Source organism: Polypterus senegalus, chromosome 11 (genome assembly GCF_016835505.1).
Source record: "Polypterus senegalus isolate Bchr_013 chromosome 11, ASM1683550v1, whole genome shotgun sequence".
In the NCBI taxonomy this organism is placed as follows: Eukaryota; Metazoa; Chordata; class Cladistia; order Polypteriformes; family Polypteridae; genus Polypterus; species Polypterus senegalus.
In genome coordinates, this window is record NC_053164.1 from 115,418,618 (window position 1) to 115,479,988 (window position 61,371).

At 37.4% G+C, this 61,371-nt stretch overlaps 1 protein-coding gene and 1 long non-coding RNA gene across 2 annotated transcripts; both read right to left on the reverse strand.

Annotated features, from left to right (window-relative positions):
• Positions 1 to 26,091: 26,091 nt before the first annotated feature.
• LOC120539803 lies at positions 26,092 to 27,142 on the reverse strand. Its single transcript, XR_005635685.1, has 2 exons — positions 26,632 to 27,142; positions 26,092 to 26,451 (listed from the first exon to the last, which is right to left on the reverse strand). It is a non-coding gene; the product is annotated as an uncharacterized LOC120539803 (long non-coding RNA).
• Positions 27,143 to 31,115: 3,973 nt separating this feature from the next.
• On the reverse strand, positions 31,116 to 60,379 carry LOC120539463 (aldo-keto reductase family 1 member B1-like). The gene is made up of 10 exons (XM_039769537.1): positions 60,149 to 60,379; positions 51,471 to 51,638; positions 50,907 to 51,023; positions 48,847 to 48,924; positions 48,446 to 48,568; positions 40,658 to 40,764; positions 39,826 to 39,907; positions 38,795 to 38,878; positions 31,984 to 32,066; positions 31,116 to 31,650 (listed from the first exon to the last, which is right to left on the reverse strand). Exons 1-10 carry the CDS (start codon positions 60,275 to 60,277, stop codon positions 31,608 to 31,610), a joined length of 1,014 nt encoding a protein of 337 aa, XP_039625471.1. The 5' UTR covers positions 60,278 to 60,379; the 3' UTR covers positions 31,116 to 31,607.
• Positions 60,380 to 61,371: the final 992 nt, after the last annotated feature.

Sequence of the window (61,371 nt, forward strand, 5' to 3'; positions counted from 1 at the left end):
CTGAAGTTGGGAATGACTAATTTACAAAGTAGATCTATCTGAATGAAGTTATTTTCAACCTTATGTTCTCCATTCTTTGTGTTGATTTTGCTCTGTCTACTCATGTTCATTCCCAATATCTCAAAGACCTGTTGTTTGTTTAATTGGTACCCTTAGGCTGACCCAGTGAGTGTACCTTGCCATAGAATAGAATTCTGTTTTTTTAACCCTGCACTATCTCTGATTTTGATAGTAAATATTGTAATCATCTGAATAATCTGACAACATCCCAAAGCATAATTGAACAGCCAACTGGGCAACCCTGTTTATTGTGTAAACTTAAATAAACAAGTGCATGATGATACTGTACCAACAGAAATAAACAAATGCAGATTCTTGGCTCTTTTCAAATACCCCCAAGGGTGAACTTTTCAAATACCTTATCTTTAGAGCAGGTCAGTTTTTGAGAGTTCTGTCCTGGAAAGCTCAGGTCCAAGAAATGACGCTTCCTTCGGGGGCCAGACAGCTTTTATAGGGCAGTGACCGGAAGGGGGGGTCCTTCTCAGTGTCTGCCATTTGTCCTTATTGGCCAAGTAGCAACAGTGCCCACTTGTGTCTTGGAGTGGTATTACCTTCTTGGTTTGAGGTTTGGAGATGATCCTAAAGCATCCATGTGTGGGAATATGCGGTATTTATTGTTACTTTATTAGTATATATTTTTCTTATGTTGTAATTGAATGGTAAGGCGCCAACTGTTTTGTATAATCCAGCTGTTATATGCATACCAAAACAGTCAAACTTCTGATAAATAAAGCTCTAAAAATATTTTAGTATATCTTGTGACACATTAATCACTGTGTTGCACCCCAAAACACGAGGCTGAGTTTCAGTGCTTTAGCAAAACCAGCTTTTATTCCGCTTAAAACAAGAACAGCATGGTTATTTATTATAGCGCAATCTGCCACTCTCCTATACACAGACAGTGTCGTGGCCAGGTAATATTGTTCCCTGCACTCATAATGTTCCTTACATCCCTCATCGACAACAACCGCTTATAGTGTGACTGCAATCGACTCAGATTTGCTTCAACTGTGAGCCGCTGCAGCACTGTGAGCCTGCAGTTTCCCCGGCAATGGATAAACAGTCTTCCACAGATGTGGTGATCATGCTTTGGGACGCTCTTTGGCATGTCATCCTGTTGGGGGGAGTCCCAAAAGAGTTTAGAAACCTCACAATCTTTAAACCTAATCGTCTTTTCCTTAACTCCGTGGCCCTTTTTTTTTTTTCTTTAGAAGAACTCTCCTGTAACTTCTTACAGGACTCATGAGGATAGGCTTGCTGTGGGCCAAGAGCGGCACTGATTCTTTGATACCAAATGTGCTGTGTCAGTGTCTTGGGGGAATTAATTACAGGTACAAATTGTAAAAAGACATTTTTCTAGATGAGAAAAATCAACATTGAAAGGCATGACAGCACAGTGGTTAACACCTGCATTGTTCTACTAAGAAATGTGGACATGGGCATTGCTTAAGTGTAGTTGGTACATTTTACTCAATCTCCTTCAATTCAAAGATAAGGTATGTATGTTAAGTTAATTGGTGACTCCAAATCAGCCCCTCTGACAGCATGAGTATACCCTGCAGTGGACCTAAATCTTACTTTACACCTTGCACCCACTGCTCTTCTTTGAAGGAAATAAATGGTTTGGAAAACAGATGAGCGGTTGGACAGATGGGTATTGGTAAAGCCATACAGAAAACACTTTTTTCTTTTAATACTGAGAATTGTATCTGTGAACGTGGCCCGGACACAGACAGGCAGACATGTTGCAAAGTCACCACCACACGTTTATTTACAACTATTATTTACAATTCAAAGTCCAAGTGCACACAAACCCCAAGTCCCCAAAGTCCTGGCCAACACACAATGCCTCCAGTCTTCAGGCCGCCTCCACTCTCCTCTGCTTAGTCCTTCTTCCACCCGACTCCAGCCCCGAATTAAGGGAGGCGGCCCCTTTTATCCTCACCCGGATATGCTCCAGGTGTTCCCCGGCAATCACCCGTCGACATGTCCCTGTGTGGCGGAAGTGCCGGCTGTACTCCGGGAAGCATTCCGGGTGTTACTCTTCCCCCCAGCACTTCCTGGTGTGGCAGAAGTACTGAGGTCCAGGATTCCCAAGGCATTGGGGCAACCCCTGGCGGTGACCACGGGCCCCTACAGGGTTGGGCTTCCATGCCCTCAACCCGTGGCCCCCAAAGCAACCAGGGTGGCAGCCCCCACGTGATCCAAGGCGGACGGGCGCCACTTCCGGTCCTTCATGGCGTCCCGGCCGGGTCGTCGCCCCTGGCACCTCTGACAGTATCCTATATTGAGATCAGCACATCAGTATCTCTGTGGTGGGTTGGCACACTGCCCGGGGTTTATTCCTGCCTTGCGCCAAGTTGGCTGGGATTGGCTCCAGCAGACCTCCGTGACCCTGTGTTAGAATATAGCGGGTTTGAGAATGACTGACTGACTGACATCAGTATCTGAGTAAAGCAACTTGGTCTCTGGCCAGGGGCTTGAATTTACTATCCCAGTTTTGGGAAATCATCAAGTAGTTATGAGGTGCTAAACCTCCTGCAATCACATATTAACCTGATCTGTGTCTTTGTAGAGCAATAACAAACCACCACCACCAATGACCATATGTTCAGGAAAGCCAGTCAAGGTCTCAGTTAATTCATATGATCCCTCATGCTTTCAAAGTGCATCTGTACATTGTCTAACCTGCTTTTCAAGTTCAAGGTCATGGGGAGCTGGTGCATACCCCCTGCAGCACTGGGCACAAGGGGAGTTAGAAGTAACTTTGGACAGGGTGCCAGTCTGTTTCAAGGCGCCTATATACATCTTGCACTGACAGTGCACAAGTGTTGTGCCACTGTACCCCTTACAGGGTGCTGAGTGCTATTTGTTTCTGCTATTAGAGAATGAATAAATAAAACTATAGTTGTTAACCTAAAGTGAGAATGTAGCAATCCACTTCATTACAAATGCTCTTTTATGCAGGGCTGCTGTTGTTTGCAGGCCATTGTCCAAAAAGGATGTGCTTTACTTAGTAAACTCCATTTGTTTTATACTGTGGCTTCATGTTTGGTATTCTGTTTATGGTTCTAATTTCAAATGCTTGTCAAAATATGAATGAGCCATCCATCTTTAAATCTGACTACACATTGACGTTCCTGTTGGAGGTTTATCCACAAACTTGGAAATCAAAATCATTTTTATCAAAGACATATGACATTTTTGAAAAAACTGTAGACAAATATTTACTTAATAAAGTAGCACTGACCAAACTTTATGTGTCTATTATTCACAGTCATAAAAGTTTAAATGTTTGCCGTCAGGATAGCTCTTCTTTATTTTGTGACCAGTAGTGAATAGTGGATTAGATAGGACACCTTTGTTGGGCTGACTGGCCTGTTGTTGTCTAGATTGTTCTAATTTTCTAACACTACAATCCTAAACAACCAAATAAACTTCACCAACACCGCCAGGACAGGAACCAAGTATGTTGTGCTGTTGCTTTGCAAGCTTTCCAAAGATCCAAAACATATTATCATTGGATAACATTCTTCCATGTGATGATTAGACAGACTAAGCCAACAAGGTAAGATCACTTTGCTGGTGTGGAATTCAGGAAGAGCAGAGGTATATGAATTCTTAAGCTCCTTAGGTGAAGCTGCCCCGAGGCCTATGCAACAGACTGTGTGTTCACTTTTTTGTCAATAAGCCAGCCAAAGAACTGATAACTGACAACCTCTACATACCGCTACAATCTTCCTCAAAAATGGAGACAAAAACAGAGGATGACCAATAATCTGTAGGTGGCAAATGTTTCTGCTTCAGCAATGAAAACCAGTAGCTTCACTGTTTCTTTGAAGAGCTTACAAAAGAAAGAGAATCAGTCCTGTTGTAGGACAAAGTGGGCATTGCCCATTATGCTATGCTTTAATGGCATACCAAGCCTGTTATGAAAACACATTTAACAGGGATGTAGGCATCCAGCTGCACAAAACCATCATTTGCATTCCAAACTAAGTGACTGAACTCCATCTTGGTACCAGGATCTGTCTGGACAAAGATATAAATCAGAGTTGCACTGACACCTACCCAGAGGCCCCTCTGCAAACCTCTTGAGCCAGAAGGCATGAAATGGACTAAGGACCAAGACCTATCATTCAAAATCCCCTTCTGAAACCCTGTGGTGTTATGGGTCCACAGCTCGTTGAGCAAAAGGCCATTCATTTTAAATAAATAATCACCGCACCCGAGGCGGCTTCGTGAGGGGAGCGTGTTGTAGCGAGCCGCAGGGCAGTCGTCGATGTGGGCGTTTCTCACCGTGTGCACAGGTGAGGAACTGCCCACATCCGTGATTGCTCCGGTGGCTAATGCTACAGCTGTGATGGCCCCTCACGTTTTAAAAAGAAGCGCGAGTCGGTTGTGGGGGGGAAAAAAATGGAGAGAGAAAAAAGGAAAGGAGAGGACGGAGGTTACCGGGAGCAGGAGAGAAAGCAGGCGGTGCGTGAGTGTGGTGAACGCGCGATCGAGCGCTCGTGGACAGCTGCGAGGAAGCTGGGTGTTAGGCCGACACCCAGGCGTTTGTGTTGATGTCGCCCGCTGGCGATCAGGTAGCGGGAGTGACCAGGGAAGGCGACTGGCCGCAGAGAGGCCATTGAAAGGCAGCGGAAGTCGGGAGACTTGGTGGTGGGAATCCCCAACGTGAGCGACCTGGCCGTTGGTGGAAACCAAGTTCTCCGGGACTGGGATGAGTGCCATACCGGAGCCAGGGATCGGGAGGTCTCCAGTCTCGTGTGTGTGTTGTAGGAGGGCAGCTGCAGAGAGCGTCTTGCCTGCTGCTTGGCCCAAACGGGATAAGCAGGTGAGACGCTAACAGAAAATAAGCACGGAGCTTGTTTGTTGTTTTTAAGACTGCTTCCAAGAGAAGATTTTAACCTCTCGTTTTAAAGGATTGTTTTTTTTCTTATTGTTGTTTTAACCGCCACGTTCTTTTATGGATTATTTATTGACTCTTTGAAAGAACTGCACTATTTATGGAACACTGTTTTTGTTGACTGTTTTAATAAAAGCACTTTTGTACTTTCAACCATCCCCTTGCTCAGATGCTCAATTTGCCTCCATTGACTAGCTCACTCGGTAACATTATCGACGGTGTTGGGTTCAAGGGTTCCCAAACATCAAAGGGAGTGTGGAGCCAGAACCCACATCGTCACAAACCCGACCTCTGAAACCAAAAAAGTTATGAGCTGCCCTTCCTTGGAAAGCTGAATCTGACAAACTCTTTTGTGGTAATATCCAGTTTACCAAGCTAAACAGTGTGTCAGTCTGAAGGCTGAGAAATAGCCATTACTTCAAGAAGGGAACTTCAGGATCCAAATTTTCATGCCAGAAAGAGTAATCTTTTTCCAGAGGGCACAGAAAAGGGCCTAACAGCAGAAAGCAAGCTAAAATAAAAGCAGCAGCACAGCACTGCAAAGGATCATGCAACAAAGAGTTCACTCCAATACAAAAAGGAATCGTTCATTTGAACCCGGATCAACAACAAAGCAACAACTGCACACATCGGGCATCATCCATAAAGACTTGGTATTTGTGCCAAGATACTGTAAAACTTTAAATACCAGTAAACCGCCATTCTATATGTTATATATCTGTCTGTCTAGTCTGTCTGCATCCAGTCTCCTAAGCCAATATACGTATATATGCAGTTATCATGTTTCTATAATCCTTGTATTTATTGATAATTATAAATGAGTGTGCTTCAGTTACCGTGATACAGTACAAGACTCATCTCCTACAACAGAGAAAGGAAAGGTACATAAAGTAGGAGCCTTGCTGAACTCCTGGATTAATTGCCAGTATTGCAGAAGGTTAAAAATTAAAGTTAAGTTAAAAATTCCTTCTTCAAATCCTATATTTTTATGGTGTCATGCTGGGTAGGTGTCTTATTGATTATTAATCATCAAAATTCTACACTGCTGTCTCCTCAAAGGCACTGAGACAAGAAATCATACCATTAGATACAGAGGAGAGAAAGAAGAAACTACAGATGACAGCAATGCAAACCAAACCCTTCAATGCAAGAAAATTCCATCAGTCAAAATAAAAAAATACAGATTTCAAAAGACCTTAGAGAGCAAAGAATAAAGATTAACAAATCAATAATCACAAATGAGAGCATAAAGCTTCATTCAACATTATAGCAAAGGTTACAATACTCTAATTAAACTCTTATTAAATGCTAAACTTGAATGTCAGTCATTGATGGTAGTTATTATAGTGGTTATTAAAGAAATCTTCATTTCAATAGCTGTAATACCATCTTGTTACATTCATAGTTTTCTGGTAACATTTTAACTCATAGAATTCACATTTATTGTTATTCCTTTGCATTTTCCCTCTAAATGAATGCCATCATGTCTTGGTTTGCTGGTCAGAAGGTGTGTTGCAGAAGTCATGTCATGCAATGGCCATATTTTAGCTGGCACTATAAAGGATGCATCACCCAAGACTGTGGAAATTCCAACGAGACTTAGCATGTGTTTTTTAATTATTGGTTGTTGAACTCTTGCTCTGAACTTTTTGCCTATGATTTTTGCTTAGTGTTTTGGTTCTGATTTCTTGATTAATTGATTTCCTAGTTTTGACTCTGGCCTGTTTTTTATTTATGTTTTCACCTCCTGGTCTCTTATTCTCTATACAACTGGCCACACATTTTAAGAGCTCTGGCAGTATACTACCTTTCAGGAGACCACATTTTATGAGAATGACTTGAACATGTTGCCATAAGAGCAGGAAATTACATCAGCTGATGAGTAAATATAGAAGGCCCTAGTTAATTTTTCAGTCTTGAAACCACTATAAACAAAAATCAAATGAGAATATGAAATATAGAGCAGTTCTGCTAAATGAGATGATTTGTGATTACATCTTGGTCCATAAGTATTTGGACAGTCACACAATTTTCAGAATTTTGGCTCTATATGTCACCTCAATATATTTGAAATGAAGAAATAATTACATGATTGAAGTCTGGACTTTCAGCAATAAGGGTTTAACAGTAATATCGTTTGAACCACTTTGGAATGACTGCCATTTTTATACACGACCCCCCATTTTCAGGGGCTCAAAAGTACTTGGATAATTGACTGACAAACTGTTCCATAGCCAGGTATGAACAGGTTCCTTATTATTTCATTTACTGTTAAGCAGGCAGAAGGTCTAGAGTTGATTCGGTAGTGGCATTTGGAAGCTGTGATTGTTAACTCTCAATATGATGTTAGTAAAAGCAGGCCATCACTTGATAGACCAAACAAGACAAATCCATCTGAGATATAGCAGAAACACCAGGAGTGGTCAAATCAACCATCTGATGAATTCTTACAGAGAAGGAACACACTGATGAGCTCAGCAACTCCAGAAGGCCTGGATAATCAGAGAAGGCAACTGTTCTGGATAATTGCAGAATTCTTTCCTTGGTGAAGAAAAACCAAACCACGACATTTAGCTAAACCAAGAACACTCTCTGGGAATTAGGCCTATCATTGCCAAAGTCAACAATCAAGTGAACACTTCACAGAAGTAAATACAAAGGGTTTACTTCAAGGTGCAAACCATTTTTAATCCTCAAGCATAGGAAGGACTTTGCCAGAAGATATTTAAAAAAAAAACAGTAAAGTTTTGGAAAAGTTTTCTTTGGACAAATGAAATTAAGATCAATATGTAACAGAATGATGTATAGAGAAGAATATGGAGAAGAGAAGGAAAGGCTTACGATCTGTAGCATACCACAACATCTATGAAACATGATGGAGACAGTGTTATGGCATGGGCATGCGTGACTGTCAATGAAAGTGAGTCACTGGTGTTAATTGATGATATAACTGCTGACAAAAGTAGCAGGATGATTTCAGAAGTGTACAAGGATATGCTGCCTGCTCAGATTCGGACAAATGCTGCAAAACTGATAGTGTGATGCCTTACAGTACAGATGAACAATGGGCCAAAGGATACTGTGACAGCGAATCAAATGCTTTTCAAGGCAAAGAAGTGTAATATTTTTCAATGACCAAGTCAGTCAAATGACCTCAACCCAATTGGACATGCATTTCACTTGCTAAAGACAAAACTGAAGGCAGAAAGTCCAACTAACAAGCAGCACCTGAAGACAGCTGCCGTAAAGACCTGGCAAAGCATCAGCAGGGTGGAAACCCAGCACTTGGAGAAGGCCATGAGTCCCAGACTTCAGGCAGCCATTGACTGCAAAGAATTTTCAACCCTACTATTTTAATTGTTATATTCATGATTATCTTAGTTTACCCAAATACTTTTGAAAATGGGGAGACCATGTATAAAAATGGCTGTCATTCCTAAATGGCTCATACAACATTTTTGTTAAACACTTTAAATTAAAACTGCAAGTCTACACTTCAATCACATCTCGATTGCTTTGTTTCAAATCCATTGTGGTGGCACACAAAGCCAAAATTATAAAAATGGTATCATTGTCCAAATACTTATGAACCTAACTGTAAATCACTGTTGCTGCTGACTCTGATTCTGGTCATAGTCTGATCTTTGTTCACAGTTAGCAGATCTCTAAATGAATAAATCTTGAGCTAAGCTTTCATTCTTCTAAGTCATGAAGCAGGCATTGTGAAGAGCTGACAGCTATATCTTAAACTAAATAACCAGCACAGTTGGGTGAATTAAAAAAATGCCTGTTGTGAATTTACCTACGATAGCAGGGGAATTATACAGAAAAATCAGTAAAACAGTTGTGTTATGCAATCTTTTACTAGTATGATAATAAGCTAAATAGCTGTGCACATCAATAATTAGTTGTATTATGTAAGGCCTATTTTGTCACCATGGACCAGAGCGGCTCCAGTATGATGGGTTTCAGTATGGATGGTCTGTTGATCTAGTTGAAGAGTAATGCAGTGAATGAAAATTGTGAAGTGCCTTCTTGTGGGGCTTAATGCACCTGTGATCATCTTGAAAGTTTAGTAAATAAAAAGAATTGAATCCTTACTGTTGTGGACACATTTTTTGGTACCCATACAGTTCATTAAAAGAAAAATGATATACAGTCATGGCCGAAATTATCGGCACCCCTGGAATTTTCCCAGAAAATGCACCATTTCTCCCAGAAAATTGTTGCAATTACAAATGTTTTGGTATACACATGTTTATTTCCTTTATGTGCATTGGAACAACACAAAAAAACGGAGAAAAAAAGCCAAATCTGACATCATTTCACACAAAACTCAAAAACCGGGCTGGACAAAATTATTGGCACCCTCAACTTAATATTTGGTTGCACGCCCTTTGGAAAATAATAACTGAAATCAAGCACTTCCTATAACCATCAACAAGCTTTTTACACCTCTCATCTGGAATTTCCGACCACTCTTCTTTTGCAAACTGCTCAATGTCTCTCAGATTTGAAGGCACCTTCTCCCAACAGCAATTTTGAGATCTCTCCATAAGTGTTTAATTGGATTTAGATCCGGACTCATTGCTGGCCACTTCAGAACTCTCCAGCGCTTTGTCTTCAACCATTTCTGGGTGCTTTTTGAGGTATGTTTGGGGTCATTGTCCTGCTGGAACACCCATGACCTCTGACGCAGACCCAGCTTTCTGACACTGGGCTCTACATTGCGCCCCAATATCTTTTGGTAGTCTTCAGATTTCATGATGCCTTGCACACAGTCAAGGCATCCAGTGCCAGAGGCAGCAAAACATCCCAAAACATTTTAGAACCTCCACCATGTTTGACTGTAGCTACTGTGTTCTTTTCTTCATAGGCCTCATTCTGTTTTCTGTAAACAGTAGAATGATGAGCTTTACCAAAAGCTCTACCTTGGTCTTATCTGTCCACAAGATGTTCGCCCAGTAGGATTTTGGCTTCCTCAAGTACATTTTGGCAAACTCTAGTCTGGCTTTTTTATGTTTCTGTGTCAGCAGTGGGGTCCTCCTGGCTCTCCTGCCATAGCGTTTCATTTGTTCAGATGTCGACGGATAGTTTGAGCTGACACTGTTGCACCCTGACTCTGTAGAACAGCTTGAATATGTTTTGAAGTTGATTGGGGCGGTTTATCCACCATTCGGACTATCCTTCATTGCAGTCTTTTATCAATTTTCTCTTCCATCCACATCCAGGGAGATTAGCTACAGTGCCATGTATTGTGAACTTCTTGATTATGTTGCGTACAGTGGACAAAGGAACATGAAGATCTCTGGAGATGGACTTGTAGCCTTGAGATTGTTGATATTTTTCCACAATTTTTGTTCTCAAGTCCTCAGACAATTCTCTGCTCTTCTTTCTGTTCTCCATGCTTAGTGTGGCACACTCAGACACACAACAGAAAGGTTGAGTCAACTTTTCTCCATTTTAACTGGCTTCAGGTGTGATTGCTATATTGCCAGCACCTGTTTCTTGCCACAGGTGAGTTCAAACGAGCATCACATGCTTGAAATAAAATGATTTACCCACAATTTTGAAAAGGTGCCAATAATTTTGTCCAGCCCATTTTTGGAGTTCTGTGTGACATGATGTCAGATTTGGCTTTTGTATCTGTTTTTTGTGTTGTTCCAATGCACATAAAGGAAATAAACATGTGTATACCAAAACATTTGTAATTTTCTGAGAGAAATGGTGCATTTTCTAGGAAAATTCCAGGGGTGCCGATAATTTTGGCCGTGACTGTATGCCTCTTGAAGAGTGATGGAATGAAAAGCATTTGTCCCTTTTATATCTCCATGCCTTTCATACATCATCTAGTAAAGCAAAGCAAATGTGAAAAGAGATAAATTATTGCTTATTCTGCAAACATATTCTAAAATGGCCTGGACACATTTGTTGGTACCCTTAGAAAAGTTCATTAATAACTGGTTTTGAGAGATTTTTCAAACTATCTCTTCTCTTTAATTAGTACATCATTATCACACGTGTCCAATCATGCAATCAGTCATTCTGCCTATTTAAATGGAGAAAAGTAGTCACTCTGTTGTTTTGTATTATTGTGTGTTCCACAAAGAACAAGGACCAGAGAAAAAAAAAGAGAGAGTTGTCTGTGGAAATCAGAAAGAAAATTATAGACAAGCATGTTAATGACAAAGGCTATAAGTCCACCTCCACACAGCTTGTTGTTCCAATGACAACAATTGCAAATATTATTAAGGGGTTCAATGTCCATGTAACTGTAGCCTACCTCCCTGGCCAAGGTCCCAAAAGGAAAACTGACCACTGAACAGGCAGAAGGATAGTGAGAATCATAGACAAAAGGCCAAGGACAGCTTCCAAAGAGCTACAAGCTGAACTCCAAAGTCAAGGTCCATCAGCCGCTTTTTGAGTGACAGTGGGCTCAATGGAAGAAAACTCAGGATGACTCCACTAGTGAAAGAAAAACATTAAAAAGCCAGTGTAGAATAATGACAAGCCACAATGCCTTTGTACAGATGAGACAAAACTGAGATTTTTAGCAAGTCACATCTACTCTATGTCCACAGACACAAAAATGAAGCTTTCAAAGAAAAAAACACCATACCTTCTGTGAAACATGGAGTAGTCTTGGTTATGTTTTTTTTGCTACAATGCTGCATCTGGCACGGGGTGCCTTGAATCTGTGCAGGGAAGAATGAAATCTCAAGAGACAATCTGGAGTGAAACGTACTGCCTAGTGTTAGAAAGCTCTGTCTCAGTCACAGGGCATGCATTGATCATCATCCAGCAGGATAATAACCCAAATCTCACAGCTAAAAGATGGCTAAGAACAAAATATTGGACTATTCAGAAGTGACTTTCTTTGAGCCCTGATTTGATTTCTGTTGAACATCTCTGGAAAGAATTGAACCATTCAGTGTAGAGAAGGTACCCTTTAAACCTGACACAGCTTGAGCAGTTTGCTCAGAAATTGTGGACCAAACTAGCTGTTGACAGGTGTAGAAGTCTCCTTGAGAGCTCCACAAATCACTTGTTTGCAGTGATTGCCTCTAAAGGGTGTGCAACAAAATATTAGCTTAAGGGTCCCATCCTTTTTCTCCATACCATTTTCATTTGTGTTAATACTTGATATTTTCTGTTGAATCAAAATTCTAAAGCAACATCTTATTTCTGTTATGGAATAAACAATGACAGGTGCCAATTATTTTTGCCAGCTTCAAGTTATTTCAGATAGAATTGTGTGTTCTTCAGTTTTAATGAAGGGGTACCAACAAATTTGCCCATGTCTGTTGTCACACACGTAGCTAAAGGGCTTGAGTAAGGGCAATTCCAAGCCAGACCGGGATGTGTCAGAGTGCACTGATTCTTTTTCTAGCTTTCCTGCAGACCATCCATGGGATAATAATAATAATAATAATAATTGTTTGCATTTATATAGCACTTTTCTCACAGCGCTCAGCAATTGCAGGTTAAGGGCCCTACTCAAGGGCCCAACAGAGCAGAGTCCCTTTTGGCATTTATGGGGTTCAAAACGGCAACTTTCCGATTGCCAGTGCAGATCCCTAGCCTCAGAGCCACCACTCTGCCTGGGAGATTCCACCGGGCCCTGTTGATGTCACTTCCTGTTCCGAACCTCTCAAGTAAGACCTTGTCGGCTCCGGCCCCTTTGATGTCACGTCCGGGCTCAAGCCTATGGCTGAAAACCCTTATGAGCCCGACCCCTCTGACTTCACTTCCTGTCTTCTCCTTTAAAAGCCTCCACCTTTTCCTTATTCCCTTAGTTCTGTGCACATCGGTGCTGTATAACATTTTTGCGACTTTGCAGCCAGGATACCAAATATACAGGTGGCTGCCCCAAACCTTCCTATGACTCTGTGTGGAGTTTCAGGCACTGTACATATTCAAGCATCTTCATTTTACTGATGTAACACCCATTAAAGAGAATTTTATATGTAGATGTTAGTGCAAATTCAACATTGGTACAAATACACGTTATAATAATCATTTCTCAGCTACCTTCAAAACAGCCAGCTTAACTAAATACTTAGAAATACGATTTGTATGGTGCCTCTTTCAAAGTATACCATAAAAAAGCTGTAGTACACAAGCAGATTTATTTAGTCATTGTTACATGACGTTAGGGTATTATAATTACCTTTGTAGTGCTGATCAGTGCTTTAAATTATATATTTAGCTGACACTTTTGCCCTAAATCACAATTAGTGAAAAACAATCATGTTTAAACTTTGAACATTGGAGTGCTGTCTGATTAAGTAGCTTGTTCAGGATTAAACTTGCAGCCTGATGGCTAACAGTCTCACACCTTAACCACTACCAAAATGAATGACCTTCCTAGAAAGTAGCAATAGATATTTTTTTTAGATAGTAAAATATACATGATTCATGACTAAAGTGAGAAATATTGCTACATAGCAAGTTTATTACAGCTTAAATGCAACCTTAAAAGATAAAGAGCATCATCATATAGTCACCCTTTTTTCTTTTTCCTTGTAGAAAGTTGGCAACTTATAAATGAAGGAAGCAGGAGAAATGTCTGCCAGGTATGTAACAAGAGCAATTGCTTGACAGATATACAGAGGACAAAGATCACTGTGTATGAGAAGAAAAGAAATTTAGTGAAGGTAAATTAGCTATCTTCTGTGGTGGTAATCCTAAATTATGACATGATAAATAAAGTCTTTATAGTTTCCTTTAAAAGTGATATGTTATTAGAATTAAGTTGGCATTATGTTTTCTTTGTGCAAGCTTTTTCAGACAACAGCTATAAAGGATTATGTGTTTCTTTTTAACTTCAAGATTGATCTTTTTTGGTAAGCACATTAGAAACAAATATCTTTAACAGAACACAGTCTGACATTTAGCCGTCCTGGATCAATCTCAATCTAATTTTTTCCAGGTTTTTTCATTATGTTGTTTTCACTGACATTTACTGTTTATAGGGCATAGGCTGCCCACTTTGTATTAATCCTCATTTTGCAGGAGTATTCTGCTAAAGAGCAGTTTTGCTTAAATGTCACAGAAGTGTAAAATTTTGTTATGCTGCAGAAATACCCCTTGAGTCAAGTAGTTGTGCTTTACTGTGAGCATATAATCAGCAGAATGTTCTAAATTGTAATCAACTAAAAAAGAAAAACTCAGTTTCTCCCAGTTTTATATGACTGAATCCATCTTAAGGTGGTGCCAGAGAGGCCAGCTCACTGCTTTAGACTAAGTATGAATGCTGTGCCAGCTAGAGCACTCATTTTTAGAAGTATACAATAAGCATGGACACAATACCTGCATTACATCTTAAGTCAATTTTTATGTAAACTAAAGCACTTTCATTGGTATGGTGGACCACCAAGGGGTGTACCAGCCACCCTCCCCAAAACAGACAGGCAGAAACAAGTTGTCACATAGCACACACATTTATTTACAGTTGGGGAGCACTTCAGCCTCTTCCCCACAGCACAGTCCTTTTCCTTTCCTTTCCGTTCCTTTTCTCTTCTCTTCTCTTGTCTTCCTGGAAAGCTTCGTCTAGTCCGACTCAACTCTGGATCCCCGAATGGAGTAAGGCAGCTTCTTTTATTCAGCACCTGTGATTGCTCCAGGCGGCTCGTCGTCATTAGCTGGAATCACTCCCAGTTGTGGTGGAACTCCAGTGTAGGGCTCTGAAGCTCCCCCTGGTGGCCCCCACGGAACCCAACAGAGCTGCTCCAAATTCCCATTCCCAATCTGTCCTGCAGGAATCCGTGGTGCCACAGCCACCTAGGAGGGCTGCCCCCTAACGTCCCAGGGGAGGTAGTGCCTCACAGGTGCTCTCTCCCCTGGTCCTTTCATTGCGTTGACGTCCTGGCCAAGTAATGGCTGTGGCAGCCCATCACACTATGTTTAACTCTAAAACATGACCTGAGTTAACAGTATCTTTTGCAGACTTAATTAAACCATTATAATTTAAATGACTACTCAATAAACATTAACTGCATTTATTTTATTAAAAGATTTATCATTTGTGTTATGAGTAACAGAAGGGGGATCTACTACTGCTCCTGAGATAAATGCTGCGCTGGATTGTATAGAGTATACTGTCAATTCTCACACATAAACCTCACATACATTTTCCATGTTCGACCATTGGACTATTGGAGGTTGATAAGCAGTAGTGGGTTTTCACATGTGCTTGTGTTATAAATTGAATAGATCCTTATGGGACACCATATACAATATCGTGTATCTTTGAAGTACAATCACCACAACTAACATAGAATTTTCTACCTGTTAAGTAAGACTGAAACCAATTTAAAATGGTGCTGGAGAAGCCCACCTACTATCTACGGCAATTTAATAAGAATACTGTGGTCTATGGTGTCAAATGCTACACTCAAGTCTAAAAGTACAGATATGTGGCCTCTGTCCGCATTAACCCCAAATCATTTACTACTTTAACCAGTACAGTTTCTGTTCTATGATTTGTTCTAAATCCTGACCGAAACTTGTTGTATTATCGTCATATTTTCCTCAACTAACCCTTTACCTATTTTCTTCAGGGATAAGTGTACTCATCAGGTTCGTTACCGGGTTGGTTTTACAGTCTCACCTTAAGATTAACACAGACATCCATAGATATACGCATACACACAGAACTTAACCATAAAAGTTCTGTATGAAAGACGTGTCCACATGCACTTTATTTCAAAAACTTTAACCTACATAAATACTGTATGAATAACACATGCACAGCCCACTTTCCCTAGTACTCCAAGAGACTTACTCATCATACGTACAAACAATGTACGATGTCTTAGATATATCTCAGACCTAAATATTACTTTTGTTCTCCAAGAATATATTCAAACATACAAAGGCTCAACATCCTTGGCTATAGGCAATGAATCAAGCAATGAATGCCTTGATTTAATGCAATGTTCATTATTTAAGTTATTATTTAAGTCATTTTTTTATTCTTATTTAAATTCCTATTCAAATCATTTTCAAATCTTCAGCTTGATAAACCTTGCAGCTTAGATCATATGGTACTTCCTCAGTGCTCCAGGTGCTCAAAAAAATGTACCTTCTTACTTCAATCACTCTAGATAAGAAGACAAAGCATAGAAAGTTAAAAGCTGTGGTATTTATTAAAGATCAATAATACCAGTAGAGAAAAGAATAAAAGAAAATGTAGACAGCAAAGTCTGGATATATATGCTCTTTTTTGAAAAAAGCTTACTAAAAGTTAAAGATGTCAAAGATGAATGTCCCAGGGTGGTGTTGATTTAGCAATCGATATTCATGGAATGCTTTAGTTGACGATCAGATGAAAACAGTCGCACGTTTCTGGTGCTTCCTCCTGACATCGGTCCGTCTTCTCCTCTTGACGTTGCTCTCGCCTTCTTCTGACGTTACTCGGTCCTCTTCTGATGTCGCTCTCACTCTCTTTTGATCTCTCTCTTTTTGTCGTTTGGTCCGACATATTTATTTTAAAATTCCATGGGAGTTTCGCAACATGTTATTGTTACATACACCTGATTGTCTGGGTGTCAATATGATGAATGCATTTGCTCAAACTCTTTAATCTGTTTGAGTACATCCATTTCCCAAACAATAATGTTTTTGATGTTTTAAGAGCCTTCTTGTCCCAAGCTGTACACTGGTTTGGCAAATTCTAATCCCCTGGCATCTCCTTCTGTTTGCAGGTTGTAAAGTAATTGGATACAGCTTGAAACATTGGCATGTCTTCCTTTTCCTGGCTGTAAACCAATATTAGTCCGAGGTGCCCATCTCTTCACAGGTGATAAAGTAATCAATACCACTTAAGGCATCTCCTGGATTTTCTGCTACTTTTATACAAATGTTACTGAGATTGATACTGGTACAATTCTGGAAAACAGGATGCTTTATTGTCTTTTCTTCTTAACTGTTTAATTAATCCTGTCCATATGAGCAAAATATATATATGAGGCTAATATAAATGATACAATTTGTTAACTGTCCTTGTAAGATTAAGTTAATTTTTGTTGTATGAGCAAAACATAACATAAACATAAAATCCATGACACTATACTTGTCAAGAACAGAATGTTGAATCAAAAAATCATTTAGCTGCTTAGTTGCTGCCTTTTCTAGAATTTTACTTAAGAAAGGCAGGTTAGAAATTGGTCTAAAGTTGTCAAAAACAGAGGAGTCTAGATTATTTTTCTGAAGCACGGGTTTAACAACTGCAGTCTTAAGACAATTGTAGAAGTCCCCGATATCTAATACTGTAATGAGTTCACTATTTCAAGTAAACTTATTAATTAGCACATTGGAGACTTCTTTAAAAAAGCCTGATGGTACTGAGTGAAGGGTACAGGTGAAGGGTTTCAGCTGAGAAATGATTCTGCACAGTTTGGGTAGATATTTTCCAGCAAAAGACAGACTGCATTGTTATAGTCAGTTATGTGTATCTTCAATATTTCATTGTGGGCTATCAGTTTAGTTTTTCTTCATTTATGCTCAGCTCTCTGGCATGGTCTCTTTAAATCAGACACTCTTTGGGACTTCCAAGGTATAAGAGTGCTGGAGGAGTTCTTAAGCTGTCTTTTCAGGGTCCACAAAGTCAGCTGAATCTTTCACCTTAGCATTAAAATATTTCAACTTACTGAATACACTATTAGAATTATTAAGGTAAGCACTACAATCCAACTGTTTATTTAGAATGTTTTTTAACAATGCACTTCACATTAGTTATAGTTATCAATATTTCTACAATACATAATATGCAAAAATGGTCTGATATACCGACATCCACGATCTGCCTCATGTCAAATTTTAATTCTTTTGAAATCCAGCATGTGTCCCCCGTTATGTATGGGCTGGCTGACTTGCTGACTGAGACCAAAAGGGTGCAGTAAGTTCATGAATTCTCTTGCTTTTCAGGTCACACTGGTTATCACATGAAAAGTAAAATTGCCTACAATTAGGAACCTATCATAGTTAGTTATTATTATAGACACTAAGTAATAAAAGATGCATTATATTTAGAAAGTCTATAAATGGTCAATATGGGAGACTGGAAGGCTCCTTGCGCAATGCTTGAAAGACAAAGCCAGCATCTTCACAGTTTAATCAGCTCAAGTAAATACTCACTAAACCACCATCTTTTTTGCCTTGGGGAACTGAATGAGCAATGCTGTAATTTGGAAGAGCCATTTCAATTTACTAATATTTAGTAAACCCATGTTTATGGTCTTGGAAGAGCAGAGCTGAATTGGGAGTGTTACTGCAGCTTGAAATGGTAATTAAGTTATTTGTGTTAATGGTGCTTTGTGCATATTTTTTATTCAATCTATCTAATCTGTTGTTATAGTTCTACTACAGTGCACATCTATATGTTAAATGGTAATTAAATTATTTGCATCTATACCACTTTTTCTGGGTTTTTTAGTTAGACTATGGTTTGTTATTATAGTACCAATACAGTGCACATTTATAGGTGAACTCAATATATAGTAGAATTATCACATCCTAGCATGGCATTATGGAAAACATTTGGACTAATTTAACATAGTCAAGAAAGACAGTTTACCTTCAGAATGTTTTCGGTGTGAACCCAGGCACCAAATCTGTTACGATGCAGACCATCTTGCTTGAAGAAACGCAGTCTCTCACAGAAAACATCCTAGTTGTTCACAAAACCTATATTTTGTCTCTTGCAGAAGTCTCTCAACCAGTTGTTCAAGGCCAACAGGTGACTATAGGATTCACCTGACTTTCTCACCAAAGGCAGACCATGATGACCTCTCCACTGCTATTGTGTTCAGTGATTTTAGGTAAGAAGGGTAAAGGTTTCAAAGTAAGGCAGTTAAAATCAGTAATCATGAGATATGTAGCATGTTGATTACAATATGCGGGTCCGAATTTCACTGCTTTTTGTACATGTGACAGTAATGATTCTATAAAGCCACATTTCTAAATTGCTAATTAAGGCAGAAAGAAGAATCGAGTTTCATATAAACGAAAACTTAAGCTTGACTTTTTAAATCTGGAATTTCACTTTAAAATGTATTGTGTGAAGGAGTTTTTATTGGTAAAAATGTCTTTCCTTAAAATTTAATTTTTAAACAATGAACCATTTACATTTTCTGTAGTTTTTATTTATTCTTTCTTGTGTTAAAATTCATAAAATAAAATAAAAATATTGTTAAAAAAGATATCACTGACAGCTGTCTAACACAGTGCCTTTCAGAACCAAGTCAGTCGGCTGTAAAATGCATTAAGGAGGCAGGCCTGCACTTAACAACAAATAGAGATACCACCCAACCACTAACAATTTAAGAAGTAACGCTTCATAACTGGAAAAATAAAACTTGGGAGCTTTCCATCCATCCCTGCATTTTAATAACCTGTTTACTCAATGCATACTTCAACCCTGAATTGGATTATTCACATTTTAGTAAGTTTTATTTTATACTGTGCAGTGTAACGTCATTCAGTGCATGGACAGTATTATGTGCAGAGCAGGAACAAACCATTAAGAGCATGCTAGTCAATTGGAGAAGTTTGGAGCCATCTTTGTTAAGGAGATTAAGCAGCAAAAGCTAGCCGGTCAGGTAGGAAGCAAACTGTCACTTAGGTTTCCTTTCCACATTATGTTTGTAATATTTCAAGTCTGACAGCTTTAAAAAATATAGCAAATGTGGAGAGGATGTACACCATCCAGCAGCTCCAACTTTAGAGAGAAAGGGAATGTTTGCACCTTCCAAATAGTAACCAACTTCATTTTAAAATAAATATTTCTTGGGTGGAACTGATGTTATCAGTGTTCATTTAAGGTAAGTAAACATGCTATATCTTAGTCAATCGTTCTTGCCACATTTCTGCCAGGTTTCCTTTCCACATTATCTTTGCAATATTTCAAGTCTGACAGCTTTAAAAAATATAGCAAATGTGGAGAGGATGTACACCATCCAGCAGCTCCAACTATAGAGAAAGGGAATGTTTGCACCTTCCAAATAGTAACCAACTTTATTTTAAAATGAATATTTCTTGGGCAGAACTGATGTTATCAGTGTTCATTTACGGTAAGTAAACATGCTAAATCCCAGTCATTTGTTCTCGCCACATTCCTGCCAGTGCAGTCAAAGCTTGCACTCACTTGAACATGGCAGTGCAGGAAATTACACAGCAACATCTGCATGGAGCCTTCTGGTGGTTAAAAAAGGAAGTAGTGTGCATATCATATGCATAAATTTGCCAGCATTTTACAGGAGTTATCGGTGATTTTTCACAATCACTGTAATGAACTTGTATTATGTAATTGTAGCAGGCTAAGCCATCTTCTGTCATAAGACACCAAATTACTGTAAAATTGTGTTTGGTCTGGTAGGCTTTGCTTTGTGGGGTGTTTCAACTTGTGCATTTTCAAAGCATTTCACTTATTTGTGTGGTAAGATGGCAGTTAAACATGAAATCCTGACTACAGGGACATGGATGGGGACTTGCATGATATCATAGAATCATTAGAAAGTTTTCATTCACACAGAGAACCACAGATACAAGGACTAAGTGACCAAATTGTGAGGTGGATGGAAGAAATAGTTTAGGATCCTTCAAAACTCCACTTGATATACTGTAAATTTTGAGTGAAATGCCGTATATACTCATGTTTAAGTTCTCCCACCTGAGAGAGTAACCACAGAGCACACTGCCTTTTTTTCTATTTGCCTACGTGACCACACAATAATACCCAAACTATTTCGAAGCAACGTTTGCACTGTTTTTGGTTTTTTGTATCTCGACACCCTCATACACCTTTATCGTAAGAGCATCCCTTATCTACGATGGAGCATTCGATCAGAAGAAAATATGAAGCTGGTTTTAAATTAAACGTCGTTGAAGTGTCGAAACAAATTTTTGAACGATTGTATAAGTTGGGGTCTGATTTTATGATCGATTTTTCGGGTGTCAAGACCCGACTTATACACAGGTAATTGAATAAACTGTAAAATATACCTGCAAAAATACATTACATTAATGGCTAAAACAATGATTTTAAATAACTAAATACACATACACTTAATTTTAAGCATTGTTTATCAATTAATTTTTAACAATACTATGTTTGAGTAATTGTATTACTGTACAATTTGCATGAGGTTAGTATTGTAATAAAGACGCTATATAGCGCCCGACCCAGCACAGACTGACGCAGAGGCACGTACAAAATAAACAGAGGCTTTTATTTTTCTCTTCAGCCGTGGGACACGTCTTCCCCGTGTCACACAGCCCAACACAGTACCAAAGCACAAGTAACACCAAAACACTTTCTTTGTCCTTTACCACCACTCCTCCTCAAGCTTAGTCCTCCTCCTCCCAACTCTGACTCTAAAGTGGTGGTGGATGGCCCCTTTTATAGCCCACCTGGAAGCGGGGGGGCTTCCAGGTGGGGCTGAAGACTCGTCCAGCTGGGCCGTTGACTCAATGCAGCACCTCCTAGCGGCCATCCCAGCTCCCAACCAGGCTGTGGAAGACTTCATCTCCCATGGAGCCAGGCGGGAGGCTGGCAAATCACCGTCGGTCCAGGAGGCTGCCACCAGGCGTCCCGGGGGAGGTATTGAGCTGTCCATGGTACTCCCCCAGAACATATGCAGCAGGGGTGTCCAGGCCGGGCATGGGACCCCGCCGTCCATCACAGTATATTTACATAAGTAATGTCCCCTTTGCAGCAGCACTGTAAATTGTTCTTCATGACTCTCAACCTTTGCACTGTAAGGGACAAAAACATAAATATGGCTAGCATACTTATTTTTCTGTGTGCTGAAGGTTATTTTGTGGTTGTGGAAGATTGTAGCTATGTTTTTTCCCAAATTATCAAAGTTCTGAGCTTTTAGTTTGCTTCACAGGATGATTCAAGAACCAGTGTGATGCATATTCAAATAATTCCACAGGCAATATATCAGTCAGTCATTTTCCAACCTGCTATATCCTAACAGCCAATCCCAGCCAGCAAAGGGTGCAAGGCAGGAACAAATCCTGGGCAGGGTGCCAGCCCACCACAGGGCACACACCCACCCACACACCAAGCACAATTTAGAATCACCAATGCACAAAACCTGCATGTCTTTGGACTGTGGGAGGAAACCCACGCAGACATAGGAGAACATGGAAACTCCACGCAGGGAGGACCTGGGAAGCAAACCCAGGTCTCCTTACTGCGAGGCAGCAGCACAACTACTGTGCCACCGTGACGCCCCCAGATAAAATATGTTTGTTTAAAAGTTTTAGTACAAATTCAAAGCAAAATAGTTCACAGAGAAAAAGAGAAAAAAAACAATATTAAAGAAAAGAAAAGTTTAAGGCTTATATATCTTGTTTCATTTTGGTCATACATTCGCACTTGAGGCATGCTAAGCACGTAAGTATGATAAACACAGTCAGTAAACTGTGTGCTATCTCCTATTTGCAACATATCTAACAGTCCATGCTAGCAATAAGACTATTTCCTAACTGGCTTAATTAACACTTCAGATATAGCTAAGAAAGTCCTATCTGATGTCAACTTATGGGAGGTAAAAGGCTATACAAATCTGATATTCTGTTATTGAAATCCAGCAAACATATGAGTTTAACATCAAACATTAGCTTTCTAAGACTCTTACAAAGAAGATTAATTGTGTTATTTTTTTTTTTGGATAAACTTGTGAACCTGTAGCAAACCCTACATCACAAAAGCAACTGTTCTTTTTCCACCAGATAACATGAAATTGCTTTACTAAACATTAATGTTGTATCAATGGATGAAGTTGATGGTGTGAATGTCTGATGGCAACATGATTGGTAGCTCAATTGCTAGTCATTTAACTGTTAACATTGTTTTATGTTTTTACTAAGTCTTGTTACTAGAGTAAAAAATTTGGCTGTAAATTTACAGTGAATTACTGGTTGTTAAATTGCTGTACTAGTACAGTTAACATGTAAAAAAAAAATCAGGTAAGTACAGTAATTCAACAATAGCGTACTGCTACATTACATTAGGATTGTGGCCCAGTTTACTGTGAAGTCACATTACAGGATTGTATTTTTGTTATAATATACAGTAATATGATATATTAGCCGTATAAGCCTGTGCTGTAAAAAGCCTGGGGTCCTAGAAACTATTGAAATTGTCAGAAAAAAAATTGAAATGCAGAGATGTCAGGTAATTGAAAGGAACTACTCTGGGCATCAAGCCTAGGGGGATTCGTTTTGCCGACGTGCTCACATTAGCAGCAGAAGGAAAAGTAAAAGGGATACCGTTTTGCCGATGTTCAGGGGTAATCGACTTTGTCTTTCTTCTGAGGTTTCGTTTTGCTGACGTGCTGGCCTCGTATGTGTTATTAGCAGCTAAGCAAGTCTTCTGTTTTCTCGGAGGTGGAGCCCATACCCCGAGTCCACCTCTCACTTTTGGGCTAGACAGACACACACACTTCCATATGTAGATGTTTATATATAAGATAATATATAATAATACAGTAAAATATTGTGAAAGTAATGCAATTAGTAGCCAGGAATCTATATACATAAAAGCCAAATACTACTGACTCACTCATCACAAAATTTCCCAAACCATGAGGACTTGGGACTTGAAATTTGGAATGTAGGTTACCCTTGGGCTATAGGTGCTCGCTAAGAAACAGTTTAAAAATTTTGTGGTCCAAGCGCGAAATTTCTTATAGTTTTTTAGACCCGTTTGTATGTCTGTCTGGTTTTCACGAGAGAACTACTTAACAGATTTAGATCGGGTTTTTTTCTATAATTTCCTTGAACATTCCATTGATTTTACAACTTTCTCATCGTGCTAAATATCATAGTTTGCTTGCGGTGCCGATTTATTAGTGTGAATCCTAGAGAGACTCATTGGGCTGCGGGGAGGGTGGTGGGGCCCTCCTCACTCACGTGTCTGCCTCGGGGCGTAACCTTAACTCTGCTTAGTTAACAAACAAGAGAACTACTTAACAGAGTTAGATCTTTTTTTTTTCTATAATTTGCTTGAACATTCCAGTTGATTTTGAGACTTCTCTCATTGCACTAAGAATCATAGTTCGCTTGCAGGAGCGATATATTCATGCTAATCCGAGAAAGATTCTGCGGGCAGAGGGGAGGAGAAAGCATGATGTCAGGAGTAGAGAGCTGGGTGGGGCCCTCCTCAATGTCCTGTTTCACTAATACGCGGGCGAAGATGCGGAGGATGGCTAGTGTCCTATAAATTTATAGTATAGCAGCTCAGATTTAAAGAGCCTTCTAGCCATATGACTTCATTACTGAGGTTAGAGAGGAACAGTTTAGCTCATTCAACAGTGGTTCATTTTAAAGAATGAAATAAAGGAATAACAAACAACTTTATAACTGCATAACAGTTATATCTATCGGGTTTAATATCAGCACATTCCTTCCATTTTCTTACCACCAGATTCCTTTACACATTCATTCACATCTAGTGCCTTTCTTTGTAAATAGTGTATTAAGCAACTATATCTTCTAAGAGATGTATTATTGCAAATGTATAATTTGAAGTGTAAAAAGAAATTGAAAGAAGGTACTATGGCCACCTAGTTGTAGAAAAATAGTCAACACAAATATTACACAGATGCAAAATGATTTCAGTCCACTCTGCTAACCTCATCAGATTAAAGCAACTGTGGACGTTTAATTATGTGTACACGGTCAGCTCCAGGAACAAAATGATAACAAATGCAAAGGCATGTGCATTGGTGTTGGGTACCGTACAAGGCACAGAATCATTTACACAAAGGTTTTGATAGTGGAATAATTGAAGATTAATGAAATAACATTGTTTTATAAACAATGTATTTCAATTTGTAGTTGCAAGCTGTTTATCCTTATTTAGAAATATGAAAGATATGTATTTTACAAGTGTGTTCCATTCTTATGGAATACTTCTCCTAGTTCTTTTGTAGGTATTATTGAAAATCACCCATCCATCTATCAGCTACTTTTTGTTTAAAGGTTGATTACAGATGATTCTTAATGTCTGATCACAACTAACTGGCAAAGTGCAGTTGTAGCGGTGCTACTGGGGAATGAAACTTAAACTCCCAGCAGTTCCTGCAGTGGCTCTGATTGGTCATCTGCTGAGGGTGCAAGGGTTGCTGGGAACATGGATGCCGGCGCAACATTTTAATGGGGGCCAGTTATACACAGAAAGGAAGAAGACTTTTGTGTTTTGAGAGGCCTGTCTGTTTGCCTTCCAGTGGGATACTTGTGGATTCTTGTTTTGTCCTGGATCATCTCCTGCTTTGGGTGTATGGACTGCCTGGTGTCTTCCTGCTGCATGAGGAAATGTCTAAGGATTTGTTGTTATCCTGCGAAGAAAGGAGCACTCCTGATCCCATTCACACGTCATCATCTCATCAGGAAATACTGGTAGGACTGACCTTTACATTCATATACAGCGTGCTGATCTCTGGACTATCTACCTCCATCATTTCATTTCATCAGTTGCCGTTTTTCATGGACTTCATCGTGTGTGGTTTTTGCTAGTTGTTTGTTATTATTGAATTTGTGTTTATTGAGTATCGCCGTAAGGAGAACTGGGGTGGGATCATTTTAGTGTGTGTAGTTATATTTTGTTTATTATTGTTTAACACATTCTGCCATTTCTGTTTTATTATCGGTTGATTTTTGTCTCTGTGAGGGAGTGTGTGTGAGTTGGGGCAAGGCCAGGTGTGTTCCTGGGATCACCTCCAAAAAAATAAAAAACTCATCATCATATCGACAGTGTGAATCTTAACTGGGTTAAGTCAATCCAGAAACAACTGACTGCCACCTGGAAAGATGTGTGTTCTTCATCATATTTGTGGCTATTGATAATTAATTTCAGCAATATTCAACTTAATAAAAGAATAAATGTTTATAAATATCTATGTGTCCATCTGGTTGCCATGTCTCTGTCATTCCATTAGACGGGACATCACAAACATTAACACTGCTTTTACAAATCTCATACCAAATTGCATTGCATGGTGGCTGAGGTCAGTGTTGAGTACTTAGATTTGAGCCCTGTTAGACGGGTATCACGGCTAGTCGATACATAAAAGGGTTGTAACTTAACAAATAACAATAAAAAATATTCTTTGCAGTTGTTTATTCAATAAACATTAAAATATCAGAAATGCTATTGGAAATGCTCTGGAAACAAAACTACATCCATGGCTTCAATAGCTGGTATTGTCCCCTTTGGCAGAAATAACATCTTGTAGGCCTTTTTTGTAATTGTCTATGAATAGCCTAAGATCTGGGGTTTGACTTGGCTGTTCCGGAATTCCTAATTTCTTCTTTTCCAGCCATTCTCTTGTGTATTTTATTGACTGATTTGGTTGGTTGTCATGCTGCAAGGTCTACTTTAGCTGTTTGAAAGATGGTGTCACATTGTCCGCACATCTAGTACAATGTGGTGGACTCTGTAATGACAAATTGGAGTCAGGTTCCTGTGGAAGAAAAGCAATTCCAAATCAGAATGGTGTCAGAATAAGGCCCTCTTAAACCTTCATAAAGCCCACATACGTAACATGGTCCCTCCCAAATCATCTAGGGGAGTCAGTGTTATCAACTGCGACAAAGGAAAACTCATGTGCTTTCACAAGTAGAGTCCCTATGCAATGTAGTACCTTAAATTTGCATTGCTGGAGTTCTGTAAACCATCCCATCACACGGGAATAGGGAATCTTTTTGCGCGGCCATCCAGTGTAGGTGCACATTATTTGTGACAGTGCTGAACTCCCATCCAAGCAGATAATATCTGAGTTGAGATGTTGCATCTTCAATGGTCAAGGTGTCTCACTGTCTGCTGTGGTGTACCTCCTTTCCTGATTCAACTATTTCTGCCTGAGAGATAGTGCAGAGAGAAAAGGTAAAGAGAAGTTAAGAGATGAGGATAGGTGCAATAATCAGGGTGTTTTGGTGTGCAATGTCCATAAGACATTTTTAGGCACCCTCTTTACTGTGCATCTGTTGTTTTGTTTTAGGATGCCACCAGTAATATATGGTTGCAATTTTGGACATTTTTCCTAAACAGTCCCTTAAAATTTGTTCAGAAACAATATTTGAATATCACACTTTCCTACAAGTGTAGCTCAAATTTCCCTAGAAAAAATACAAAGGAAATTGATGGCATTATAAAAAACAACAACAAAAACATTTATTTATATAGCACATTTTCATACAAAAAAATGTAGCTCAAAGTGCTTTACAAAATGAAGAATAGAAAAATAGAAGACACAATAAAAAATAAAAATAAGTCAACATTAATTAACATGGCCAGGGTGAACAGAAAAAAAAAAAAACTCCAGACGGCTGGAGAAAAAAAATAAAATCTGCAGGGATTTCAGACCAAGAGACCGCCCAGTCCCCTCTGGGCATTCTACCTAACATAAATGAAACAGTCCTCTTTGGATTTAGGGTTCTCACGGAAGGACTTGATGATGATGGTCACGTTGACTTCTGGCTTTCAGTCCATCAATGTTGGAGCATCATGATGCTTTGAGTAGGTGATGGTGGCGCAGGCCGCCACCACAAAGAAACCGGAAAAAGAAACAGAAGATAGAGTAGGGGTCAGTATGGATTTTGGAGCCACTGTGAATAGTTATTTTGATGAATTGAACATACAGAGTATCAGGATTAAGTTAAAGTGAAGTTATGAGAAGGCCATGTTAAAGTAATGTGTTTTCAGCAGTGTTTTAAAGTGCTCCACTGTATTAGCCTGGCAAATTCCTATTGGCAGGCTATTCCAGATTTTAGGTGCATAACAGCAGAAGGCCACCTCACCACTTCTTTTAAGTTTTGCTCTTGGAATTCTAAGGAGACACTCATTTGAGGATCTGAGGTAATGATTTGGAATATAGGGTGTCAGACATTCTGATATATAAGACGGGGCGAGATTATTTAAGGCTTTATAAACCATAAACAGAATTTTAAAGTCAATCCTGAATGACACAGGTAACCAGTGTAGTGACATCAAAACTGGAGAAATATGTTCGGATTTTCTTTTCCTAGTTAGGATTCTAGCAGCTGCATTCTGCACTCGTTGCAAGTGATTTATGTCTTTTTTGGGTAGTCCTGATAGGAGTGCGTTACAGTAATCTAGTCTACTGAAAACAAAAGTGTGAATTAATTTCTCAGCATCTTTCAATGATATAAGAGGTCTAACTTTTGCTATGTTTCTTAAGTGAAAAAATGCTGTCCTAGTGGTCTGATGAATATGCGATTTAAAATTCAGATTACGGTCAACAGTTAACAGTTTTTTTACTTCCGTCTTAACTTTTAATCCTGATGCATCAAGTTTATTTCTGATAACCTCATTGTATCCATTATTGGCAATTACTAAAATTTCAGTTTTCTCTCTATTTAGTTTGAGAAAATTACTATTCATCCATTCAGAAATACCAGTAAGACATTGTGTTAGTGAATCGAGAGAGTCGGAGTCATCGAGTGCTATTGATAAGTACAGCTGTGTGTCAACAGCATAGCTGTGGTAGCTCACGTTGTAACCTGAGATAATCTAACCTAAGGAAGCATGTAGATTGAGAAGAGCAGCGGACCCAGGATAGAGCCTTGTGGAACACCATATAGAATATCATGTGTCTTTGAGATGTGATTACCACAACTCACAAAGAATTTTCTCCCTGTCAGGTAGGATTCAAACCAATTTAAGACACTGCCAGAGAGGCCCACCCATTGACTAAGGCGATTTCTAAGAATATTGTGATCAATGGTGTCAAATGCGGCACTCAGATCTAAGAGGATGAGAACAGATAAATGGCCTCTGTCTGCATTTACCCGCAAGTTATTTACTACTTTAACGAGTGCAGTTTCTGTGCTGTGATTTGTTCTGAAACCTGACTGAAATTTATCAAGAATAGCATGTTTATTGAGGTGGTCATTTAATTGCATAATGACCGCCTTCTCTAGAATTTTACTTAAGAAGGGCTGGTTAGAGATGGGTCTGAAATTTTCAAAAGCAGAATAAGAAGCAAATGGGTAGCTCCTTGTCCTTTTTAAAAAACATATTGCATAGTCAAATGGCCAGGAAGATAGACAAACTTGCAGCTATCAAGAATGCTAGAGATAAAAAAACCTCTGGGGGTTCTCAAGTCAAAACTTTCTCAGCCCCTCCCAGCATATGAGCGTAATTAAAGAAATAATGCAATAACAACAACCGATAGAAGCTGGTACAGTAAAAAAAAGTTTCTGATGGCTTATGGGTAGTTTGAATGTAAACAGAAGAGTGTTCTGCTATTAGCTGAAATTTAGCAAATGTGGTTTTTAATATTTTACAGGATTAAAATGAAAATATTAGCTATGCAAGTGGATGCTGCTCCCTAGTTCACAATATAAAAAAAATACTTTCTGGATACTGTTGGAATTCTTTTTGTCTTCTACTACATATCATATATATATATTGTGGCAGACAGCTGGGGCTCTTGCCCGGAGGAAGGACCAGGAGAGCGGCAATACCTCCCCCGGGACATGAGAGGGCAGCCCCCCTGATTTCTAATGGGGCAATAGGATTGGAGCTTGGAAACTCAAACCTCTTGGGGCCTATGGCCACCGCCAGACAATTCTGGAGCCATAGACTACAGCACTTCCATCTCACCAGGAAGTGCTGCAGGAAGAGAATCCGGGCGCATCTAGAGAGCTTCTGGGAGCCCATGCAGCACTTCTGCCACACCAGGAAGTGCTGCAGAAAGAGCATCAAAGAGCACCTAGAGCACATAAAGGGGGCCGCCTCACTCCATTCTGGGAGCCGGAGTCAGAGGACAGAGTTTGAGAAGAGAGGAGTAGAGGCAGCAGAAGAGAGATATCGAAGAAAGAGAGAGAAAAACAAAGAAAGAAGGAAAAGGACTGAGTAGTGATTGCTGGGTATTGTGCATTCTGTGCTGTAGAAGGCAGAAAATAAAAGTGTGCTTTTGGGTCTTTTGAGTCTCCTTGTCTGTCTGTGTTGAGGTAGTTTACCACAATGGCATCCCAGATTGGACCTCCTGGCTATGAACTGGCAGGGGACCTGTTATAAAAATATTTTGTGGTAACCTGACACAGTAGGCAGCAGAACAAGGCACACTCCAATGGGAAAGAAGAAGGTCAGGCGCAACCTGAAAATAGCGGGCAATCAGAAAAAGACTGTCATCGGCCAAGGGATTGGTTATCCTGAAGAAGCAGCCACGCCAAGGGAAGCGTTCTCTGGGAAATGGGATCCAGGAGGTAGGTACCGGACCTAGGGAGAGATTGCCCTGGGAGTGTTGTAGTGCTGTTCATGTGCCTACTTTGCAGAAGGAGACCGCCCGGACATGTATTGCTGGCCGAAGAACAACCAATTCCGGGGATGACAACAGAATGAGGTCCAGGGAGGACAAGGACCCGCTGTTCGCGGAAGAACCGCAGCTGGTGGATGAGAACCTGGAGCCTTATCCTAATGGGATTAACCCGGCAGTGGAGCGGGCAGTGCAGGGCCAAGAAACCTTCCGTGAAGCAGGTAAGAGGGTAGAGGGTGTGTGCCAGGATCCTGTCGCTAAAGTAGCACAGGCAAGGATGGTGAACTTCCACCCCACTCCTGAGAGACACCAGATGACGCATGCGCATGTGAGGCTCATGGAAGCCTGTCCTTGTCACTGGCCAAAATAAATAGTTTATATTTCAGGAGCTCAAGAGAGTTTTATGACTCATCCAAGCTTTAGTGCAGATAGCAGGGAAAATCAAGATGGTGATCAACGAACTGCAGGAGACAGCCAGGGCGCCACTGGAGAAGGTAGACCAGTATCAGTGACAGCTTGTGATCTGTGTTCTTAAAGCAGACGGGGCAGTACAGGTAAGTGACACTGGTACCGCATATAATAAGGGAACTCCTAGCAAATTGAGCCGGGATGATTCTGAATGGACTCAAGTAGTAAGGGGTCCAAATCAGCTGAGCTAACTAAGTCTCCAAATGCATATGAATGTTGTTATGCCATGCTGGTATTTTCTCACTTGTTTAAAATCAGTTCTGTAATAAATTGCTTGAGGAACTTATGTGACAATTTTGTAGTCATCAGGATGACATGTCATTCTTAAGCACTGTTGATGTTCAGTCAAATATTAAGTAAAAAAAAATGAGTCAATGCAACTTGATTATTGAATGTTTATTCGAAGTAGCAGAGAATACAAAACAGATGTAAACAAGCTAGATGGAAGAGTTTTTATTTTGGAATACAAAATGCCATTGATTGTATATATGATCTGCAAGTTGAAACAAAAAAGAATGATTACATCCTAAAATTTATTTGCACTTTACACCTGTATCAATAATAATTACAAACATCAGAAGCAGTTTTCAACTTTCAGGTTACTAAAGATAAAAGTACTAAAAGATATGACAAAGGTTTTAAACCAAGCAAATTTCTGTTTTGACGATACTACAATACATCCTAATACACCACTAATTCTATAATGCATCTTTTTAAAAAAAATAGATATGTGTAAGATATATGAATCTTTTTTTTAATAAACATACTGTAAGTATTTATTAGGGTAAAGCAAATAAAGAAAGGAACGCTTGTCTGTAAACCACAAAGCATGAGCTTATTGTTTCTCCTTCAGGTAAATCACAGCTTCCTTAGTATTCTTCATGAAAAGGGTAATCTTTGTGCTTCACGGCCCTGAAAATCAGAACATAAAACTGTAAGGAAGGCTTTGATTCTGTACAACCTCTTGTTATATTTGTGGTATTTACATAATGTTGGTTCAGCAATGTTATAGTCTGCATGAACAGCAACAAAAATATGCACTAAGAATGGTATGTTAACACTTGGTTCCTATTACAGTATTTAAAAAAATACAACTACAACTATACAATATTTTAAAAAAATTAGTAAAATAATAAACAAAGTGTTTAACATTGTAGGCTTCAGTGGTACCCAAAACCAACATTCCTCTGTGGAGCTCGCTTTTCTCCTTTATAATATGTTCTGAATTTAATTTGGCAGACTCACCATTCCATTGACAGGGCTCTCCAGTTCCTGTTGAAGCTCAAGATAACATTCATTTCCTCCTTGCTTAGTTCAAAATCAAAAACCTGTTGTAATAAATCAATGTGTTTACTCTATGATTTTCACTTTCCACATACATTATTCTCACATTTTCATTTGCAAAATCTTTAATTTGCTAATATAACTAAATGTACAGTATCAATTTAGTTTTCAGCCAATCAAAATCATTACAAAAACCGAGCTTTAGCATGACAGAAAAATACTTTTACTGCACAACTCCCTAGTAAACTTGTGCAGCTCAATCTGTTTAGCTGAGCTTTTTTTCATCTTTTTCATAAATTCAGTTTTACTTTAAAGCATAGAAGGCTGACTTTATGTTAAAACTATACAGGCCATAAGTCATATCCACATTGAGAATTACTATTAGACAGCAATCACAAGGATTAAAATTTTATTGTTTTATAGACTATTTGTTAAGCACACTTTTCAGATTTTAAGCTGTTTGTAAATTTCAGCTAATCTTATATATAAACACCTACACGTGGAAGTGTGTGTGTCTGTCCGGCCCGGAAGTGAGAGGTGGAGTCAGGCTAAGGGCTCCACCTCCGAGGAAACAGAAAACTTGCTTAGCCACTGTAACACAAGCAAGGACAACACGTCAGCCAAAGGAAACCTCTAAAGAAAGACAAAGTCGATTTGCCGCTAACATTGGCAAAATGGTGTTCCTGCTACTTTTCCTCCCGCTGCTAATGAACAAGCGATGTGAGAATGTTGGCAAAATGAATCCTCCTAGGAGAGAGATGCCCAGAGTAGTTCCTTTCAATTACCTGACATCTCTACATTTCAATGTTTTTTCTGACCATTTCAATAGTTTTTAGGACCCCAGGCTTTTTACAGCACAGGCTTACACAGTTAGTATATATATATATTAATGGTGTGGTATAATAGTAGTCTGTATTCATATATAATATTATTAAGCTGAATTTACCAAACTGTGATTGTATAACTAGCAATGTAAGCTTAATTTAATAAAGTAAAATAACAATATTGTTATTTTTTTCTAAGAAAAGACACAATTTTATATCTCCAAAGATGCCTGTATGACCTTTATTCAGACATGTTTTTTCCTTTTACATTAATGGCTACAAGTGGCAAAGATGCACACTACCCAGACTTTAATGAAGAAAAGATGTGACCCAAAAGAGCAGCAGTGTGAATATATATATATATATATATATATATATATACACAGTATATATAGTGACAGTTTAGGGTTTTCTCGCACCCTTGTACCCTCAGACCACTCGTCAGACACCAGATAAAAAGTCCAGTTATTATTTATTATAATAATAATGTGCACAAAGCACCCTCCACTCCCAAATATTCAGTAAACAAATCAATAATCAAAATAATCAAATAAACAATCCTCAACACCCAGACGCTTAGCCACCCTGCCCCCCAACTCAGCTCGTCTGTCTGGGATCTCCCACAGTCCTTTATACTCCTTGACCCGGAAGTGTTTGTCCCTCAGTCCATGTGACTTTCTATCACTTCTGGGTCAGGTAAAACTTCTCTTTTCTTCATCCCGGAAGCACGTCATTTCTTCTGTCCATGTGAGTGGGATGTACTTCCGGAGTGTAGGGAAAATAGTCCCTGGGCATCCCTGCAGCGACTCCTGGTGGCCCCCTTTGTATCCAGCAGGGCTATGCATTAAAAGACCACTGTCCATAATTCCCTGCTGGCATTCGCAGCACCTCTACGCTGCAAGGAGGGCTCCATCTGGCGGCCTGGAGGTATTGGCCCCTGTACATGGCCGGCCATATCTTACTATATATATATATATATATATATATATATATATATATATATATATATATATATATATATACTGTATATATATATACATACATATATATTTAGCCATTGCTTTACATGCTTAGCTTTTCTTATTATTCAGTTTTTATCTGTGGAGTTAGATCTCTTAAATAGATCTGAATACTGACAATTAATGATAAGTGGAAAGGACACAGATGCAAACAACACTAAATGCTAAGAGGGCAGCAGCTACTTTAGGTTTATCCGCTTGTATACGTATTATAAAATAATGGCTTAAACAACATGAATACTGAAAAATAACAAAATATTAAACAGAAAGATACAAATAATGAATTCATCCTTGTCTAGCATATGTAAATGCTGCTTAATCCAGTAATCGTTTAAAATTGTCAGTTTGTAACCTCTGCAGTAGCAAAAGAAAACACAGAAATAAGAAAATCACATCTTGCTAAATTAATGGAGGAGTTCAATTTAAAGAAGGCAAAAATCTGCAGCCTCAGGAGGTGGCTAGGACTGAACTTTGGAAACCCCTGTGCCTATAAGATCTGTGACGACTACAGTAGGCTTGGATCGATATACTTGATATCAAAATATGATTAGATATTTTGTTTTTATATTGACAGTTCTGTTCTATATGGAAATTTAGGTATTATATATTTTTTTAAATTAGAAAGTGTTCCTTAAATTAACTTTAAGCAGATTAGAAACAACAGATTTTATTCTGAATATGAAAGGGATGCTGTGAAATATGTGCGCAAGGAAAGGGATTTATGTGATGACACCGGTGAAAAGCAAAAGAATGCAATTAATAATCTTTTACACAGCAGGACATAAAAATAGTTAGGCTGCTGATCCTAGTACTGACATTTGTCAGCTGGGCAAAAAAGAAGTATTGAGACAATACTCAATAAAGCAAAATCTAGCAAATCTGAGGACTATACATCCTGCACAGCTCAGCTGACTATTAGTGCAAAGTCTTCAAGTAGATGGAAACCTTCTGCCTTGCAGGGTCTGTCAGACATACAGTTTTCATTTGCAAAAGTGACAAAATAGAAATGAAAATGGTATCAGATGGAAGGCTTACACAGATGCCGCTATCTGTTTTTGACCAAAGGTATACTCCTGTATCACAAAATTGAAAAAGGCTCATTCAAAGATGTGATTCATGCATTGAACGCCCAGTTCAAAGTGCTTGGTTGAGAATATTTCGATAAAACAGCTAACGAAATGTAAATTTAAGGGAAATGAAGAGTTTCACACATTAACTACAGATGTACCTGTTCCAGTTTAACCACAATGTGGATTTGTCTAATTCAGCATTTACTTGTTTTATTAAACCAGTTACAGAAAGTATCTCTAAAATGTATTGCTTTTTGTTAGGCTATTTTATTAAATTACTGTCTCTGTTAGGATATTTATATGCTGTCACGCATGTGCTTAGGAGGACCTCCTCACAAGCTCAGCTTGGGAATATACTAACCCACCATGCCACGCTATCATTGTTTTCTTCTTCTTTCCCCACAGTGCCAAGAAACCACCTGGTGAAGGCATTTAGCCCCACTCCTTTCAGTTCCTCTGTCATAAAAACCCTGGCATTGTCGAAGGTGGTGTCACTTTTGACCAGAACAGAACTCCGCTGAGAATGACAAAACCTCATCCTTGCGTTAGTTTCGATTCCCCACTGAAGGGCCTGTATCTACTAGCACTATTTCTGCCCTTTTCTTTCTTGTCTTTGGACACATAAAAGGGATGAACCCCAAAATAATCTTTACTCTGGCCTGAACTGTCATTCCTGCATCCTCCACAATGCGCATTTGTTTATTTTTGTTTTTCTCCCTCTCTCTCTATGACAAACTGTCACTCTAAAATGCTCCGTGGTCATTTAGCCTGATTTTAAAATAAAAAAAGTATCTTTTGTGTTTTGAATATTTTTAGAGTATGTGACATACTGTGCAAACTGTTAAAACATAAAGGGTTTTTTCCTTATGGCTGTGCAACCAAACCACATGATGGAAGATGTTTATTTAGCATGCCCTCCATGTGGTAAGTATGAAATACCGCAATCCTTTTCAAAAGTATGCTGTTATAATATCATATATACATATTACATACACTGTATACTATAGTAATTTTTGTAAATGAGACCTAAAAATAGTGCAAAATGTATTTTTAATGTCTTAATACTGTGATGGTAAGATCCTTCTTAACTCAATATTATAGATCTTTCCTCTTACAATTATCAACATTTAAAAATGTCAATATTGGCCCAATCCTAGTGACCACTGACATATGATGAGTGTTCAGTTTGGTTTTAATATAACAAACAATTTCTGGACCTTTGTTAATGTGTCTGTATACTATTACTTACTTTATTTTACAATGAAAGCAACAAGATACTGATCACCATGAGTAATGAAAAGTCTATCCAATTTTAAACATTTTTCAAACATCAACCTGTCAAAACAAACAAACTATGGTAGGACTGCCACTAAGAACTATTTTGTCAATGAATGAGTTGGTCACCTACTGCTTTGATTCAATAATTAATTGTGGGATTTAAAAAAATAAAATGTTGTGCAAAAATGCAAATATTGAATTACATAATTAAAAGTTTTAATCCTTGCACAATGCTGTTCTTCATAACAATAGAACATGCATGCTGCAAAATAACATTTGCCAAAAAAGTGCATCTTGTTACTAACTTTAAAGTCTAGGTTATGACTTTAAAGGTTATTGTCAGCAAAAGTTGACATTAAGGGGCAGAAATCTGAAAGCAATAACAAAGTGTGCTTAGGGTGACTCTGTGACTTCATCCTCTGTTTGGTAACAAAGATTACAAGATGAACTGAGTCTTGCTCATTTAATAGACTCCTTTTTCCTTGCAGTACAGTATCACATACTAAGTGACGCTACCATCAAAAGAAATATTCTGAAGAAGTTTACGTTGTTAACTCAGATTTTGCACTGCCTGTTAAGGATTTTAAGCTGCTAAAAGAAACAGAAGACAGCAACATTAAGAGCGCTATACCCCAAGTACAAGTGACAGAGCTATAACCATTACTCCAATGTGTTTTCTTTTTAGGTACTGCCACATTATCATTTCGCTCCTGAGCTATGTGAGCTCATTTTTAAGGATTTTGTAAGATATGGATTTCTTACCAGATATTAAGTTGAAATGACTCAATATCTTAGAAAGTGATTAATGTTACTCTTGGTCAATAAAGTGATGAACAAATATGTAACAAGCAAAATAATTGATAACAAAATTTAAAGAAAACTATTTTTTATCATCAATTATTTTCAACAACATTGATAATTTGTTGCAACAATACACTAAGCACAGTGCTTGTTTGTGAATGCTCCAGCTAGTTGTAGTTCAACTGAATCGCTCGTAATAATGTCATGGCTTGCTCTGCGTACTTGTGATATTGGAGTTGGTGTTGAGAATTCTTGACGCCTCTAAGAACCAGAGGGCATCCGTAGAGATGGTAAAGCCAGCTTAATCTGGTCATATGATCCAGGACAAAGAGATGCAAAGGTGAACCAGGAAAAAATAGACCAATTGTGTGAAATGGCAAGAGGAGGAACTCTGGCCTGCACAAGGTATAAAGTTTCTATTGAATGGCCTCTAAACGACTGATAATAGACTTAGATTTTTATGAAAGACAAAGTCTTGGGACTGTGTTCAAATAAAGTGAAAGTTATTTTAATTAAACTATGGGATGGCTTGGCTACTGTATAAGGCCAAGGTTCAAGCAATATTGACTCTCTCTTGTGTTTAAATCATTATCTCCCACCCATTTAATTTTCATGCCAGGTGAATGATACAGGCTAATTAAACAGTAAAATAAAAACAACTTTTTAATTCTTTCTTGAAAGTGTATTGACTACTTATTTAAAATTATTTACTTTATTCTCATTATGGGAAATTATATAAGATGGTTGAGAAAATGGATGAAGGGATGAATAGTTATACACTAATTGTTCAAATATGATTTAATGTTGTATTGTTACATGCTACTTTTTAATTTAAAAACCCGTGTTTTATCTTGGTAGAGTAATATACAGTAATACTCTACTTTCCCTTTTTGTATTATTGTGTAGCTTTCGTCAGAATGTCTCAAATCTCACAGACTAATAAACGTTTATATGGTATTGTAGTATATAACTCCTTCCCACCTTCCCTTCTACTTTTATAACCTCAGGCAATTAGGTGTAGTAACAGGAGTTATATTACACTTTAAATAATGTGTTATTGATAATATTCATAAATAATAATTATATTCAAAGTACATTTGAATATTGGCAACCATACAACCTGATAAATGCTGATGTGCAGTTACAGGCGGCAAACAGACTTGTTAGTGATTTAAGATGTCTCTAGTTAAGTCCTCATTTTTGGTTTCAGCTTTCTTCAGAAGAGGCCTGCCTGTCTCAATAAGGCTACTAAGCTGTGCTCGTCATTGTGTTTTCCTTTTCAGTTCATGGTGTGTGAGATAGTCTTTCATCAGTTTGGTAAGAGAGAGAGATGGGTAAAGGATGCAAATTTTTAGATTTTCTGTCCAACCCCTACAGCTAATAGGGCGTCATGGTACTTAAAGGTTTCTGATACAAGCCAATTCCAAACAGCTATACTTCAGACCAATGGAGCACAGTATACCTTCACACCTGCCTACAAAACAATTTGTTAAGATAAAGCTTGCCAGGTTGGTAGACTGGCTTTCCTGTGGGGACTGACTGAGATAATCCTGAAGAGAAACACTTGTCAAACTTGTTCGAAGCACTTCTCCTAACCCTGTCGTACAATTACAATGAACTGGTTCTTAACCATCAAACCACTGCTGTTCTTATCGATGATAGACATTAGTGTTATAAGTTACAAATAAAGACATACAAAATATTTATCAACTTATATGGAAAATTTTAAATCAAAACAACCTGTCAACAAAATCAGGGCAACAAACTGTACTGAGCTTACCTTGAAATTTTCTGCAATGCGACTAGGAGTCACAGATTTTGGAATGACAACAACATTTCTTTGAATGTGGAAGCGAATCAGAACCTACATAAAAAGATACCACTGTGTCAATGAAAATACAATAAAAAAATTGTATTCCAAGGAGATGACAGAACCCATTTGCTGGTGAAAAGGTATAAATACACACAGTAAGCATGGTAAGCAGTAAGAATAGTGAGTACAGTATTAAAATGAAGGCACTCAGATAATTTATATAGTCAGGTACATTGGAATTCATAACTTGGAAATGATAAAGCATACACCTGTATCCAGCCACAGTAACCCAAACGATAGAACAGTCAAGATTAAAAAAAAAGTATCTTCCAAAATAACTCAAATAACTAGAAGGCAAAGGCTAAAAGAAAATTTCAGTGTCTTTGAATATGATTTGTGCATGGTTCAGTAAAGATATTTTTGTCAACTATAAATATTTACTTCTCAAAGACTGCCTTGTTCCAGTCATCACTCCAAAGCAGATGTCCAAGATTGAAGATTTATCCAGAAATGTATTATTTATGGAAGATATCCGAAAAAGGATGTGCCTCAAGTATTTCTCATAAAATTGTGTATATCACACATGAGATAAAATCTATGTTCATCTAAGGCCAAACCACAATTTTCTGGTACAAATAAAAAATATGTAAAATAAGGTAAGTAAGACAAATGACCCAACTGTTTCTCTACAATAGTGGTGATATACTTATGCTTTGGTTGTGATTTTACAGAAATTAAAAAGAATGGTGCCAGGTATGGGTGAGTCTTAGAGGGAAATCTGTTCCAGTGTGCCAAAGACTCGATTAAAACCATATAACACCACTAGCTATACTAGCCAAATGCCTTTGGAGTGGGACAGCCCTCAGGACTCAGGATAGTTACATGAAGTCACATAGATAAATATGTATTCTCCTCACAGAATGTATGGGGATTTGAAAATAGCTGCTCTTCATGCTACATAGACTTTAAAATGATGGCTTTTTGATCAGAATATATACCTGTGCTGAACTTTTTTTATGTTTTTGAGCAATGGCCTTGATTTTAGGATCCTGCAGTAAGGAAGGGTCTTCTGGTTTTGCCCTACAAAAATTCAAAAGAAAATACAAGTTTGTGCACATTTTCATTTTAGCCTCTTTGAATGTTTAAAGAAGTCAGAAAAAAATAATAGAGATGTGGAGAGTACATATTTCAGAGGAAAAGTTGCAGCTGTATGATGAACAAGCTCAGAACTTGTTTCTAAAAGGTAAGATTTCACTACAAGAATGAAAGAAGTAATGTTCATTTTATGTGAGTCACAAAATAATTATATTACTATTTCAACACTTAGTTTTACAGAAAGAGGTTCTGTTCAGGAAGATAATAGCAAAAGTTGTTAAGTGAAGAAAACTGGAACACTGCGTTTACTAAGTTAGTTTTGCTATTATATCAGTGGTATTTTTATAAAATGAGCTACTACCCTAATTTAACCATAATTTCACCCTAACGGCTGTTTCTGCAAACAAGCAAGATAGTTCAACAGAGCAGGTGTGAGACTGGGCAAGAGAGTAAAGAAATGTATATTATGTGCAATTTTCACTGTTTGCATAATTAAAATTGTATGCATTCAGTGAAGCATTCATGCAATGTATAAAAGTCAAAACTGTGATATATCTTGAAAACCTGAAATACTCTATAGAACAGAATATAGCAAAATTTAAGAAGTATACTTGTGTTAGTAAATGCAATCAAAAATCATGACTGCTGGCTGCCAGCTGGTATTTTGTTAGGTCAGGAAAGGAACAGTGACAATGGAAAAAGTAGCTAGGTCATCAAAAGAAAGTGATTTATTACCATGGTCTATCTGGTGAAGCCAGAGGGCTGTACGCTGTGACACAAATCCCCTTTGACTGGCAGTAGTTGATCAGTTTCTCTTGTGTCAGATATGGATGACACTCAACCTTGAAAAATAAAACACATAGTATTCTCAGAAACTGTTTAATCCAGTTCAGGGTGGCAGCCAGGGCCTATGTGGGCAGTATTTGGCAAAAAGCTAGAATCAGACCAGGACGGCCTGTCATTCCAACACAAGGCCACGAATACCAATAACTGCATCCATCATGAGACCAATTCATAGTCGCCAGTTACCTCACCTTTGGGAAATATAGGAATAACACGGGAGTGCTCAGATTAAACCGATACTACCACAGGAAGAATGTGCAATTCAACACTGATGAACAGCCAGGATGCTGGACCTATAAAGGACCAAAACTTGTGATACCATACTGAATACATTGAAATATATATTCCTTTAATTAGACCAACAACAAGGTCAATTAACTCGGAACACTGTAAATGAAAAAACAATTATTTGTTATATAGCATTGTTCTCTGTGAATTAAGATATTTACGACTACTAAAATCTTACTGCTTCTACATATTATGTTTTAGTAGGGTCTAACATTGTAGGTATTCCTTGTTACTTACTTCCATGACAGCATGTCTAACTAGCCAGTTTTGTCATTTGAGCTGTCAACAGTCAAATATCATGTCTTGTATGGTGTTGTTTGATTTTGTAAAAGAACAAAACAAGAATAATATTCATGCACCCATTATATTTTCTAAAGATGCATTTTCCATTACAACATTGCAGAGACAGGTAAATTACCCAGACACCATTGGTGCAAGAGAGAACAGGAAAGGGTACAGACACATACAGAGAAGTACATACATCCATATTCACTCAACCATGACAATTTATATTCACTAGCCATCCATACATCCATGCACATTTTGATCTCATCTATTTCATTACATGATGATAGGGCTCCAACAAAAGGTACAAGACAGGAACAAAACATGTCCATCTTATGACCTTGGCCTAACAAGAGTCACCAATTAAACTATCATACATATAAACTGGAAATACACAAAGAAAACTCACATGGGTGTGGGGAGAATGACAGTGAATTAAAATTGAACACAAATCCCACTCTGAAACTAATCATTTGTAAATCATGACATTCAAGAGGTTTAACATTTTTAGAAACAACTTCATGTTATCATTCTTCCTAACAGACTAACTGTGTAGTGCAGCACTGATTCACAAGTCTATTCCAGCAAGAATCTAAATGTGTTTAGGAACAACAGAAATCTTTACTTAAACCCGTAAGTCCAAGAAACAAAGACGTAAAAGCATAATATTTTCAAACCCACTTAATCCAATTCAGGGTCATGGAGGATTAGATCTTGTATAGGGGTTAAATAATGAATTTTACATTATGAGGTAATAAAACTAGTAAAATTGAATTTGTGTGGTGGGAATATAAGAACATAGAATTATTTAGATATGATATAACTTTTAAGTGAATAAAATTAAACAAGAACATAGAGCTCATAGGTAATGTTAGCATTAATTTTTGTAAAGTATAAATATTTACTTCTCAGATACTGCCTTGTTTCAGCCATCATTCCAGAGCAGCTGTCCAAGATTGAAGAAAATATTAACATTTGAATAGTTTCCGGATTTAACCAGAAATATGTTTTTATGGAAAGTATACAAAAAAGAATGTGCCTCAAATATTTCTCATAAGGGTGTGTACATTGCACATGAGATAAAATCTATGTTAATCTAAGGCTAAACCACAAATTTCTGGTACAAATAAAAAATCTGTAAAATAAGGTAAGTAAGACAAATGACTCCGCTGTTTCTCCACAACAGTGGTGATATATTTATGTTTTGGTTGTGCTTTTTCAGAAACTAAAAAGAATGGTGTCAGATAGTTACATGAAGTCACATATATATATATGTATTCTCCTCACAGAATAAATGGGGACTTGAAAATAGCTGCTCTTCATGCTACATAGACTTTACAATGATGGCTTTTTGATCAGAATATATACCTGTGCTGAAGTTTTTTTTATATATATTTAAGCAGTGGCCTTCATTTTAGGATCCTGCATTAAGGAAGGGTCTTCTGGTTTTGCCCTGTGCAAATTCCAAAAGAAAATACAAGTTTGTCCACATCTTCATTTTAGCCCCTTTGAATGTTTAAAGTAATCAGAAAAAAATAAGAGAAATGTGGAGAGTATAATATAATACACTAGCCATGTGCGCCCAACTACGTTGCGCGTGTTTAAGTTGTGTGTTTGAAGGGCTCCGTGTTTAAACGCGGCTGCCAGTCGTGAACTGGGCCCTTCATCGCACAGCATTATGATTTTTTAATAAGGGAAACAAAATTACAGAAGAAAACTCTTGGACATTGATTCAATAGGAACGGTCTACTTGGAATCACTGCCCGAATCGTAATTATGTGGTGGTGTAGGAGCATTTCTGCTTCTGTCCATTCGCAGTCCGTCTTGTTTTCACGATGCTGTTGTTTCCTCTCACGATCTCTTCTCAACCTTTCTCCAATCTCGTAGGTTGCTTTGTGGCAATTTAAAGAGTAAGGCAATATACACGGAGCAATGGTTATAAAAGGGGGACACATAGGTATCCAGGCTCTTTAAAGCATAAATAGGGATCACTTCACTGACATGTGAGCAAGTCACGGTACAACTCTTAGACGCGCTGCACTCGCTGGCTACAACGTAACAATAATAATTTCTGGAACGTGCTGTTACATTGTCATTCATTTTACCCACTGTCTTTCTTTCATTCATATGTTACGTAGGCACGTACTTTTTTCTTCGGCAATCTCATTCTCTAACGAGGCCTCAGGAGCTAACCAGCGTAACACTGTCCACCACCCCTTTCGTTATTCCGGCACATTGTTGACATCCGTGAGTAACAGCAACGTACTAAACTGGAAGGTGGTCTACGCATGCGTGGAATTCGCGGACAAACAAAGATCAAGATGAAAATGACGATTATATATAAAGATTAGTTAATTTAAAGCACAACAATTTGTTTAGTTTGAATGTCTGTGTTTTGAGGTGTGACTGGACTACTACAGTCTTCAGTAGTATAAGCCTGGAGGAGATTCTTAATGCAATGCCTATGTTTTAGCTGTCTCTCCACTGCCATCTAGTGCTTCTTCTTCTAATTCATTCGCAGACAAACAAAGATCAAGATCCAAATGAAGATTATATATAGAGACTAGCAGAATACCCGCGCTTCGCAGCGGAGAAGTAGTGTGTTAAAGAAGTTATGAAAAAGAAAAGCAAACATTTTAAAAATAACGTAAGATGATTGTTAATGTAATTGTTTTGTCATTGATATGAGTGTTGTTGTCATATCTATCTATTTATATATATATATATATATATATATATATATATATATATATATATATATATATATAGCAAAATACCTGATTGGCAGCGGAGAAGTAAAAAGAAAAGGAAACATTTTAATAATAACGTAACATGATTGACAATGTAATTGTTTTGTCATTGTCATGAGTGTTGCTATATATATATATATATATATATATATATATATATATATATATACACACATCTATACACATACATATATACAGTTATATATATATACATATACACACATACATATATATACATATACATATATACACATACTGTATATATACACACACACATATATACATACTGTATATACAACATATACATATCTACATATATACTGTATATACACATATATATACAAATCTACATATATATATTAGGGTGGGACTCGATTAAAAAATTAATCCAATTAATTAGAGGCTGTGTAAGAATTAATCTTGATTAATCGTATGTAATTACACGTAAATTTGCCCCAAATTGCAAATGTTTTTTTTTTAATTTAAAACGGTTTTAGTGGGCGACAGAATCAAATAATAGACATGGACATGAATATTGTAAACTGAAGCTGTTTTAATTTCTGAAAAAAAGCTTTTAAACTGCATTTGAATTCAAAACAGAAACAAAAATATCATCCCTGGTTAAAATTGGGCAGACTTAAAAATAAAGTGGTAGTTTAAGTACTTTAAGTACATTTTCAGAATAGTATTGTCTTTAAATAATAATAACCAAAATTTCAACATAAAGTGCAGTTTTCTTCTTAAAAAATAAGTCAGAAACATAAAAGGTAATTTGACCAGCTTACTCTTTAAACTCTGAGTAACATTAGCCAAAATTATTTTGTACATTAGGCTAAAACAGTGTGATCATTGAACATTTTGTAATTAGATGTATTTAGAATTACTAACGGTCACGGAAGTCCAATGATCCCCAGTAAGAGCCACAAAGTCTGCTTTCTGTAATGCATCTAATTTTGCTTGCTTTTCAGTGTGCACAAAACCATGCTTTTATCAAGGCTTCGCTCGGGTAGTCGAAATGATCAGTCGTAGGAACACACTTTATTCCGACTCTAACTTTTGTAGCTGTGATGTGTGCATCAGTGTAATGGATGTACCAGGAAATCATGCATTGACAAAAGTTCCCGTTTGCTTGGAATTGAAAGTGTGATTAAATGCGTTATTTTTTAACGCGTTATGGAGTACATGCATCGAAGCTTCTCAGCTGTGCTTGTGCTAAGAAAGGGAAAATTTTAAAAATAACGTAACATGATTCTGCGTTAACCTAATATTTTTTCATACGTCCCAAACCAAGGAGATGCGAAGGTAAAATGAATCGGTAGCGCGCGTACATAGTCAGTACACCCTCTCGGGAATCAACTCAATGTCGGCGTTAGAGGCGAAGACTCTACAATTAGCCACAGCGTGTGGCTTGTCTATGCTAAAGTATGTATTGTAGATCGGGTATATATATACATTTATATATATATATACCGTGTACCGCAGCGGAGAAGTAGAAGTTATGAAAAGAAAAGGGAACATTTTAAAAATAACGTAACATGATTGTCAATATACAGTAATTGTTTTGTGAGTGTTATTGAATGTTGCTGTCATCAAGGATTTGATTATCATTATTTCTTTCAATCAGGCTCGTATTTGTAGGATGTGTTCAAGTTACATTCCGTGTTTGTCAATCGTTGTAAAGATAAGAGGTTTCATTCATCGATTAGTTCCTTACTGCATCAATAAACAGCTCGTCTTCCTCTTTATCTGAGACGTGACAAACTGCATGCACGTTTTTTTTACGCTGTCTTCCTTTAGCAGGACATTCACTTTTTCCACCGTGTGCTTTGTTTCCGCAGTAGCTGCACTTATGAATATGATTGTATGTATAAGACGCTTCATATTTTTTTGCTGCCTTCTCAATTGTGTAATTCGGTTTTTGTTCAGCACTCTTTGGAACTGTTGCTTTTTGTCTGCACATTGCGTCAGTTCACGTGAGCCGCTTGGTGTTCTTGCATCGAAGGTTCCCAGCTGTACTGGTGCCATCTCGTGTAATGTCAGCTAAGACCCGCACTTAAAAGTTTCTCTCGCAGTTTCAATGAGTTTGTGCCAAACACCACCCTGACCATCTCATCTTCCTCTGCATAAGCGCAGTCCTTCACCCGTGAACATTTACCGGCAGTGTTTGTATTGGATTGCCGCTGATGGACGGCCTTATATGGGCAGGCACTAAATTACAAACGCTAGTGGCAGCCTGTCTATGAACTTAATTTAATATAAACTTACGGTTCACGCCGTGCTTTGTTTCCGCAGTAGCTGTACTTATGAATATGCTTGTATGCATCATTTGCTTCATAATGTTTTTCTGCCTTCTCAATTGTGAAATGGCGTTTTGTGCTCATCGCTGTTTGGAATCTTCCTTGTTCTCTACGTACTTACGTAGGAGGCGTGATGATGTCACACGAAACTCCGCCCCCCACGGCCATCTCCAACTCAAGACTCCATTACATTATATGGGGAAAAATAGCTTCCAGTTATGACCCTTATGCGTAGAATTTCGAAATGAAACCTGCCCAACTTTTGTAAGTAAGCTGTAAGGAATAAGCCTGCCAAATTTCAGCCTTCTACCTACACGGGAAGTTGGAGAATTAGTGATGAGTCAGTGAGTGAGTCAGTGAGTGAGTGAGTGAGGGCTTTGCCTTTTATTAGTATAGATTTACATTACATTTAATTGTGTACTTAACAGGAGTTAAAAATGGCTGGGCAAGTGCTTTTAAGCTGGAATATTTAGGCAGCAGCCATACTGAATATTAAAGAATAATCTAATTTTCAATAGCCATGATGATTAGATTGTACAAGTTTTACATTCACATAGAATAACCAGCATGTGTGTACTTGCTAGAAGATATGAGTAAGTGATTGAGACATTTTCTACTCACCATATCATTATATTTAGCTACGTGGTAATGATCAGAGTGGTCGCACTGAACCATACAATACAAGGAACAAGATCACTGACAAGATTTGATAAACTTGCCTCCTATAAAATGCACTCCACATAAGAAGGAAAAGACTATGCAAACAATGGCATGCAATTTACATGAGCACTGCACAGACCATGGTATGCAGTTTACAAGAAGCTAGCAAAGAACTGAAGTATTTCAATTGGGTTAAGAAGAAAAGACACTCTGTAACTGGCCAAAGTGAACCACCTGATATGAAGCTTGCTGTGTGGACATTGATTTAAATCATTTGAATTATATGTTCTCACGTACAGTATTTAACTCCTAGTGCTGTTAAGTCTGGTTTCCCTGCAATATATGTACATAGGTTAAGGTACAGTAAATAAAGTCTGTTAATCATCTCACTACAACAATCTTGTGTTCACTGCCATTAGCAGTTGCCTAGGGGTTAAAGATCTCTCTCCTAACTAATCCATTTCCTGTAGGGATGCAGAAGGATGCTTTTGTCTAGTCCTCTCAGTAGAATACTGCGTTAGGATTAAGGAAAGGCAAGATGAATGACTGTAAACCGAAGTCTGAGAAACATGTAAAATATCACTGGTTCCAGGGATCAGTATTGTGGGGTGTGCATGTGACACTAGAATAATAAGCTAAGGTACAGTTTTGGGACATTTCTTCTTGTTCGTCAATAAAAAAGAGCTTAGGAGACTAGTACAGTGCCTTTTGTGACAACAACTTTCACAATAAAACAAACCTATTTTTGCAGTTTTGGTCTTCATGCATGTACCAGCATTAAGGACATCTGCCCATCACAGGTCCCACTCACACTAAGATAATTTAAAAAAAAAACTGCCATCTTTAGGGAAGTGGGAGTAAAACTAATCTAAACATAGGGAGAATGGTCAAATTACAAATGGCCAATAACCAGTGTGAGGTTCTAGCCAAGGACAAAGGATCTGTGAAGTAGGCATAACAACCACTGACCCTCAAAGAAAAATTTTAAACTTAAGAATTGAACAAATAAATAAGTTATTAACAACGACATGGCCAAATACCCAAAAAGCATTTTGCCAAGACTCAGAAAATTTTTAAGATTGCTTAAATAGTGCTCTAGGCACAAAACAGGATGTTGCACTTCATATGTTCCCTTGCTGTTCATTTTTACTTAGCTTATTTTTCAATTTGTAATTACTTATAATACTTATAATTGTTATTTTCTGGGTCTACAGTAACCAGAGAAATACCTGCATGTTAGTATTTTCACATTTACTAGAATAAATTAATGAAACTAAGCAAATTAGAAGTTATGAAGGAATAGTATTGTATATGGAAATTTTTGACCAAGATTTGGATGGAATGTATAATACAAGAATAAAGCATAATATTATGTATTCCTCATTTTTAGTTAAACATACCTGATTCACTGCTGGTTTATATTTCAGATCCGGCTTGTTTAAGATTGCTTCAATTTGTTTGTGGTTGAAATTGGAAATGCCAATCGCCTTCACCAAACCAGCATCTACAAGTTCTTCCAAAGCCTTAGAAGACAAATTCAAGCAGCCTTTTTAATTTGTACCAATGTTTAAATGCTTTTTATATAAATGCTTATTTATGTGAATGACCATTACAAAAACTGGCTTTTTTTAATCTAATAATTACTGAAAATCGTGTACATATTATTCACATTAAGAGGAATGAAAATGACTTAAATCAATTATGTAACTACTGCTTTCACCCCGTTTTTATTGTGATTGGCTTTAATTAAAGGCTAAGCGTAAACATAAAATAAAACATTAATTTCACAATCTATACATACCTCCCAGGTGTCTAGGAAGTTTGTATTGTCTGGGATGACCAAGCCTTTGTCATCAAATGGAAAAAGGACATCACCGGCCTAACAACATATATAGAAACAAATATTGTAAATAAATAAATTACTGTATCTTTTTTTATCAATCCAGAAAGAATTAATTAAACTGGACGTTTTATGACCCTAACTGCAGAAGACAAAAAGAATGATGGATGAATGAATACAGTTTTGTATCTTTTTATTAAGTATTAAATATTTTGCTTGTGAGTTAGTAGACCTTTAAAAACCTATTTCACAGTTGCTAAAATATCTCTTCCTTCAATACATCAAAATACAAATGCCAATAACATTTTACCTTCTTTTTCAGATGTTAAAATAAATTTGCAAAAATTTTTATAAAATACTGCAGAAATACAATAAGAAGTTTCATGAAAAAATGGAAAAAAGGATAATTAATACTAAAAATTCAATAAGTCAAATGGGCGCATGTAAAATTAAGAACAGAATATTTCATTACTAGCTGTCAAAAAAAAAAATAAGAATGACAATTCACAAAGCTGATATTTTGTGATGCATGAAGAAGTGTATGAATTATCATCTAAAAGGATAGCCATCTTATTTATGTTTTAGACTATTTTCCATTTTAAATAATGTTTAGCTTAAATTTATTTGTTTCCAATCAGTAAATTGTACAGCAAATGTATTGCTTTAAATGTTAAGCCAAATAAAATGAAATGTTGGTAAAGTAAAGTAAAGTAAAAACAACTTGGCTGTTGAAGCAGTAACACCGGAGTACATTCTCATTAAGCTGGTTGTGTCTGTCAGCACTACATTATAACATTATAATCATAAATAACTGCTCTGTACACCTAATAGTTTTTTGAATTCACCCCTATACTTAGTATCCGAGAAATATATTTTATGGTGGTGAGTCAACACATTCAGTACTTTACAGTAGCCATACCAGCATTCTGCACCCACGCTACCTGAAGATGTTGGCACCTAAAAGGTTTTAAATGTTAAGGAGCTTTTAGCACATCATTTGAAATCAGTGAATAGTGAAACAATTAAATGTTTTTTGTTACATAGGTTTTGCCTGAGGCTCATACAATATTACTTAGAAACCTTGAAAAAGCTTGTCCTTGAAATAAAGAATACCAAAGTTATACTCTTAAAGCAAAACATAAATATGTCTATGAAATACAATGCAGTATTAGTTTAGCTTTACTTAGCCACTCCTAATAATAAACCCGGCTGCAAAGAAATTACAGAAGTGCAAAATGCATGCAGGCACACCCACATTATCTGTCAAAAAAGTTATATAACTACACTTTACTGTTGAACTGGAAGAGTGACCTATTTCACAGCTAATTTTCGCACTTTATCAATCTGTAACAGCTAATGATTTGAAGTTCTCATGGACATTTTTAATTCTATGAAAGAAAACAAATATAGACTGTCTTAATGATTACTGAGCAGTGGCACCCACTTATATTGTGATAACATGCTTTGAGAGACCAGTGCTGGGCCATATTAAACAGAGAAATCCAGATTGCCTGGACCAACTCCAGTGATTACAGCCACAAATCACTAGTTGTGAGTTACATCCTGGTGTGGCACCTCTTCAGCTTAGGACCACAAAACACTCAGTGGTATAAAGTCAGCTCAGAATATTATTGGCAATCAGCACACTTCTGCCCATGAACATATGTAACGCACACTGCTCAAGAAAGTCAATGAGTGTTATTAAAGGCTAGGGCCATCCTGCAAAGTCATTTTTCTCCTTCTTCCATTCTGGCAAGTGGCACAGGACCATTAATATCAATTCCAGTAAATTGAGATCATTTTGTTTGACATCTTTTTTATCTTCATGTCAGCTTGAACTGAAAACTGCATGAGTATACCTAATGCATGTTTGTTTTTTTAATGTATGCTGCAGAATTGTCACTTGTTATTATAATACTGTCACTAACCGAAGGGACACTTGCAAATAAGAATATCATTGTACTGTGTACAGGTGATACTAAAGTAGAAATTAAATATAAAGTAACCTTCCACAAACTAACCTTATATCCCATGGGCTTGTGCATAAGGTAAAGATCCATGTAACTGAGTTTTAGGTCAGACAGAGACTTCTCACAAGCTTTTCTCACCATGGACTTCGGATGGAATGTACTCCAGAGCTACCCAGACATTTCAAAATAATTTCAAAGATTTGTTAGTCAGAGACTTCAGATACTGCTATTATATTTTATAAAGATAAAAAATATAAAATATTTGTATAAGATATAAAAATAAAAATAAAATGTTTTTTAATCTCAAAATAATAAAAACATTAATAGACATTAACAAATTACAATTGAATAATTTATAAGGCCAATTATTGTTGATTGTTAATTAATTATAATACAAACATTTTAGTAAATGTCATACATTTTATTGTAATCTAAAATTATCTTTCAACACAAAGATTATTACATCATTCCTTTTTAACACATTTGCCCGATCTCACTGACATTTTAATTCAGGTAAACATGCAAATTTAAATTAAATGTTGTCTCAGCTCTTCCTGGAAATATACTGTTTGCTTTTGTAAATCTCTAACCTGACATTTAAAGTTAGGCAACTACCTTGCTGACAACAAAGAGCTCCTCCCTTTTCACAGTTCCATCTTTGATCTTTTCCTCCATGCCTTCTCCAACTTCTTCTTCATTTTCATAGATATAGGCACAGTCAATATGACGGTAGCCCACACTGATTGCTTCCTTTACGGCTGCTTTGACTTGACCAGGAGGAGACTAGTAAAAAAATAATTAAAAGTGATAAATATATTGATACAAGTTTAAAATGGATGTTTTAACTCATTGTAATAAAATAAAAATCAGAAAATTATACATCAAGTCCACCATCTAAATTGGATTATTAGCTTGCAAAATAGTTTATAAAATAAATTAATGTATTTTGTGGATTTCAAGAACATTTTGGTTCTTGTCTCCTTATGAAATCTGAAAGCTTTCCATGTGTTAAAATTAATAGCACCTTTATTTAAACATAATATCGGGTAATTTCCAGGACTAATCTGACAAGTGTAGATTATGTTAGCAAGACAAAACTAGAAGAATATAAGATACTGTATAAGTAATAAGTAATCCATCCATCCATCCATTTTCTAACCCGCTGAATCCGAATACAGGGTCACGGGGGTCTGCTGGAGCCAATCCCAGCCAACACAGGGCACAAGGCAGGAACCAATCCTGGGCAGGTTGCCAACCCACCACAGGTAATAAGTAATGAAATAGTTATTAAGACTTTTCACATAAATAAATGTGAAATGATCACAAGTGAAATAACAAATTTTAATCTAGGTTGGTAGAACTATAATAAACAAAAACCAAGAAATAAATAGAGGTAAAGTCATTTTTCTTACCAGTTAGGTTTATTCATAAAAGTAGTAGCAAGAGGCAGGATAATTCATCTAGTTACTAATTTATAGTTTTTGTCATCTTCCAACGTGCTATATCCTAACACAGGGTCATTGGGGGCTGCTGGAGTCAATCCCAGCCAGCACAGGGCGCAAGGCAGGAACAAATCCTGGGCAAGGTGCCATCCAACCGCAGGGCACACACACACACACACACCCACACACCAAGCACACACTAGGGACAATTTAGGAGCGCCAATGCACCTAACCTGCATGTTTTTAGACTATGGGAGGAAACTGGAGCACCCGGAGAAAACCCACAAAGACACGAGGAGAACATGCAAGCTCCACGCAGAGAGGACCCGCAAACCCGAAACTTACACATTCACATCAGTGTTACTCAAAGGGGGGGACAATTTTTAATCAACAGAATTGTGCTCTACTGACATTCCCCAAATAATGAATGGTATGTTGCACTACAGAAAGAAAAAAATAATCAACTGGAAAAATGTTTAAACAAGTATTAAAGCTAAACAAATCTAGGTATTCTTGCGGCATTAGTCTTTTGATGGTGTGGTAAAAATGTTTAACTATCAATTTAATTTACTTATTGTGCTAAACTTGTTTAGCTCATAACAGCTGCTTAAGCAAAAGTGTAACTAGCATTATTACCTGTTGTAGTTAGATTGGATTTGTCATTTTGGTTATAGCTACCACTTTTTTGTTTTTATTATTTTATTAGGTTCCACAGCATCACTTCATTACTGTGATGTTAAAAGACTGATCCAAAAGTGATCATTGCCATCATCTCATACATCACCACTACACTGAACGTTTAGGTGTTTAAATACTTCTGGTTTATAATTGATAGTTAACAGTTATCAGTAACCTGATTAAACTAAAATACACTTCTCAAGCAAACTTGTCCTTATTTACGATTTATATGATTTGTATGTTTACACACATCAACATATATTTATTATTTTATCTTGGGTTTACTTTTGTAATGTGCCTTGTGATGGCATTCATTGCAAAAAAACAGTATGAAATGATTTTTAAGCACAGCATGAAAACTTTCAAAGAGTATTTTCTAATCATTTTATAAAGTTAAGTGAATTATTGCACATGTAAAAGATTCTATAAAAAGTATTCTCCGATTGGAAGATTTTATTTTACTGTTGTACAGCTGTTGTACTGTTGCGAGCTACCGGTAGCTAGCGAGCAATGTGTTGGAGACCCTGGGCTAGGGCCTGTTTGTTCAGCAAGTGTAGCTGTTTATTTTTCTTATTTCCTCATTTCTGATTTTGTTTTATTTGGTGGGAGACAGGAGCTTGATAAGAACGAATATGTTGTATAAACAGGTGTACTTTAAGTATACAAACTGATGCACTTAACCAATCTACTGTGTGACAAAATATTATAAAAATTCTAGGGTGAGCAGCCATCCTGTAATTCCCAAAGCAGTCCCCTGTATCAGCCCCAATAATGACATGACAGCTTACTGTTAAAAATTATTCTGTTTTGTGTTACAGAAATTTGGAAGTTTTCACTACAAAAGGTTATGCAGATATTGCAGTATGCAAATTATTGTACACAGATCTTTGCTAGCTTTACACTGCTGCATTATTTACTCAACAGTCATTCAACATCTGTTCAAAACAGAAAGAAGTTCTGTCCATTTACATGCCTTGAGACTTCTGTAATGCTGCTGTAATGTGCAGATCATTTATTTTCAATGTGTTACAGGCTAGACTTAATTTTGTGAGAGGTGGAAAATAAAAGTGGTCTATCTTTATGGGCAAACAGAAAGAACAGTAGTTGTAATTATCAAAGGTTAGGTTGTCAACACAAAAATTTAATAAATCATTCATCAAAATGTTTTCTTTTTCAAGTAACTCACATTATTTATTTTGCTGGTCTTATTGCATGTTGCTCATTAAAATAAATACACAAAATTAAGAAGAAATACTACACACAAAAGGGGATTGAAAAATTGAAAAATGAATACCATTCAAAAGCAAATAAAAAGAATTAACAGATGTCAAACACAATCCTAACATAAGGATAAAACCAATTTTAAAGTCGAAATAAAACAAAAGTCAAAACCAGAAACTCTGCCTAAATTTGTCTTGATGTATGTTCTAGTGCTGGTCTTTTACAAAGTCTTTCCGTTAACAAGTTAAAGTTTAGATGGTCAACTTCATGCCCATACATATACTGTAAAAAGGTGACACAACATCACAGCAATAAAATTTACATAATGGAAAAAAGCATCAAAGCAAATATTGTATGCAATGTGGTGATAAAATGAATATATGAATAAAAGAAAAACAGAAAAAAATAAAAGTTAGCAACACATTGAAACAAAAGCAAAAACATGACATTAATTAATAACACAACACCCTGGGCGTGAAACCCAGTTACATTGTTGCAAGGTAGCATTGCTACTACTGCATCACCATGCCACCCATGAAATTTTAACGCTTATTACAATTATCTCTTTTTTTTTACCTCACCTATCAAACAGTTTAACATCCATACAATAGTAAACGAAATAGCCATAAACAAATATTTATCAATTGGTTAATTTTCAGTGTTATTTTTCTTCCCTATTTTAAACACTGAGTTTACATAACCTCTTTGTTAAAGCACAAATCTGGCTACTCAAATTTCTGTGTCTTACTAAAACAGCGACAAACAAAGATATGGAAAGTTACTAGGCAAAATAATGTTTTCAGTGTTTATTCAGTGATCTGAATAGTGCGACTGTTGCTAGCGTATCTTCAAACTTGGAAGGCAGAAAGACGTTATAAAATGATGAATGAGGGTTGCGTGTCATTTTACTCAAATGTTTACTTTTACTTGAACAAAGCAGGCCCTGAAATAACAGCGGAAATCATGACTCAGCACTCATGATATTTCTCCTGCCATGGATATAGCTGTTAAACTAAACAGAATATGAAATACAAATAAAAGACTGCTGTAACATACTTTTAGCAAACATTTTCATGATTTAAAGATCGCATACTGACTTCATAAGAGGGATATATAGCATATCATTTTTTATTAAGGACTATTATTATAGTTCCTGAAATGCCAGTTTAGGGTTAGAATGGTATAATTACAACTTGTAATATAACATACAAGATCAGAATAATCCAGACCTTGCAGTGTATTAAGTGAATAGTGAACAAAACGGACATTATTTTTAAAAGTTACAAAGAAAAAACGCCAGAGGCTACACAAGGCTTTCTTCCTCTCCAACTGAGTTAAACATATTTTACTTCAATTAAACAAACAGCAAATGAAAATGCAGACTTTTTAAATGAAAAGTAAATACACCTTCAATGCATGAAGCTGATGTCATTGTTTTCCAGAAAGTGTACATCTACTACACTGTTGGGCCATTTTAAAATACACTTAAATAAACAAAACATAAGATTTTTTTTTAAATACATTGAAGAATATATGATGAAATAGAAAAAAATGCAGCACTTCATATTGATAAATAACCCAGACTCCTGAACTGGCATGTTTTCTGAAGGAAGCTAAGAAGTTATGGAATCAAATGTGGTAATATTTTAATATGAGAAAGCTCATGAATAATGCATCACTTGCCTTAAAGATTCTTAAACATACTTTACAATAAAATGGACTGTGGAAATATTACTTTTCATATGATTCACAAAATGTTGAAAATAAGGCCAGGCTGTTTGACATAAACCACAGTCTAAAAGATTGAGATCTATATGGCTTACTACTATTGTAAAATTCTGTAGACATTTCTTGAGAAACTTAGCAAAGAAAAAGTTGAGAACGAGATAAATTTACAGTGTTTAACGAGGGTAAGTTAGCAAGTCACACAATTTAGAATATACATGGGATCCAGTAGGGTGGCACGATGGTGCAGTGGTAATGCTGCTGCCTCACAGTAAGGAGACCTGGGTTCGCTTCCCTGTGTGGAGTTTGCATGTTCTCCCTGTGTCTGCGTGGGTTTTCTCCCACAGTCCAAAGACATGCAGGTTAGGTGCACTGGCGGACATAAATTGTCCTGTGGGTATGTATGCCCTGCGGTGGGCTGGCGCCCTGCCCGGGGTTTGTTTCCTATCTCAGCTTGCAAACTGGGAGGCATTGTGACTGTCACAATGCAAAAGATGCCATAATTTAAACTCCGATAAAAGAGGTCAGTCTGGAAAAGATGACAGCCCTGATATCTAAGTATAAGATATGGTGAGCAGCTATTGTAGTTGGTATACACTTTACCACAGCAAAGTTTCACCATAACATAAGAATGTAATTAAAAATGTCTATAGATATTAATGGAAGCCAATAAGAAGAGGTATACGCAAGGCTGTTTTTTGCCAGATATTTTCTTGTTTTACACTGAAATGTTTCTAAGAGTCATTGATGAAATGAAGAGAATAAGTGTAAGAAGTGCCAAAGTTACCAATATGCAATTTGCAGGTGATACAGTATTTATTGCTCAAAGTGAAGAAAAACTACAAGAAATTTTAAATGTGGGAGTAGAAGGCAGTAACTGCAAAAAGACAGTTAGTATGGTGTTAACAAAAGACAAAGTAGTGCCAAAATACATATATATATATGTATAGGTCATACATTTATTGCCTTTTTAATTATGTTCTAAGGCAGTAGAATCAAATAAAATCTACAATAGTTGTATAAGGCATTCCAAGAAGATGAATAAATAAAAGTTCAGTGCATTTCTTGTTTAATTTTATGCAACAGTCCCATCTTTGTGTGTAAAGTGTTTGCCCATTTGTACTGTGTCTGTGTGGATTTTCCTTAAGGTATCTTTTTTCACAGACAAAAGATGTGCACATTAGGATGACTGGTGACTCTAAATTAGCCTTGTATAAAAGAGTGGGTGTGAGTGTGGCCAACAATGCCTTGCCTTGCATCCAGTTGTTTGAGGTTTTGGGTGTTCCGCAGCCAAATATAGAGTTAAACGGATGGACGCTGTGCTGGATTTAAGCATAAGCTAAACGTGCTACAGGTTAGATCCTAACAGTTTGAGGGGGTATCTCACAATTTCATAATTTGCTCAATTTGGGTTGCCGCCCTGCCTGGGGTTTGTTTCCTGCCTTGTGCTCTGTGTTGGCTGGGATTGGCTCCTGCAGACCCTGTGACCCTGTAGTTAGGATATAGCGGGTTGGATAATGGATGCATATTACATCCAAATACTTGCATATTTTCAAAATTCTGAGGAAGCAATCCTTGCACTACCTTGTTGCACATTTGTAATGGGTTCATCTTTATTCCCTACTAGCTGAAATACCCGATGTTGCCCGGGAAGAAAAGAAAGTTTTTTTTTGTTTGTTTGTTTTTTTAATTGTTTAAGAACATTATAATTTAAAAAAACACAACTTTAAAAATAAAAATAAATTAACATACAATGAAGACTCACTAATGTGCTTGATTGTATGTTATCTTCCAGTTGTCACTCAGAACCGGCCAATTATTTAATTTCAAAAGCAACAGGGGTGCGGTGGTCTTCAAACATAAAGAATGCTGGCAGCCACCTCCAGTTCGCCCTCTGGTGGTCGTTCTGAGTGTCAACTGGATGAAAACATACATACAAGACCACAAGATCACCCACCACCCTACCCAGAAGGGGGCGAGTTAGGGCTGATTTCACCCTACAGTATTTTTAGTAAACCAATGAGAAACATGTGTACCAAGTTTCATGAAAATCACTCCAGCCATTCAGAAGTGATGCTGGAACATACATACATACACACACACACATTGACTTTTATATATATAGATAAGTTAACATGAAATAGAATACTCATACTTTGCTGCTATACTTCTGGTGTGACAACAGAACAATTTCAGATTGTTAGATAGACAGTAAGATAAATGCATGAACTTTTAGACTGGTTATATTGAGAAGTTTAAAAGCATATAGTTTTCTGACATGTATATCTAAACATATGTCATAGTGTATATGATAACATATAGAAACGTAAAGAAATGTAACTTAAGCATTAAACAAAACATCCTAGATGTGTATTATCAATTTTTGTGTTTATAAGAATTACACATGAACACTTTGAAATCATTTCATTTTTTTTTTTGTCCACCCCGACATACATACATGTTTAGTTATGCAAGTCTTTGAGCTTTTTGTACACCTTCCCTCCCATTTTTGGCACTCAACATCTAAAAAAATCCTCATTATTAGGCCATGTTTGGATCATATTTTGCACAGGAAATGATTACCTTACCACGTTATGATAAAGAGTAAGCCGATGGGTGTCTTCAGCAAAAATGATTAAAAGGACTTGATGCTGTGCATGCCATATCAGTTCATTTCACAAAACTTCAGGATCAGTAAAACAGGAATGCTGAGAGTCATTTTATGCTATTTCAAGGTTGCTGATCACAAATATATTTTTTTTTATATTTGATTCTTTCCTGTGTATGATGTTAATCTGCATCCAGCCCTGCAAGCAGGTCGTCCAACTTGGTGGCAGAATTGGCACTCCAGCCACCGTATAATAAAACTCACACAGTGCCAGTGTGGTGCTGAGGTGTGTGCTCCCAACATTCACCTTTACTAGTAGTCCTAGTCCTCTGAGAAGGTTAAAAACAGCAATTTTCAAACATAAGCATATGGGGTATAGTTTTAGACAGTTTTAAGGTCAGTAATTATGAATATGATGCTATTATTTCTTTTTCTGTTACAATCAAGAATATTTAGACTTTAAACATTTAAATTGAAGCACACATTTTAATATTTCAAATTTCTGATGCAACTATTTTTGCCTATTATGTACTTCTACCTAATGATGTAACTCATTACATTTCTTATGAACACCCCGAATTATGGTGGTTTATACCATTTCAGAATTGTTTGCCTTTATTTTTTGTGTGAACTCTTTGCTTTGAATTTCACTAAAACTTCAAAAGCAAAGACTCTTGGACTGTGTATTTTTGTATACCAGTCATCTTATTTATTAAGCGTTTCAAGTAGTTGTATTTAGAACTATTTTGGAAATTGTTCTATTTTATTGTATTTACATTTATTTGCTTAACAGACACTCTTATCCAAAGCGACTTACAGAAGAGGTAAACATAATTGAGTAACAGGTTAGGGCCTGTTTGTTCAACAAGTGTAATACGGCAGGTAACAAAAGTCGATTGCCACAAGTGAAAAGATCTAATAACTCATACATTTACCATCATAAATTACACAAACAAATTAACTAAGAATATTAAGTATTGCAGCGCAACAGGTTTTTTTTTCAATCTCTTCTTAAATACATTGAGGAAGTCAGCAGTATGGATGGAGGTGGGCAGCCCTTTCCACCAATGCGGAACTACAGAGGAAAAGAGTCTGGATTGAGACTTGTTCTACATTAACACTTCCCAAGTTGGGCCTCGACACCTCCCTCAAGTTAGGGTGTCCAAATAGGGCCCAGTATGGATAAAAGGCCTATTTAATCTAAATCATGATAACTGAACTCTGTGCTTATTCCAGGTAGGACCTGGCACAACACAGGTGCCCACACTATCTGGCACACAATCTAACACCCATATTTACTTATGGTGCAGCAAAGCCGTATCAGAAAGTTACTGGAATGTAGACAAAAATAAAAAAGGAAAAATACTTTCACACAGGAAGAACATGCAAACTCCACACAAATGGTGATTCAAACATCATCTCTCTGAACTTAGGACAAAAACATCAAATTTCACATTCCAAAGACAAAATTAAGCAGAAATTATGACACACATATTCGAAAGGTTATTCCTCAACTCTCTAGCAGGTATCCAACGCTTAAATTAAAACAAAACCGCGACGGGAATTGCTCAGCAACAAATGGCTTCTTGTTCGGAGCTGTCTTCCAGTCTGCTGCTCACCTTCCACGTCCCGAGCCCCACGATCGGCATTTTGGCGCCCGTGTTCAGCACAATGTGTGTGGCCATCGTCCCCTGCAGTCGCTTGAAGTGGGAGAAAGTGGGAAGCAAACGTAAAAACAACGTCCTCATATCCACCTTCCTCACTTTCTCCACCCTCTTCACTGTGCAGCCCAAACTCTTCACTCTCAAAATGAAAAAGGAGAAATTTGATAACAAACGTGACGCCAGTCGGCTCTACTCCGCCTTCTCCTCCCGCGCAGACTTGCCACACTGGACAGAATCGCAACACGTTTGGATTAAATGCACGTTACAGGCTGCTGCATTCTCAAGGTGGGGTAACTTTCTTCACCTAGTTGTAGATCTGGCATCAGCAGTGAAAGAAAAATATGATTTTAGCTGAGCCGTGACTGCGGTGACAGATAAATTACCGGGATTCAGATTGCTTCAGGGACGGTTACACAATGTTTTTAACTTACAGTGTCCTTCGTAAAAACTTTTTATTAAGTCCTGGCGGTTAAAAAACAAGCAAACCCTGAACTATGCCCGGCGAAGAATAAAACTTGCCACACGATTATTGTAAAGCGGCCGGGTGTCACAGCGGTTAGCGTGTGACTGATTTGTTTGAGTCCGCCTATACTTAAGGGTTACTCTGAATAATCCTGCTTTCCTTCCAACAAACTAAAAACTGTAAACGTTAAGCGTAGTGACAACCTAAAAAGGATGAGTCTGGGTGTGTGGGGTGTCAACGTTTGTTTTCTCCAACATCCCAACACTTGTGCTTTAGCCTGAGCGTGCGCAACGCGCGATGCAAAAAAAAAATGGAAGCCCACACCCTTAATATGCGGGCTTCGGAAGGATATGTAAATAGAACTGTTAATTAATTAGAAATTATATTTTGGAATCAGAGGAGTGTAGTATAAAGAAAAAAAAAATTCCAATTATAAAACAATTACTTTCACTGGTGCATTATAAAGCAAAAGAAAGAAAGAAAGAAAGTCCTAATTTGGTCAGTGTTCCTAGACTGCTTCAATTTTTTTCATTACATTTCACATAATTTACTTCCCTACAACAGTGAACTGTATTAAAATGAATTTGAGAGTACATGTCTGTATGTACAGTGCTGTGAAAAAATATCTGTCCCTTTCCTAATATCCTTTTTTTTCTCTTCTTTTTGTTTTACATTTTTGATCATAAATTTCAGGAGGGCCAAGCTTACTTTTCCA

Bases quoted from the DNA above. Each gene is read 5' to 3' on its own strand.
- LOC120539463 (XM_039769537.1), bottom strand. From the start codon at position 60,277: ATGAGGACGTTGTTTTTACGTTTGCTTCCCACTTTCTCCCACTTCAAG. The intron at 48,925-50,906 runs GTTAGTTTGTGG...ATATGTTGTTAG, and splicing joins ACAAGCCCATGGGATATAAG to GCCGGTGATGTCCTTTTTCC. The intron at 48,569-48,846 runs GTATGTATAGAT...TTGTCTTCTAAG, and splicing joins ACTTCCTAGACACCTGGGAG to GCTTTGGAAGAACTTGTAGA.